Source organism: Podarcis liolepis (assembly GCF_965112155.1).
Source record: "Podarcis liolepis genome assembly, chromosome: 8".
Taxonomy (NCBI): domain Eukaryota; kingdom Metazoa; phylum Chordata; class Lepidosauria; order Squamata; family Lacertidae; genus Podarcis; species Podarcis liolepis.
In genome coordinates, this window is record NC_139560.1 from 12,436,266 (window position 1) to 12,508,354 (window position 72,089).

Here is a 72,089-nt window from a genome sequence, read left to right on the forward strand (position 1 = left end):
GCCACAGCAAATATGCATTTTCATCAGACTTACACATTTGCTTATATATGCCTGAAGAGGGCTCTGGTGCCAAAGCATGCATACTTCCAAGTTTCTTACTAGGTTATATCCCAGCCTCAAAACCTGAGGTTCTAGGATCAAGTCTGAGATGCACTAATAAATGGATATTGTCTGGTTCCCACCCAAAAAATGACAGCAATCGCTCTTACTTATAAGTAAGGATGTGGTGCTTTATTAAAGCAGGTGATCGATACAGACTAAGGGGCATGGAGGAACCAGATACAATCCAGATATACTGTATTTTTCGCTCTATAAGACGCACCAGACCACAAGACGCACCTAGTTTTTGGAGGAGGAAAACAAGAAAAAAAAATATTCTGAATCTCAGAAGCCAGAACAGCAAGAGGGATCGCTGCGCAGTGAAAGCAGCAATCCCTCTTGCTGTTCTGGCTTCTGGGATAGCTGCACAGCCTGTATTCGCTCCATAAGACGCACACACATTTCCCCTTACTTTTTAGGAGGGAAAAAGTGAGTCTTATAGAGCAAAAAATACGGTACTCTAGAAACTCTTCCAAAGGGTTAGCAGGAATACGATCTGGTCTAGATGCAAGAACCAGGGTTCATCAGTTCAAGATCAGTGACAAGAGTCTCGACAGCTGTGAAGTTCTTCCAACAAGTGACCCTGCCAACCTGCTGAGTTTTTACACCGAGATGTAGTTAACCATCTACTGCTTCTTCCGGAGTTCCTAGCTCTAGTGAGCAGCTTACCACGCCCAGAAACTTCTACTGGGTACACCCATGGTTGGGATGAACACCAGGAGGCATTTTGATGGGCAGCTTCTCAAACCTGGAGCTGCCTCTTCCAAACTTTGCCATTTATTGGTACACAAACAGAGGGAAGGATCTTTAATATTTATGATCAGGCTCGCTGACCTTTCTCTTAATAGGTCCCAGCTTTCCCATCAGTTGACTTCTGAAAAGTGTGCGACTGATTGAAATCGGGAACGTTCAATCACCCCTCTGTCAAAACATGTTGCTCATTAACTTTAGGGAGGTAGATCGCCCCCAAAGTTTTTATGGTGCATTTGAGCTTAATGCTTCCTTTTCAGAGCACAAAACCACAATGTATGTGGCAGTTTGGTCAGCGGGGGAAATGGGAAGAACGCGGCAAGAGAGCGCTTTCTGAGACAGGAGGCATCACTGACCATGCATGTTGTGGACATTTGCCTTGGCCAGGAATATGAAGCAGATACTCAACGCATCATTTGGTAATAAGCCTTCCTTGAAAAACAGTGACTGTGACTTCCTAAAACATTTGTTTGTTGTTGTTCCCATAAAGCAAACAGCAGTGCAACTTTCAAGTAAGTAGATGAATTACGATTGTGAGCTGCAGGTGTGTACATTCATTTCAGAACAAATGAACATTTGACTCAGGGTTTCCCAGACGGGTTTCCAGCTGTTTTTGGACTATGATCCCCATCATCCCTGACCACTGGTCTTGCTAGCTAGGCGTGGTGGGAGTTGTAGTCCAAAAACAGCCGGAGACCCAAGTTTAGGAAACCCCGATTTAACCCAATGGGGTCCATTTTGCTCAGCTTTCATTCATTCCAAAATTAAGGTAGAGATGAGCCAATGATGTAGCACAGAGCCCAATTTTCATGATAATGGAGTCCAGCAGTGACTGAGCCACCAAGTCAGAGGTCACAGGATTGGATCAGGTTCTTGACTCTGAGCCTGAAAGGACTTGAGTGGAACACAGCACTTTCACCAGTCGTGATTCCCAGGAACTGACATTCAGTTCGTTCCTTAAGATTCTGCAGTTCTCCAACAAAGGGGATGTAATACAGGAGGTCAGAGGCTCCTCCAGCCCTCATTGGAGCAAGTGACTCACTAGGAGCCCTCCTTTGTTCCAGACAACTGATTTGTCCTGCAGGCTCCTCTTCGGGACCAGGACAGGACACCAATCCTATGCCGATGTATAGGAAAGTAAATTCCTGTGGTCACCCTGGTGTCTGCTGGCTTTGCCCTGCAAGTTTTCTTTGATGTTGCAGTCAGCCACTCAAGTTCAGGCTCATTGGTCTCCACTGCCTTTTTTGTCACACTGAACGTAGCGCTTCCAGTTTCTCTGAAGTTTTTGCTTTGTAGATCAAAGGCCTCAGGTGTGGCCTGTGATTCTTTCGGAAGGTGTGACCAAGAGGTCTCCTTTGTATTTGGAGTAGAGGAGACCTTGGTGGTTGCCAGTGTTGTCAGCTGAGGAACACTTTGATGCCAGGAGGTCCAGTTTATGCCCTTTTGAAGGCTTCTTTTCACGTGTTCCCAAAATCTTTTGATCGCATTCTGCTACCACTTTCTCTCTCTCTCTATTAAATTTTTTGTCCGTCCAAGGACTTGCTTTTCTGGAGAGCAGCAAAATAAAACTGTTGACAGAAGAATACGATAAAGTTACCCAACCTGTGGTGCAAGCAGATTCCAATATATTTTTCCAGGAATGGAAAGGCAGGTTTGTTCATATGGGGCCGTTTATCGCCATTTCATCGTTTCCCCCCACAAGTTTCTGAAAGCTAGGAACAGGGTTAACCCAAGGTACGTAGGCTCCAGAACATAAAATCAAATGTCCTTCAAGCTTATCTCCTTGCACTTGGATCAATATCATTCTTCTTCACTCTCTTTGTAGTTTGGGTGATAAGACACAACAGCTGGTGCTTATATTTCAAAGGCATATAGATGTTGTTCCAGTAACTTTTGGCACAGTTGGATCCGTCTGGATGCGAAATCTACTCTTGTTCCTGCCAAGCTGATAACAGAGCTGATAAATTAATTGCTTGCTACTCAATAATAACTAAAGCAAATGAGGGACTCATGGAGCTTCAATGCCATATGTTCCCCAATGGCTGCAGCATTCCCAAACAGTTTGGCACTTTCTCACACGTTGAGAAGTCATGACCCACCAACCCAAAAGGCAGAGCGCCTACAATGTCTTGAAGATGGTCAATGCAGTGCTGGTGGTCTTTTTGTATAGGGTAGTAAACCATACGAACATAAGAATGCAAGATAAGCCTACTGGATCAAGCCATTGTCCCATCTAGTCCAGCATCCTGTTCTGGCCAACAAGGTGCCTCTGGGAAACATGCAAGCTGGACATGAGCACAGCAGTACTCTGGCCACTTGTGATTCCCAGCACCTGATATTCAGAGACAGTCGAGGAAGAACACAACCAGCACGGCTGGTAGCTGTTGATAGCCTTGTCCTACAAAACCAGAAGGTATCTTGAACTTCTGGGTGGTGGGTGGTGGGTTTTCAGCTTGGTGATTGTTAGTTGTGCTGGCCTATATTTCCAATCTCTTTCAATAATAATAATAAAATAATTTTATTTATATCCCGCCCTCCCCAGCTGAAGACAGGCTCAGAGCGGCCAACAACAATAAAAGTAATACAGCATTCTAAAATCAATTCATTTTTAAATCAATTCAAAATCAGATTAATGGCAACCATTGGGCTAGAGTTCTGTGAGGATTACCAAAGGAGGGGGTCAGGCTGTGCCTTGGCCAAAGGCCTGGTGGAACAGCTCTATCCTGCAGAAAGAGGTCAAATCCCGCAGGGCCTTAGTCTCTTGTGACAGAGCGTTCCAACAATCGGGACCACAGCTGAAAAAGCCTTGGCTCTGGTTGAGGCCAGCCTAACCTCCCTGTGGCCCAGGACCTCCAAGATGTTTTTGTTTGAAGACCGTAAGGTCCTCCATAGGACATACCAGGAGAGGCGGTCCCATAGGTACGAGGGTCCTAGGCCGTATAGGGCTTTAAAGGTTAAAACCAGCACCTTAAACCTGATCCTATACTCCACCGGGAGCCAGTGCAGCTGGTATAGCACCAGGTGAATGTGATCTTGCAGCGAGGACCCCGCAGTGAGGACACCTGCTGGAGTTTCTGGGTCAGTTTCAAGGGCAGCCCCACGTAGAATTAGTTACAATAATCAAGTCTGTCTTTGAAGCCCAGTTCATGCGCACCAGCCTTTGGGACAGGAGATAAAAGCAGTTGTGCCCCTTTTTTCTGGTTGTAGCTACTTTGTGTCATGGACCAGTTGGACACAGAGGAATGGTGGGATGATCCAGCTGGGGAACCACCAAGGGAAGAAGGCTCAGAGCCCAGGAAGTGGTGGTGGGGAAATGATGGGTGATCTGTGGGAGAAAACTGGGAAGAGGAGGTGTCAGAAGCTAAAGAGGTAACAGGGCTTAGTGAGCTGGGAGAGTCTGTGGCAGAGAGAAGTCCAGAATCAGAGGCAGAAGTTGAAGCAGTCAAGTGGGAGGAGGAAGGCCAAGAGGAGTCTGGCTGGTGAAGAGTCACAGGTGTCTCCTCTTCCTGCTGCAATAAGCTCCCATTCCCCTTTGTCTCCCAGAACCAGAAGAGGTCTGAAAAGGGCAGAGCTGTGGCAGGCTGCACGCAGGCGCAGTCTCTGATTGCTTGGGGGAAAGCTCTGGAAAGGAGACTTAGACAGCTGTGGGAAGGCAGGGACTTTCAGTCTCGGCGACTGATTCATGGGTTAAGACCTACTGGGGATGAGCTGCTGTGCTCATTAGGCCTGACACTCAGTCAAGCCTGTGAAGTTTGTTTGTTTGTTTGTTTGTTTGTTTGTTTGTTTGTTTGTTTGTTTTTCCAGGAAAGAGTCAAGTCAATTTTGAATGGTGTGATTTACTGCTGGCTCACACTTTGACATTTTGAATGTTGGCACCATATCTAAGAGGTGGAGCATGGGCTCAGTACCTGATGTCTCTAGTAACCTGAACCTTATTCGAAGGTGCACTCTTGCCCAAGGTGTTGCGGAACTGCAACTGATCGGAATGTTCAGCTTTGCACTTCGAGAGCCAATAGATTTGTTCCGTGCTCAGATTATTCCATTCTATTCCCAGTGTCACACTGTTAGATTCTTCCAATGGTAGCCTAGTTCTACTCCTAGTTATGGAGCCATAACTTTCTCTCATTGTCTCAGGCAGGTATTATACAACACCTGCGGCCTGGCAAGATCTACTCCTGGTTGGACGCACACACCCTGCAATTCCTGTCTCTTTTCGGTAAATGTATTGCATGTTTGGAAAAAGAGCTGTTTCAATAAAAAGGATAATGTTGAGTTTATAGCAGTGTCCATGTGGTACAGATAAAAGTAAAGGTAAAGGGACCCCTGACCATTAGGTCAAGTCGTTACCGACTCTGGGGTTGTGGCGCTCATCTCGCTCTATAGGCCGAGGGAGCCAGTGTTTGTATGCAGACAGCTTCCGGGTCATGTGGCCAGCATGACTAAGCCGCTTCTGGCGAACCAGAGCAGCGCATGGAAATGCCGTTTACCTTCCCGCCGGAGTGGTACCTATTTATCTACTTGCACTTTGACGTGCTTTCAAACTGCTAGGTTGGCAGGAGCAGGGACTGAGCAACAGGAGCTCACCCCGTCGCGGGGATTCGAACTGCTGACCTTCATGATCAGCAAGTCCTAGGCTCTGTGCTTTAACCCACAGTGCCACCCGCGTCCCCTGTGGTACATATAGATCAGCACAAAACCAGCAAATTAATTGAACTACAATGGGTTGCCCCTGCCACAACAGGTCACAGTAGTTGGTCTGTGCAAGAGTCTTTTGGAGAGATGGCTGTGTTACCAGCACCAGTGTGGGGTAGCCTTCCTTGTGGCTTCTTTCCATGCCACTCACTCCATTAACATATGTATCGAAGAACCATCTCAGCATACTAATGTTGTGGTTCTGAGCATTTCTTTCTCCTGGCAGAATGATGATAGGATGGTAAACAGAAGGAACTATGAGACCACTCCTCCCCATGTAATACATAGATACAAACATTACTGGAGTGGTTTCTGAAGAAGTTATGAGAAAGCAGCCCCGACACTGCTGCTGGCAATGCGTGAGTCATCCCTAAATCATGCACTTGGTGTGATGCTTATAGGAACTCACCTTTGCCTTATCTCTACTTCCCTGGAGCAGGGCTACTTACATGCCCTTGGATTGTTGACATTGCTACAGATTCTGGCTCTGACAGGGAATGACCACCTGGCCCTTTGATAAGTCCACCTCATCTTATTATTTTTTTTTGGGGGGGGGGGAGCTGCTAAAAAGGTCCTGGATCCACTCCAGAAATTCATTCACTGTGAGTGAAAAATTGGGTTGCATCCAATGGAACACTAGGCAATGTGTTCCATTAGCACAGGGATTTATGCTTGCACAACATAATATTCCTCCTCCTTCTCCCCCTTTGCATTCCTTAAATCTGTTCTAGGTTTTCTCCCCAAACAGTGGGGAGTTTCAATGGAATGAGAGCATTGGATGCTGGCCACAGTTTCCAGATCAGATTCCCAGTTGAGAATCCAGACCAGGGGCAGCCAACATGGAGTTGTTGGACAACACCTCCAGCCAGCATGGAGTTATGAGAGGAGTTGTAGACCAGCAAGATCTAGAAGACACCATGTTGGCTGCTCCTGATCTAGACCACCCCTTAGAGTATTCTGGATTCCCATTTCTAACCCTTGACTTCCCTGTCCCCTTGTACTATCTGGACCCAATACTGCCTAGACATAAGTATCATTGGTGGTCCTGGTCCTTGCGGGGGGAGAAGCTCTCCTGGTCCCAGCTTGTGGAACATGTTTATTCCAAAAACAAAGCAGCCATTTGTTTCAGGCCAGTCATTCACTTTTACAGCAGTGTCGTTAATTGCAAACCCCAACAGGGCATTGTGTCATGAGGCCTTCACTTTCTTCCAGCCGTGTCTCCTGCTTGGCACTCATGTGACTTATCCAAACAAACCAGCTGACTGCACTTTGCAGCAGTGGCCCATTACCTCACAGTGAGCTCAGGCTGAATCACTGCCCAACGGAGGGATCAGATGAGTTTCCTCCTGGCTCAAATACCAAAAGGCTTGAGATCACTGGCCAAAGCCACTGTGCATTCCTGATTATCAGCTACCGGGAGAAGAACCCTCAACAGCAGCTCTGGGTTGGGGCTAGATTCTCGTGTTAGTCACATCCTCTTAATCAAAGGCATCCCAAGTTCATTTCCAGGAGGAAATTAAAAGTAAAGCGTGGCCAAATGTCTCTGCAAAAGCGTGCCAGATTGAGAAAGGTTAATGGCTTGCCGTCAGTGTCCGCCTAACTCACGATGGGGAAACCATTAATGTGGCGGATGTTTTGTATGCTATAGACAAAAGCAGGCTGCGGAGAGGGGTAGCAAGGAGCGGGAAGCAGCCAGGCAGTCAAACCACCAATAAAACAGGCAGCGGCAGCCGCCAATAGCATCATCAATGAGGCAAAGGCACAAAGGATGTGAGCACACAGAGCTGCCTTATGCTGGGTCAAGCCATTGGTCCACCTGGGTCATTACTGTTTACTCTGACCGGCAGTGGTGTTCCAAGGTCTCTGGCAGTCTTTTCCATCCTGGCTTCCTCATATCCATATAGGGAGTACAACTCCCTTCCTACAACAGCTCCACTGGCTATCAGTCTGTTTCCAGTCCCAATTCAAAGCACTGATGATGACCTATAAAGCCCTGTGCAACTTAGATCCAAGCTCTACATTGCTGTAACTTAAGGTTCAGGTGGCCTTGATAGCACAGAGTGCCTTCCACAAGCTTCAGCCGGTGGCCCAGCTACACCTGTCTCTGGACAGGGAGAGCCTAACTTCTGCTGTCTATTCTCTAGTTTTGTTTAAATTTTATTATTATTGATACTTTATTGAAAAAAAATCAATTATAAAGCAATAAAGTGATATGAAAAGGGGGGAAACTGTACATGGGGGAAAACATTATATGAATATATACAAAAAACACCCTAACCCATACATTCTTTTATAAATTTTATATTACTATCCTAATATTAATATAAATATCAATAGCCTACTACATTTTGTATAAATTTGTTCCAGATATTGTATTTATCCAATCAGAGTCTACATCTGTAAGCACTCTGTTCATAAGTTGCAAGTGTTATCATATTATCAATCCACTGATTAAACGAGATCATGTCTTTATTCGGTCAATATCAATCTCTTGGTTACCATTAGAGTGCAAAAAATCCATTTTTGTTGCCCTGTTATTAACTTCCATATAGTAGGTATATGGTAGGGCTGCCATACATAGCTGGGATTTGACCATCAAAAACGAAGATTTTGCAACAACTTTTATGTCCTGATTTTCACTTTTTGAAGTATGGTAACCCCAGTATATGGTATCCTCTAGGCTAGATTACTGCAACATGTTATACATGGGGCTGCCTCTGAAGGCAGTTTGGAAGTTGGTGCAGATTTCAGAGACCAAGTTGCTCACTGGAGCAAGATGGTTTGAGCATATAACGCCAATCCTGACCCAACTGAACTAGCAGCCAATTAGTTTCTGGGCCCAATTCAAAGTGCTGGTTTTGACCTATGACGCCTTAAATGGACAGCAATACGTCAAGGATTGTCTCCGCCCATATGAACCAACCTGGACCTTGTGATCATCAACAGAGGCCCTTCTTTGTGTGCCTCCCCCATGAGAAGTCCAGTGACTGGCAACTGCTAGGTGAGGGTTGAACTTAGGGATGGTAAAAGGTAAAGGACCTCTGGATGGTTAAGTCCAGTCAAAGGCGACTATGGGGTTGCAGCGCTCATCTCGCTTTTCAGGCCGAGGGAGCCAGCGTTTGTCCACAGACAGCTTTCGAGGTCATGTGGCCAGCAGGATTAAACGGCTTCTGGTGCAACAGAACACCATGATGGAAACCAGAGCGCATGGAAACGCTGTTTACCTTCCCGCTGCAGCAATACCTATTTATCTATGTGTGCTGGTATGCTTTCGAACTGCTACGTTGGCAGGAGCTGGGACAGAGCAACGGGAGCTCACCCTGTTCCAGGGATTCGAACCGCCAACCTTCCAATTGGCAAGCCCAAGAGGCTCAGTGGTTTAGACCACAGCGCTACCCGTGTCCTTACTTACTTACTTACTTGCTTGCTTGCTTGCTTGCTTACTTACCCTTTTTTACTTAGGAACAGCAGAGCAGTCAATTGCCAAGCCCTGCCACTTGCACATGTTTGCATTCCAGTAATGGTTTTCCAAGGAGGACATGGCTGCTGCGCTAGTTTTGTAGCAGGTGAGTTGCTGTTGCTTACTGGGAGGAGCAAGGACATGGGTGGCACTGTGGGGTTAAACCACAGAGCCTAGGACTTGCTGATCAGAAGGTCAGTGGTTTGAATCCCCGTGATGGGGTGAGCTCCTGTTGCTCGGTCCCTGCTCCTGCCAACCTAGCAGTTCGAAAGCACGTCAAAGTGCAAGTAGATAAATAGGTACCACCCCGGCGGGAAGGTAAACGGCATTTCCGTGCACTGCTCTGGTTCGCCAGAAGCGGCTTAGTCATGCTGGCCACATGACCCAGAAGCTGTACGCCGGCTCCCTCGGCCAGTAAAGCGAGATGAGCGCCACAACCCCAGAGTCGGCCACGACTGGACCTAATGGTCAGGGGTCCCTTTACCTTTACCTTTTACTGTGAGGAGCAGGGGAAGGGCATGGTCCAAGCTCACTGGCAGGAGTGCTAGGTTGGCTCTGCCAATGTGCTTGCACCACACTGACCTCCCTGCTGCCTCGTCCCTTCCCCTCCTTTTTGGATGTGTCTAAATCCAGCCGTCCACCGGGTCCCCCCACTACTTTAAATTCACCCAAGATGTAATGGCCAGGTTGAAACATCTACGAAAGTGGTGCTGCTGTCCACCAAGTGCTAAAACACCATACTGGCTCCTGGAGGAGGGTGGTAAGCAGTGTGGATGCTGTTGTCATGGCGATGGCAGAAGAAAAAGACAACTGTGTGACCATATAGGTGGTAGAGTGTGTTTTGGCAGTGGGGAGCCCTCAGTGGCCATTTGCCAAGTGTGCCCTAAAGCCTGGCAGCAGCTTCGATTCGAGAGAATAATAATAGTAAAAAATGGTCTCTGAACGTGGTGGTGCCAATAAAAGGAGGAAGAATAAAGTGCAGAGGTTGTTGTGAAGGAGAATGAAAAGGAGGAAAAAAACCTATATGAATAAGGGCTGGTGCCTACAAAAGCACATTAAGATTTTGCTGATTCAGATATATTGCTTTTCATTTGCATTCCTGTACCGTCCCCCCATTAGAGAAGGGATCTGCAGCAAATGCATATTAATGATGCTGCACATTTGCATATTATGAATCCATAATACCAAGAGTGCAGTTTGTGTGGGGGATTTGTCGGCACACACCCCTCTTTGTGGTAAATGTGGCAAGGGTGCTGCAATAAATTTTCTTACTACCTTGCACTTTTAAAGCCCTTTCTTTAAAAGCCAAGAAATAATCTCAGCCTCCAGAAAGATCCCTATGTTAAGGAACTAATGGCCTTAAAAAAAATATCTTTTTTATAAAATACAATATTTGCAGAGGCTGATGCCAAATTTAGGGATGACTTTCAGCTTTGCATTGTGCTGATCTCTCTCTCTCTCTCTCTCTCTCTCTCTCTCTCTCTCTGTGTGTGTGTGTGTGTGTGTGTGTAAATTCTGTTGAGCAATATCAAATATTGTTATGCCTTTTCTTTTTAAAAAAGTACCACCATAAATATAAATGCTGTTTCATAGGGCAACTTAAGCAAAGCACGCCGCATGCCTGCTATGAGGAACTCAGGTTCCACAGTGGAAGAAAATATTTTTTAAAAGGAGGAAAGCATAACAGAGAAAAAAAGAGGCTGTATCTCAGTGGTGTCAATGGAGCCATGGATGCTGAAAGTTCAGTTCCCATCATCTCCAATCAGAAGGACCAGGCAGATGCAAAGACTCTTCTCTAGAATTAGGGAAGAGAAGAGGGCAGACAGGTTACAGTACCAAAGTGTTCAAGGTATTTAAAACGAAAAGGGATTGTGATAAGCTAAAAAAGGGGTACAGTGGTACCTTGGGTTACATACTCTTCAGGTTACAGACTCCGCTAACCCAGAAATAGTGTGAAATAGTGCTTCAGGTTAAGAACTTTGCTTCAGGATGAGAACAGAAATCGTGCTCTGGCAGCGCGGCGGCAGCAGGAGGCCCCATTAGCTAAAGTGGTGCTTCAGGTTAAGAACAGTTTCAGGTTAAGAACAGACCTCTGGAACAAATTAAGTACGTAACCTGAGGTACCACTGTAAATCCAAACCAGATGAATGGGAAGGGAAATGGCAAGAGAGCCAGTGTGGTATAGTGGTTAGAGGGTCAGACTAAGACCTGGGAGACCAAGGTTTGAATCCCCACTCATCCTTGAAATTCACTAGGTGACCTTGGGCCAGTCACTCTAACCTACCTTGCAATGTTTTTTTGCAGGGGATTAAATATGGAGGGGCAGAACCAGTTGTGCTACCTTGATGCTACCTAGGAGAAAAATGTAGGATATAAACACAAGTAAATAAAACAAACGCGATTCGCTGCAAGTGCTGCCCATCAGAGCAAAAGATCCTAATTTCTTTTCTTTCTTTTTAAAATTTTATTAAATTTTATTAGATGTTACCAAAAAAATGAAAAGGAAAAGGAAAGAAGTAGAAACAATACGTAACCATACATAAAAACATTTATGTACACAATTTTCCAGAATGCAGACTAGAAAAAAAGAAAGACGAATAATAAAAGGATCAAAAAAGAAAAAAGAATGAAGAGAAAAAATACTTTTCATAATCAATAATTCCAAATTCATAATTCAAACATTACAATATATAAATCCTAGTTAAAATATTATAAAAGCCTTGCACCTCATTCACCACACATCTCTTGGTTATCTAATTACATCTGTTCTTCAGTCACTTCCTTTCCTTAAATTCTTTCATAGTCCATCTAATCTTTGTATTCTCTGTATTCTTCACAAGGTTAATCTAAGCACAATCAAACTTTCGTGTTTGATCCCTGTTTATGTAAATATTCATTTAAGCATTCCCATTGTTTCTGTACCATAGTTTTAGAATTATGCCTTATTATATCCGTCAAATTTGCTAACTCCAGATATTCACATTGTTTACTTAACCATTCCCTTTTTTGGGGGGGAGATGTTATTTCCTTTCCAGTAACTGGCCACCAACGTTCTCGCTGCTGCTGTTGTGTATAGGAATATGTTAATCAAAAGATCCTGTGATGAATATAGGGGTTGCTCGTGCGTAAGTTGCCGGCACTCCTGGCTAAGTTGGCTTGTTAAACCTTTTCTGTCTGGACAGCCCTTCACTTCGTGGCTGTTTCAGTCGCTAGCAGAATCCGTCAGTGGGCGTTTCTTAAACCTTTTCCAGCATAAAAGCTGTTTGACGCCAAGTCTCCTCCTACTCTCCCTGCGCGGAAGTCTTCTGCGCAGGGAGGGTGTGGGTAACGGAGGACCCGTACTCTCTCCGCTGGTGTCCAGCGAAGAGTCCTGGAGCCCTCTCGTCGATTCCCCCATCTGCCCCACTTTATCCCTGGTGTTGCGCTGATTTCCTTCCCCAGCTGATGAGCTGCCTCTCTCCCTGCTGGGTCCCTCTCCAGCATCACTTGAGAGCCTTCCCTCCACCTCTGGCTCCGATGTCAGTTCCCTGACAGATCCCAATTTCATATATGCTAATGGAGCCTGAATTGGTGGCATGAGAGGAGTTTAAGGCAGTTTAAGACCGGTCAATTGTCCAGGTTAAAAGTTAAAGGCCAATTCCCTAAGGAACTTGCATAAGGAAAATCAGGCAGCATCCCTGGAGACTTGCCCATGTGCACCAGCTGTTTGGTAGAGAAACATTCCCCCCTTATATTGCATGGGAGGGACTGAGAGTGGTACCTACTTAAAGCACTGCCTCTACCACTCAAATGGATGCACATCTTGACTGCTGCTGCTGCTGCTGCTGCTGTAGCTACCACAGTTGCATCCTTGCTGAGATTTTCTTTGGTTGGCTCTGGCATTGGAATGGTCCTCAAGCTATGCTTGATTTTAGATCCCATGAAAAACAGCACGATGGTTCGGATTTTCACATGCCCAGTGAAAAATTCCAGCATTTTTATATTTTTAAAAAAACCTCATAATTTTGAGAAGCAAATAGAAATGCACAGAGATTCAGGCCAGGCCTAATAACAATTGGTTTCGCATTCTTGCCTGCCCTGCTTGTTCCCGAAAGTTCAGCTCAGCTGTCAGTTTATGGGGCTGAAGTTCCAGCTTTGGAAGCCGGCAACCAAAATTCAAACGAGCCAGAAGGACTATCTCTGGCATAATTGTTCTGGAACTGCAAAGGCTTAGCTCTTTCCAAAAAAAAAGGGGGGGAGAGAAAAGAAAAGAGGAGAGGATGTGGGAAACGGAAGAATTAGTAAGGCATGAGAGTGTTGTCCAATGAGATAATATACTTCCATACTGACAAGGGCTCTTTTGTCTTTTGTGGGCTCGCCTCCAAATTCCAGATGTATATCTACAGATAAAATATTCAAAACTAATCTAGGGCTTAATGTGTTGGACTTGGAAGCACAAGTCCTTTGCTGTCACTTGATGGGTGCATGTGGGTTCTAACTCCTATTCATTCATTGAAATTGCGTGGCGCTATGGATTAAACTACAGAACTTAGGACTTGCCAATCAGAAGGTTGGCGGCTCGAATCCCCGCAACAGGGTGAGCTCCCGTTGCTCGGTCCCTGCTCCTGCCAACCTAGCAGTTCGAAAGCACGTCAAAGTGCAAGTAGATAAATAGGTACCGCTCCGGTGGGAAGGTAAACGGCCTTTCCATGTGCTGCTCTGGTTCACCAGAAGCAGCTTAGTCATGCTGGCCACATGACCTGGAAGCTGTACGCCGGCTCCCTCAGCCAATAAAGCGAGATGAGCGCCGCAACCCCAGAGTCGGCCATGACTGGACCTAATGGTCAAGGGTCCCTTTACCTTTAGGGCGTGTTCAGGGAAGGTTGAGAAGTGTAGTCATGCAGAGTAGTATACTGAACTGTGAAGTGTAGAGGACACAGGAGGGGAAATATGGTTACCACCTTGACGTCCTTTGAATAATTTCCATCTGCTCGGATATTTCCTTCTGCTAGTTTTTGTTACAGTGAGGCTTTTTAAATTTGTAGTTATACTTGTCTATTTTCAGCACCGTGAGTTGCGATTTGACAAGTCTGCTCTCTCTGTTCTTTAGTACAAGTCTGGATTAAAGACTTTAAAAAACCTAAGAAAGGAGAGCAAGACTTGTCAAATCACAAACCACAGGGCTGAAAATACACAAGTATAAACCATATAACTGCAAATTCCAGCAGAGGACCATATTCTGTAAAGTAGGAGACATTGCCATCTTCACCCCAGTTTAACTGTCACAGTATCCCTCAAACCATGTTGGAAATCATTTTGGTGAGTTCTTGTGATTCTTTATATTTAGATGTGCATCAGACTGGACAGGGCATATCCACTGAAATTAATGGACCTAACTGTTCATTAATTTCAGTGGATTTACTCTGAGTAAATCTTTGTTGACTACTGCTCAGGACTGTGATCTGGGAGCCCCTCAAACAGAGGACCTTAAAGTTGGTCACACGGTCCCCCTAATGGTAGAGCTGGCCCCAGTGGTGGACTTACATTTGGGGGCCCCTGAAGCTTGTACTGTAATTGGGGGCCCTTTCTCAACCAACAACAAGGTCTGGGTAACCGCTACAATCTTCTTCAATGAGTTTGCTCCACGACAGATCACCACACCTTTACAACATTGGTGTTCCCAACTCTCAAACATTGGGATTGTTGAAATATATACAGTGGATGCTTGGGTTGCGAACGTGATCCGTGCGGGAAGCACGTTTGCAACCCGTAGCGCCGTGTCTGCACTCGCGTGGGTTGTGATTAGGGGCTTCTGCGCATGTGTAAAGTGCAATTTAGCACTTCTGCACATGCACAAAGAGCGATTTAGCACTTTTGCACATTCACAAGCACCAAAACCCAGAAGTAACCCATTCCAGTACTTCCGGGTTTGGCGCAGTGCGCAATCCGAAATCGCACAACCCGAAGCATCTGTAACCCGAGGTATTACTGTACAACAAAACTAATCAATTTGAGTCGCATGACTAGACAGCAATGTGATCCAAAGTCACTTCTGGGACCCCTCAGGGATTAGGGGCCCATTAAGCTTAAGCTTCATTCATTTCATAGTAGATCTGCCCCTGACTGCGTCTACAAAGTATAAACCGGCCTTTTGTAGCTTTCTCTAAGAGGGTCCTGCTATGCAACGGATTCTGTGTGCAGAGTGAGCATTTCTTGCCATGCTCTTACAATGTTGCACGATACAGGGTGGGGATCAAAGATCCAAAAATTGCCCTGGGAGCTGCATCCACAAAGGGCACCTTTGTAGGACATGCTAGCCTCGGTTTGGAGAGGTTGCAATTGGCTCTCTTTTGTTATTTGGCTTGGCAGATAAAACACAAGCCTGACAGGTTAATTCTTCCAGAGAAGCAATGGAAATACGGCCCTGCCAGGAGAGCGAGGCGCTCGGCTGTGTTAATTGTGCTGCAGAGGCATTCGCCACTCCGGCTCCTCGTTCTCCGGGCTGCCTATCGCAGCATTTTCAGCCCAGCCAGCTGATCTTGGGGGAAATTAAGCTGCAATAAGATTCCAAAGACATTTGAGTCTAGACGGCAATATTGATCAGGGAACAAGCTGCAGGATGGAAAGGAAAGTGGCCTCAACGTATACAAGTGAAGCTACTCAATATAAATGTGACCTTTTGCAAATGGAAATGTGCTAGTTAAAAGCATCGTGCACCTGTCCCCGAAACATATAGGGATGGGTTGTTTTGGGGTGGGGCTCACAGCGTCATCAAGACCCACACATCCGCAGCTTTCTCCATCCAAGAAGAAAGTGTTCTGCTGAAACTCCTGCTTGTCCACTTCTTCCTAGGCTCTCACTTGGCCTAGGGCAATATCTTCTCCCTATTAGTGGGGCTTTGAGTGGTGGGAAAGTTAGCTGTGATTCCGGCATTGCAGGGAGTTGGGATAGAAGACAGGGCCAAAGGAAGGTGTTGTGACACCCGGGCGGGCATCGCTGCGTAGGGCGCATGTGTGGCATCGCTATGTACGACACATGGGCCATACGTAGCGATGCCGCACATGCGCTGTACTTAGCGGTTTGCCAGCGCCACTCCAGTGCCGTATGGATGGTGCCAGAATCCTTCCATCACCGCTACAGCCACGGACAGAGGATCCTCTGTTTGCAGCTGTAGCGGTGACAGAGGGATCCCAGCACCGTCCGTATGGCGCTGGAGCGGCAGTGCCGGCAAACTGCTATATAGCGCATGTGCGGCATCACTATGTACAATGCATGCGTGCAATGCCACACATGTGCTGTACTTAGCAGTTTGCCACTGGTGCAGGGATCCTCTGCTCGTGGCTGCTCGAGAGCCAGTGTGGTGTAGTGGTTAAGAGCAGTAGACTCGTAATCTGGTGAACTGGGTTTGCTTCCCCGCTCCTCCACATGCAGCTGCAGGGTGACCTTGGGCCAGTCACACTTCTTTGAAGTCTCTCAGCCTCACTCACCTCACAGAGTGTTTGTTGTGGGGGAGGAAGGGAAAGGATAATGTTAGCCGCTTCGAGACTCCTTCAGGTAGTGATAAAGCAGGATATCAAATCCAAACTCCTCCTCCTCCTCCTACTCTTCTTCTTCTTCTTCTTCTTCTTCTTCTTCTTCTTCTTCTTCATCCTCCACATGTGGCTGCAGCGGCGCGATGGCTGCTAGCACCGCCGCGAGCCCCCGCGGGGTGACTTCTTGTCACCCCTGCAGACATGGATCCTGGGGCACACCGCCCCCCCTGCCCCCCCCATTGCGACACCACTGCTAGAAGATCCTCTGGGACCCTTCCAGATCCACATGATTCCAAGAACACGCAAATTGTGAGGTTGAAGCCAGATTTCTAGAGTCAATTTTGGGTCTGATGCAGACCCCCTTCAGAGTCAGACTGATCTGTTCAGAGGTGGGATATAAATCTAACAGCAGCAGTGCTTAAGGAGCTACTAACCATTACACCACACTGTCTCTCTATTATTTTTTATTGCACCATATGGCAAAAAATAAAATAAAATGGCAAAGTATCAAGTTTCAGAAAGCAATCAAAGTGGATGGGAAGCAAGGAAATGATTGCTGGCAGTCCTATGAGAGATGCTGCGATGCCTTAGGCTGCCAATGAGTTCACAGCAGAGAATTTAGCAGCACATCTCCCCAGGGACTTTGTGGCTAATTTTGCAAAAGATTTGAGAGTTGAAAAGGCTGCCTGGTCAACTTTTCCAGCATGCCCTGCCCATTCCCTTGCATTCCCGAATGCCTGCTCAGATACCAAATGGGAACAGGCCACATCAGAGCCAAACTATGCTGCCCTCTTGGAGCCAGAAAAGACAACTTCCTCCTGCAGCAGCTGATGTGAGCCATCATCACTGACATGCTACATGTCCTGGGGAAAAACTCATCGGATGAAGCTCATTGTGGTGCTTGAGTCTTTGGCCAGTGAGAGTGGGAAAATTTGTGTCATTCTCTTCCTAACATTGCTGTGTCTCCCTGCTTTTCCTTCTTCCTGAGGAACCAGATTGGGAATATATTTATCTATCAATAATAATAATAATTGCCACTCTGGGCAGCTTCCAACAAAATATTAAAATACAATAGTCTGTTAAACATTAAAAGCTTCCCTAAACAGGGCTGCCTTCAAGATTTATATACCACTTCATCAACAAAAATGTCTAAGCTTTTTACACAGAACAATATAAAACAAGTTACAGATAGGTAGCCGTGTTGGTCTGCCATAGTCAAAACAAAAAAATTCCTTCCAGTAGCACCTTAAAGACCAACTAAGTTAGTTCTTGGTATGAGCTTTCATGTGCAAGCACACTTCTTCAGATACACTGACAGAATATAAAACAAGACTGTGCCGATAAAGTCAAACTTTATTTGACTTTTTTAAATTAAAAAAAATCTATCATCTATCTATCTATACACACAATATACAAGGTTTTGTGTCTAGAATCATAGAGTTGGAAGGTACCCAATGGGCAATCTAGTCCAACCCTCTGCAATTCAGAAATATTCAGCTGTCCCATATGGGGACTGAACCTGCAGCCTTCGTGTTATCAGCACAACGCTCTAACCAACTGAGCTATGCCGTTGGACTTCACCTCCCCTCAGCCTGAGCTGGCATGTTCAGCGAGGATGGGAGTTGGAGTGCAACAACATTCAGATGGCCACAAGCTACCCACTCCTGCTATACACCTGGCAGTAAGTTCCAGTGCAGTTCTGAAAGGTTTGACCCTCCACCTTTATTCAAAATGGTGTCCAATTGTGTCAAAACATAGTTGAAAACCTGCTCCTTGATCTGAGGAACTGTCACGCCAAATTTGGTTCAATTCAGTGCTCAATGTTCAGCCTGCCATCTTGATTCAAAATTGTGCCCAGCTGTATCCAAACAAAGCACGCGGGTGGCACTGTGGGTTAAACCACAGAGCCTAGGACTTGCTGATCAGAAGGTTGACGGTTTGAATCCCCGCAACGGGGTGAGCTCCCGTTGCTCGGTCCCTGCTCCTGCCAACCTAGCAGTTCGAAAGCACGTCAAAGTGCAAGTAGATAAATAGGTACCGCTCCGGCGGGAAGGTAAATGGTGTTTCCGTGCACTGCTTTGGTTCGCCAGAAGCAGCTTAGTCATGCTGGCCACATGACCTGGAAGCTGTACGCCGGCTCCCTCGGCCAATAAAGCAAGATGAGCGCTGCAACCCCAGAGTCGGTCACGACTGGACCTAATGGTCAGGGGTATCCAAACAAAGTGAATTCCATTTTTGTTGTACTACTTTATTGGCTAACCATAAAGATTTGGATTGATTGAGTCTACTTTTCAGTAGGTCAGGGGTCACCAACATGGCACCCACGGGTGAAATGGTGCCCATGAGGGCTTTTCTTGGTGCTCACAAATCATTTGATCCTCTACACACACTCATTGTTCCCAGTGGCGGAGCGTCATGCTCTGGCACCGGGGGCGGAGAGCAGGCAGGGGTGAGGATTGCCACCTGTGGGGGTGGGGCGCCCAGCGCAGGTGGGGGGCCAGCCCCAATGGCACCCTGGGGATTGCTCTGCCAGGGGCTGTGCACTCCCCCTGCACTCCTCCTCCTCCGCCAGTGATAGTTCCCTTGGTCATGAGATGGTGAGGGTGGTTACCTTGTTCTCCCCTGAAAAGTACATAGAGTTGAAGGGGGAAGTTGGAAGAGTGGCACTCCTTCCCACTTCCTCTTTCCACTCCCCATGTGCTTTTCAAGCCTCAGATTAATTCTACTGGGTCTGTTTTATATTCCCTTTCTGTCTTTTTGGGGCAGGGTAATCAGTGACCAGAGGTGATGGTGTTCATGGTGTTTGCTTGAAAATCTAGTTATGCTCATGGACCTAAAATGAGTGCTGACACCTGCAGGGCCACATTTAGGTTTGATGAGGCCCTAAGCTACTGAAGGTAATGGGGTCCTTTATATGTCCAGCTGTTATTTGTCAGCAACAAATTGTCTCTGTTTTTTGTGTTGAATATATGCTATATGGTAATGTATGGACCTAATAGGCATCTTAAGCCATTTGCAACCAGTCCATGCAGAATGCAGACACCCTTTATATAGAAATGAGCAAACCAGTGATATCTTAGGGACCAGGCTAGCAGGTGGGGCCCATTACTTACATCATAGGAGCCTACACAACACAAAACACTGTTGCTGTGTGTAGGTTTTATTTTATTTGTTTTTTATATCTTATATTTTGAGAATGTACATCCATTTTTTTCTTCCTTTAAACTTTTTTGGGGCCCCCAAGAGAGTGGGGCCCTAAGCTATAGCTTGTTTAGCTTATACGTAAATCTGGCACCGTACACCTGCAGTAGGTTATGCCTCTCTGATGTCTCAGACAGGCCTGCAGAAAAAGAAGTATCAGGCACACAATTCACCCAGGGCAACTTTTAATCAATGGAAAGATTATTAGTTGATTCATTCTTTACAGTGAAAGCCTGTGCACTCAGAAGTAAGATCTGTTGCGATCAGTGGAACATACTCTCAAGTAAGTGCATTTAGGTTTGCAGACTCAATGAACTAAACATTCTAGCTGTAGTTACAAGGGGCCTGGGAAAGCATGCGTTTCCTTTCTGTTCTTTGCACCTTTTCCAGGTTGAAGTGACGCATCCTGGCTACATCCTGAACAAAGATAGCCTCATCAGGTCTTTGTATGCAGAGAGTACATTCCTCTCCTTACAAAATAAATACCTCTTAGGGGCATGATCCCAAGAATGGAATTTGCCCTCTTTGCTGTGATTTCACAGTGGTGGCTTACAGTTATCTTGTGATCAACCAGCGCCTTTTCTCTTTCCATCCCATTTGATTCCACCTCTAACAAGAACATTTCCTGTTTGCCCACAAAGATTTGACCTTGCACTTGGTGCTATTGAATTCCATTCCATTTCTATGACTCAGGCTCATGAGTTCACCAAATTCCCCCTGCATAGTTACATAATGGGCAGTGACTCTCATCTATTTATTTATTTCTTCACATCACTGCTTTCAATAGGTGGCATGGCTCCCTGCCTGAGTCATCTAAAACTCTTTTTTGCTGGGCTTCTGTGTGTTTGTAGCACAGTTTTGGCTGCATCACGAAGGCTGATCTGCGAGGGGATGGGCATTTGTGAGTGGGTGGTCCCACTATTAAGATGTTCCCTTGGGACAGAGGCTCTCATCTCACATCTCACTCTACATCTGCCTGGGCATCCTGGCCCCCTCCCTCACCTCCCAGAAGTACCATATTTTTTGCTCTATAAGACTCACTTTTCCCCTCCTAAAAAGTAAGGGGAAATGTGTGTGCGTCTTATGGAGCGAATGCAGGCTGCTCAGCTATCCCAGAAGCCAGAACAGCAAGAGGAATCGCTGCTTTCACTGCGTAGTGATCCCTCTTGCTGTTCTTGCTTCTGAGATTCAGAATATTTTTTTTTCTTGTTTTCCTCCTCCAAAAACATGGTGCGTCTTGTGGTCTGGTGCGACTTATACAGCGAAAAATACGGTACTTTGCCCTTTGGTAAAATAATAATAATAATAATAATAATACCTTTATTGTCAATGTACAACCTGTGTACAATGAAATTAAACGAGCCTCCCTCCTCCCTCCCCCCACCACCCAAACACTCAATCTCATTGCACTCTGTGTGCTTATCACACAACACACCACCTCACAAGTCAATTGCGCTATGTTATTTTCTGTTCAACAGCCTAACAGCCCACGGATAGAAGCTATTTTTTAGCCTGTTGGTACGGCTGATTATGGGACGTGGGTGGCGCTGTGGGTAAAACCTCAGCGGCTAGGACTTACCGATGGCATGGTCGGCAGTTCGAATCCCTGCAGCGGGGTGAGCTCCCGTCTTTCGGTCCCAGCTCCTGCCCACCTAGCAGTTCGAAAGCACCCCTAAGTGCAAGTAGATAAATAGGTACCGCTTTATAGCGGGAAGGTAAACGGCGTTTCCGTGTGCTGCGCTGGTGCAGGTTCGCCAGAGCAGCTTCGTCACGCTGGCCACATGACCCGAAAGTGTCTTCGGACAGCGCTGGCCCCCAGCCTCTTAAGCGAGATGGGCGCACAACCCCAGAGTCGGTCACGACTTTACCTTTTACGGCTGATTATACTTCTATATCTCCTGCCCGAGGGTAGAAGATTAAAGAGGTGGTGGCTGGGGTGTGAGTCATCCCTGAGAATTTTTCTTGCTCTCCTAAGGCAACGATCCCTTGCGATGTCATCTAGCGGATTCAAGGGACAGCCCATGATATCATGTGCTGTATTCACCAACCTCTGTAGAGACTTTCTGTCCGTGGCTGTCAAGCCAGCATACCACACTGTGATACAATATGAAAGGACACTTAGGCCCTTACCTCCCTAGGCTTCGGACAGGGCCACGCCCCCTGGAATCCTTTATTGGACTACCTTTCAATATGTGGGGCACGTGATGGCACTTCCTCCCCTCTTCCAACTACAGAACAATACCAATGGCTAACCGTCAATACTAAGAACAGCTGGCAGGCAGGGAAAGAGGGAGATCCCCGGCCACATCCTGCCTTAAGTAGGGCAGGCCACACCCCAAGAGCTAGCCAATTGGCTGGCCAGGGGGTGACGCAACCGGGAACCCCCCCAATTGTGTGGGGTTGGGCTCCAGCCGCCACGCGCGTGGTGGGGTCACGAAGCCCTCAACGCCACCTCCTTCAAGGACGGAAGTGGCTTTGCAGTATTCTTGTTATTATTTTTTTCATGTGTGTAATGGCTGTTCGCTAAACACAATAAACCAAAGTGACGGATGGACAGACACCATGCTGCCCCTACTGCAAGGCCATCCACTGCTATGCAAGATGATGGGGCCAGCCCTCCCATTAGGCAAGGCGAGGCAGCTGTCTCAAGAAGCAGATGCTCAAGGACAACAGAAACAGCAGTTCCTCCTGAGCCTTCCAGCAATTCTCATGTGTTGCCTCTTCTGGGCTTCCTAATGTGCCAGCTGCCCCAGATGTGATGCAGGACACCATCCCATCTCCAGAGCTGAAGCAAGGCTCAACTGCAAGTCCAATGGGCTTCTATACATTAAGATGGGGCACCATTTTGTCCTTCATCTCAGGCAACACAACAAGAACATATTCACAGTCCTGATGAAAGCCCAATTTGTCCTTCTAGAAGCCCAATTTGTCCAGCATCCTGTTCTCGCAGTGCCCAACCAGATGCCTATGAGAAGGACTTGAATGCTGAGCATGTGTTTGTTAAAAGATTAGAGTCTCCCTAATGCTAAAAGTGGAACATTTTCCATTCACCATCCCCCAAATAAAAATAGAAGCCTGGAGCAGCAAAATGGGCAAGAAACAGAAGTATGGTGTGTGTGTGTGTGTGTGTGTGTGTGTGTGTGTGTGTGTGTGTTACTGCTTCTGCCCCCCAATAAATGATAGCATTTATTTATAACCTGCTTGTTTGCTTCCACCTCTTCCATGCATGTCATCTCAAGGTCAGTAGCTTTTTGCTCCTCCATAGCAGTAACCCCTGAAATTAACACGAATGGGCTTTGGGTTCCTTTTAAATATCACAAAGGGAGGCACAGATCTCCTGAGCTATACAGGTAGCATCTGTCACAAAGGCAGGGAGCAGGTAGAAGTTAAAGCCAACAAGAAAACCTGGACCAAAGGAGTTGCAAGACTTGCCTAAAGCATGCAAACGGTACAGTTGTAGAAGGAGACGTCCCCTTGTCAGATGAGCCAGCTGATGTCACAAGGAAGCATAATCTTGGCTGGCGATTTGGGGTGGTGAGTAGGTAGCACAGATCTTTCCATACTGTAAAGGATATGCATATTTTTAAAAGGTAGCTCACTGACCAACATCATAAAGATAATAGTTTCTTAGGGGTCAGATGTAAACACAGCAAAAGGAGGTCACACATCCAATCGGATTAATTTCGTAACATGCCCAGCAGTGGATTATGTTAATTTGGACAGTAATTTTTTCATACTTGTCGTGCAAGCCTGTTGTTTGATGGCAGGAGGGCTGAGCTGTCTCACATCTTTTTCCTTTGAGAAAGCAAGTGTCAGCTAAATCAAGGTTCCTAGTTAGTTAAGTACTTGGAAACCAGCTAACAAAACTTCTAAATGTGTTGACGAGGAAGAAAGCGGTTCTGCAGGTGGGATGGAGTGGAGTATGGAAAATGGTCCATCATGCATTTGCAAAATCAAAGCCAGTGTTAGCCGATCTTTGGACGCAATTACTGCGGTTTTAAGGAGACAAACGCGGTCTCAAATTAAGGCAGAGAACATGCAGATATATGCAGAAATATGGTGGTTTTGCCAATTAACCTCCCTATCAGATACATTTGAGTATCTCAAGGGCAGGGGAAGCAAATGGTAAACAAAGTCTGCAGCCTTTCAAGCCTCTTTAAGCCACTGTTGGCAGTGAAATCTGCTACTGAAGCACAGATTACGGCAACCTTATGAGTTGGCAAAATACAAATAGAAATGGGAACCTCTTAATAATACAGCATTTTGCAAATATCGGGCAGGAACCTCTTTATAAGAAAATAGAGAGTATAAGAATATTAGAGAGCATAAGAGTATCTCTCTCTAAAGTATCGTGCCCATGATGGCGCTATAAAAATAATAAATTATTGGGGCTGAGCCTATGTTCACTCCACTCACCAATACCCCATCACACCCTTCTTCTTCTTCTTCTTCTTCTTCTTCTTCTTCTTCTTCTTCTTCTTCTTCTGTGATCACTTGTAGCCGAGTAAGATTGTCTTTCACGAACACGAACTTAACAGTGTGTCCGTAAGTGACTGAGGAGGCCAATTCTGGATCCAAACGTCCTTCCACAGTGGGGACATGGGTTTTTGGGTGGGAGTTGATCATGGTGAGGATTTGTCAAACTTGCCTTCCTCTTAGCTCCTTTCTCCCTTTCATCCTGAGTTCGTGCTTCTTTGAAGTCCATGATGCCTTTGGTAAGGCTGTTCTCCAATTGGAGCGCTCGCAGGCCAGTGTTTCCCAATTATCAGTGCTTATATTACATTTTTTAAGAGATGCCTTGAGAGTGTCTTTAAATCTCTTTTGTTGTCCACCTGTACATCGCTTTCCATGCTTAAGTTGGGAATAGAGTACAGTGGTACCTCAGGTAACATACACTTCAGGTTACATACACTTCAGGTTACAGACTCCGCTAACCCAGAAATAGTACCTCGGGTTAAGAACTTTGCTTCAGGATGAGAACAGAAATCACGTGGCGGTGCGGCAGCAGCAGGAGGCCCTATTAGCTAAAGTGGTCTTCAGGTTAAGAACAGTTTCAGGTTAAGAACGGACCTCTGGAACAAATTAAATACGTAACCAGAGGTACCACTGTAGTTGCTTTGGAAGATGATAATCAGGCATCTGAGCAACATGACCAATTCAACAAAGTTGATGTTGAAGAATCATTGCTTCGACACTGGTGATATTTGTTTCTTCCTGTACACTGACATTAGTTCACTTCTCTTATGAGGGATTACAAATCTTCCAATGGGGGCTGTGTGACAACAGCTTTGCATTTTTATTATATAGTAAGATAAGATGCACCATACTCAGAGACATGTTGCCCCTTGGTTGACCCTGAGATAACCTAGGTTGGCCATGTTGCTTTGAAGAAAGTTAAGGGGGCAGTATATATATATTTTTAAGCACCTTGGGGCCTCCAGCCTAACCTAAAGTGCCACCTATTTAACGGGTGTCTGAAAGTGCCATTAAAATCTATGAGCAGCAATAAAAGACCAGCGAACAAGTTCAAAGTAATTGCTTCCCCGGCCCATATGCCAGTCGTATCCAATGTCCCCACAAGGCTCCTAGCTAGCAAAAGACAGGCCCACATGCTGATGTGATTGCACAGCGGTAGCATGTTGAGGGGCAGATGTTAGAAGCAACTGTGGCCGGGGAAGAATCAAGAAAGGTGAGAACAGCTGTTGCTGCAATTAAAGGAGTAACCAGTTGCAATAATAAGATAGTGCAGAAGGAAAAGAAAGTCATTAACGCAAGAGAAGATGCTCTTGCAGCCTAAAGACAGAGAGCACGGTAAAGAATCGTCACAGAGTTTTTGCTGCAAAGGCAACTAAATATCTCAAGGGCTAGACTAGCAGTTCCCAAACTTTTTTCAGGCCATCACCCCTTTGTTCCATAAATTCATACTCCACCCTGCTCTGATTAATGTTCTACAGCTTTTTAAACGTGTTTGTGGGAGGGGTGGCTATTGTTTTGTTGTTTTCATTTTAACTATTTATTTGTTCTTTTACCTTGTATTTTAATCTTGTGAGCCCCCCAAGATCCAATAAACAAACAAACAAAGCCCTATAAAAAAGCATTATTCAAAATAGCGGTTGCGCAACTTACCAAGGAAGATAATACCATAAGTTCAAAATAGTAGCCATTAATTGCACTCCCCCCCAATCCAATTAAAACCTTTTAGTTTAATTGATTCAATGAAACAGATGAACTTGACCCAGTGATACCAGCTTTTCCGTTCAGTGGGAACCACTGAGCTAGACCATTGTCATTCTATTAATATTCTGATGATGGGATTAGACATATTTTGAAGGGCTTGCCTGAAACTTTGGTGTCACATAATCTGCAGGGTTCTATCACCAAAGATTTGGGCTTAAATTTGATTTAAGATTAGCACTGCCAAATATTCTCTAGGTTATTATTATTATTATTATTATTATTATTATTATTATTATTATTATTATTATATTACCGCAAAGAGGTGTTTTAATGTAGATCCTGAAACACACTTTTGATTGCACAAACATTCAGGTATGGCATGAGCCACTTGGCTAAGCCTAGCCAATCAGAGGTCACATAGTGAACATAACAATAGCACGATGTTCTGTAACCAACCTGATTTGTCAGCTGATGATGCCACTAAGGGTAAATAAATGCAGCGGAGAAGGAGGACCATCCCAGCCAATCAGCCAAGGGGTAATCTCAGCCAACCAGCAATCACATTGGATGGTGTCACCTAAGAATATGAGAAGAGCCTGATTAATCAGGCCAATGGCCCATCAAATCAAAAATCCTTGTTCTCATAGTGACCAACCATGGGGAAACTCTCAAGGAGGACCTATAGTCTGCTAGTGCTACAAGGACACTCAGATGACGCCACTGATTGAAGGAGTCAAGTCTGGGCAAACAAATGAATCAGTGAACATTTCTCAAGGAGCCTATTTTTTAAGAGTGCCATTTTATCAAAAAACATCAGAACAATCATTTAAAAAATAATCATGGGTAGCTTCAGAACATTCAAGAAAGATCCACCATTTGATCTGACAGTGGTCAGAGAAGTGTATCCGTTCTGATCCGTCTTAAGTTTGTATTCTGTGTCCTCTAAACTGATAAATCATTCCGTGGCTGGAGAAGGCAGACAGGATGGGTAACACACACCACGCTGATGAAGACAAGGACGTGTCACAGACTGTCTCTCCCACTCCTCTCTGCCCTTTTGTACTGAAAGATTCCTATGACCTTTGGTGGCATTTTCAAGGAGCCATTTTCTCTGGACGTTCCCCGGTTCTATTGATCTCCGCAAAGGATTAATCTTAGACAAACAGGCCATATAATTTATGTAAACTGTCCAGGTAATTAAATCCCCCTTCCACCAAAGGTCAGGAGCAGAATATTTAAGATTTCATTTTAGCCAAAGAGAGGGAGGACCAACGTGAGAAACTTTGGGCTGTCGTATCAATTAAAATGGTGCGGAGTTTGTCCTGCAGTAGATTAGAAAGTTGTAGGCACGTCTTGAGTAGATTGCTCAGGGTGGGGTGGTCAAGGTCACCATTCAAGATGGCCATCACCTGGGCAGATGAGATGCCAGAGGAGTTTTGGAAGTTTTGTTGTTAAATTAGCTGGTCACTGGTAGATTGGATAAACCACTTTTCCATTTAAAAACCAGCTCCCCTATTCTACCAAGTGATTGGCTGCAGTTACAACTTGCAAAACATTTTTATCCAGAGATGTGCTTCTCCTCTGCTCTGCTATGACGGACTATAATTGCAGCCCAAAGATCCAAAGGCAAATTTGCATGGAGCTCTGCCAGAGATTGGCTGCATTGTATTGTAAATGTAGCCCATCTTCGCAAGTCACCAGGGGCCCTGGGCTAGATATATGTGTGAAACTTGCAGAAGGAATTAGATCTGCAAACCCTTTTTCTTGGCCTCAAAGAGCAGATATCCGTGGAAAATCCATTTGCCTGCTAAAATTCAGGCGACTCGATTTGCAATGCAGTCCTCGGCTTCCTGGCTGAAGTGCTTCCAATGCAGTTTTGCTCGCAGTCATGCTGCGTAATGGGTTTTGTAGTCTTAAGATTTTATGTTAAACATACAGTCTACACAGAATTACGATATTTTTCGCTCTATTAGATGCACCGGACCATAAGACGCACCTAGTTTTTAGGGGAGGAAAACGAGAAATAAGAAAGCAACACAAAGCACCCTGAGCTAAGAGGGAGCGCTCCTCCCTCTTCGCTCAGGAGGCTTTGCGGGGCTATCCTTGAAGCCAAGAGACCAAGCTGGCTTCTGCCTTAGCCTCACAGCCTGCATTTGCTCCATAAGAGCGAAAAATACAGTACATGAATTATGAAGCACACTACATTACAAGCAGCAGCAGCATCCGGATTGAGTGCTTTGTATAAAGTGACATGATTCCAACAGGGAGAGGATCAAGCACATGCCAGAAGTGTGGTCAGCAACAGGGGACCTGTGGCCTGAGGACCGTGTGTGACCATCAGCTTAGTTTCATGCTGTTGAGTCCCATGGGGCAAGGGAGATCAGGAATTGCAGGACCATGGATAGCTCTAAGTGAGCAGAGTGCTCCGTCAGGAGTAGACAGCGAACTGAGATTTTATAAGCCTCTTCCTGCCCCTCCAAACTACCTTCCTCGGGCTCCACCCCTATATGTTGTACCTATATTCTTAAAGGGCCAAGACTCCTGAAGATGGACACTATCTTTGCATTCTATGGCCTCCTGTCTGGGGCACTCCTTGTGCCAGTGGACCAGCAAAGTACTATGGGAAGCACCGGGTTCCTCTGACTCAGGAGAAGACACCTGTGGAGGCCTGGCTCCGGTTGTACACACACTGGATCTATGGGAGATTGTTATGCAGACCCAGCGATCACCTGGAATCTGGACCAGCTCCTTAGCTGATGCCTCTGCAGCCTCTGACTTTGTGTCTGCATTGCTGCTGGATTCAGGGGTCATGCTACGTGCACCCCCAGGTCTAGTTTTAAATTCACAGGCTCCACATGCCCTTCCATTGGCTTCAGCTCCACAAACCATTGTCTCTGGTCCCACCCAGTTTTCTCTTTTGCCCTGCCCACATCTAGCCTGCAACCCACACCATTCCCCAGAAGATTAGGCCCTGGGAATGTGGTTCCCCCACCCCTTACTTAAGAGGGTCGTTACAGCTTCAAACACCTTTTGCAGCAGAACTTGGAACCACCCATTGAAACAGATCAGCCATAGATTCAGCACAGAAAGAGGAACATATCTTTTTTCATGCAATACTTAATTCATTCTGGGAATACTGTGCTACAAGGGGTAGCCATGGCTTCTGACTCAAGATATCTTGAGTTGATGGGAATCAAACAAGTTCATGGGGAAATAGACTGATCAGTGGCTACTAACAATAATATTGAAATGGAAACTCCAAGTTCTCTCTCTCTCTCTCTCTCTCTCTCTCTCTATATATATATATATATATATATTTACATATTAATTAACATTCATACAACAGAACTTCTCATCTTATACAATATTTTTTGGACTTCCGTCAACACCTCTGATGATTTTCCGTACTTATCACTTATTATGCATTTCTTAATTTCATATTACCTTTAAATATTTTTAATAATTCTCTTCATTGTCCTTTTTTTGCAATATTTCTAATAATTCACATTACAAAACTTCTTGCAAACCTACTAGCGTAATCTGTTCATCACAATTACTTTTCAAATAGTCGGTAAATTTACTCTAGTCTTCTGAGAATCTCTGGTCCTGAAGGTTTCGAATCCTTCCTGATAGTTTATCTAATTCTGCATAGTCCACCAGTTTCATCCTCCATTCTTCTTTCGTCGGTAATTCTTCTTGCTTCCAATTTTGTGCCAATAGTATTCTTGCTTCAGTCATTGCATATAAAAACAACTTACAATCCTTTCTATTTAAATCATCTCCTACAGTGCCAAGTAAAAATGCTTCTGGTTTCTTAATAAATGTATATTTCAACATTTTTTTTGCATCTCATTGTAAATCATTTCCCATAAGTTTTTCACTTTTTTACATCCCCACCACATGTGATAAAATGTCCCTTCTTTTTCTTTACATTTCCAACATTTATTACTAACTTTATACATTTTAGCTAGTTTCACAAGCGTAATATACCATCTATACATCATTTTCATCACATTTTCTTTCAAGGCATTGCATGCAGTAAGGAAACTCCAAGTTCAGAGGCAGTGGCTAGAGGGGCACTAAAGGGAAGGACCATAGCATTTATGTCCTTCTTGTGAGCTTCCTGAAGTTGGTTTCTTTGGGAACCATGGAATCATAGAATTGTAGGGTTGGAAGGGACCCAAGGGTCATCGAGTCCAACCCCCCTGCAATGCTGGAATCACAACCAAAGCATCCATGACAGATGGCCACCCAACCTCCGCTTAAATAGCTCCAAGGAAGGAGAGCCCACAACCTTCCAAGGGAGTCTGTTCCCCTGTGGAACCACTCTTACTGTCAACAAGTTCTTCCTGATGATGAGTCAGAATCTCCTTTCTTGCAACTTGAAGTCATTGGTTCGAGTCCTACCCTCCAGAGCAGAAGAAAACAAGCTTGTTCCCTCTTCCATGTGACAGCCCTTGAGATATTTGAAGCTGGCTATGATATCTCCTCTCAGTCTCCTCTTTTCCAGGCTGAACATATGCAACTCCTTCAACCTCATCAGGCTTGGTTTCCAGACCTTTGATCATCTTGGTTGCCTTCCTCTTCACACATTCCAGTTTGTCAATATCCTTCTACACAAAAAATTTTCTGGACTGCCTTCCAGGACACAATAGCCCTCGCAAGGAGTGATGGGTATGAATTCCAGAAGAAGAAAACATGACAACATAGAAGACCAGATTTCTTTTCATTTAAAAAGCCTTTAAAAGGAGCATTACAATTCAGTCCAACTAATGTCTTGCACTTCACCGTCTTTAGCAAGCGCTGGAACCGAGAACGCTGGCAATTTCATTAATCACATATCAGCCTGGGACTAATTTTGAGCATAAGCCCTGCTACTTTCCCATTCTTTTCGGATAGCATTACCGGAATTTCCATCCGAGCAGCTTGTCAGTGCTGCTGTTCTTTGAGTTCCCGCAAGTGACATTAACGGCTGGCGTTCACAAGTAGACAGTATGGACCATGAACTTTCTCAGTTTGGAATGACCCGTGTTTCCCAATCTTGGGTCTCCAGATGTTTTTGAACTGCACTTCCATTCAACTCTGACCACTGATCCTGCTAGCTGGAGTTGTAGTCCAAAAACAGCTGGAGACCCAAGTTTGGGAAACACTGGATTAGGCTGATTTGCAAGCTTACTTTGGCAAACAAACTTTAACAATAATAATAATATAATATTTTTTTATTTATAGCCCACCCTCCCCAGCCGAAGCTGGGCTCAGGGCGGCTAACAACAATAAAATAATACAACATTCTAAAATCATTTCATTATAAAATTAATTCAAATCAAATTGATGGCAACCATTGGGCTAGAGTTCTGTGAAGATTGCCAAAGGAGGGAGTCAGGCTGTGCCCTGGCCAAAAGCCTGGTGGAACAGCTCTGTCTTGCAGGCCCTGCAGAAAGATGTCAAGTCCCGCAGGGCCCTAGTCTCTTGTGACAGAGCGTTCCACCAGATCGGAGCCACAGCCGAAAAAGCCCTGGCTCTGGTTGAGGCCAGATTAAACTCTTTGTGGCCTGGGACCTCCAAGATGTTTTTGTTTGAAGACTGTAAATTCCTCTGTTTAGAAGCTGAACAGTTTAGAGAGGAGCCTGGAAAATCCCTGACTGGACTGACAATGTAGTTTGAACCAAGTCAGAAGCAAGTCATGTTGACTTCAATTGGGTTTATTCCCCAGTAGGTGAGATAAGGATCCCAGCCTTATATTCCACTGCCACATCCCCATGATAGCCATTGGGATGAAACAAAGCCATGCTCTGCGCCCTTTAGAGACCTGCCACGTCAATTTCTCATGAGCACAGGCTCTGTGGCATCGTTCCATCTGCTCCACACCATCCTGAAACACAACTCAAGCCTAGTTTTCATGCGGAAGAAAAAGAATCCAGATTTAAGGGGGTCAAGACTCTGCTCTCTAGCCCAGAATCTGCTTGTTGTGATGAATGAGCAAAGTGGGGCTCCTTTTTCTTTCAAATCACCGCTGAAAACCCCAACAGGGAAAACAGGAGGAAGAGGAGCCCGTTGTTCGGCAGAGTTTCAAAGGAGCATCTTCCCCACTATCAATTATTAAGCAAGGTCAATATTGATGGCGCAGGGAAGCATTTTAGCATGTATTATTTATGCGGTGATTCGCAATGATCGTTTCATGCTCGGGCGGAGAGTGCATGTCATGGTGTAATTTTTAATCAGGGTGCCGCCTGGCACAGGAAGCCAGCTCTGTCTTCCTGGGAAATGGCCTCTGTCTGTGTCTCCTTCCTTCCTTCCTTCCTTCCTTCCTTCCTTCCTTCCTTCCTTCCTTCCTGTCTTCAACTCTCTACTTAGTACAGTGTGCTGTACAGCAGGTTATGGCGAGCAGTATATGGTCAGAGACATAGGAAGCTGGCCTATACTGAGTCAGCCCATTGGTCCAACTAGCTCAGTAAGGCCTACACTGTCTGGCAGCAGCTCTCTGGGGCTGAAGGCAGGAAACATTTCTGGCTGTCAGGAGCGAGCCAGCAGTAAATCACACTGTGCAAGTTGGAGTTAGCTCTTTATTAGCAAAAACAGGATCTGCACAGGAGTGTCGGGCCTAATGAGCCCAGCAAGTCATCTCCAGTAGGTGGTGTCTCTCATGAAGGACTTGCTGATATTGAAGGTCCCAACCCTCCCCATAGCCACCTAATCCCCCTCCTCTCCAAGCAATCAGAGACAGTGCTGGCATGAAGCTAACTTCTCCTCTGCCCTTTCCATACCTCCTCTGATTCTGGGAGAAGAGGGAGGAGGGGAGCTTGTCACAGCAGCAGCAGGAGATACCTGTGACTCTTCACCATCCTGATTCATCTCTGCTTCTGGACCTCTGTCCTCCCACCCTCCCACTTCAGCTTTTTCCTCTGATTCTGGACTTCTGTCCGCCACAGACTCTCCCAGCTCACTAGCCCCTTACCTCTTTAGCTTCCGACGCCTCCTTCTCTCCTTCTTCTCCCTCTTAGAGAAGTCCCACCACCACTCCCTGGGCTCTGAGACTTCTTCCCTTGGGGGTTCCTCAGCTGGTTCCTCCCATCCTTCATCTGCATCCAACCAGTCCATGACACCAGCCCTACCTGGAGATGCTGTGAATGGAACCTGGGACCAGATTCACCACCACTGAGCTGCAGCCCTTCCCTGATGTTGACTCCCAGTTAAGTGGTATCTCTGAAAGTAAAGATGTGCCCAAAGCAGAGGCCTAAGGAATCCCAGGATATGGTCTGAAGGATCATGAGACCATCAAGTAGGCCTGGTTCTGATCAAATGGAGAGGTGGAATATAAATGCTTTGAGATGTCAATTCCACTAAGGTCATTTCCAAAGTTCTCTCTCTTTTCCTTCCTTCTTCATCCCTAGTTTTCTGCAGTCATTTATTAAAGTGCTTCTAACTCATGTGGGAACTTCCCCTTCCCCTTCCCCTTTGGGCCATCCATCCACATATATTACTATACTCTACACACATTCTTGCCAAGCTCCTACATTCATATACCGGTATATATTCAATTAGCTTTAAAGTAAACACAAAAGTAAAACAAGGATGTACCCTGTCCTTATTCCTGTTTATTCTGGCAACCAGTTGCAGGATGAGACAGTAAATTACAAAGCAAGAAAGGGGAAACTTTTTTTGTTGAAACTAGAGACACATTTAGAAGAATCAGAATATTCAGGTGATCTTAGCGATTCTTTCTAGCATTTCTCTCTATTAAACAAGAAAAAGACACACAACCGCTTCATTCTTCTTGATGTTGTTTTTCAAAGTGCATTCTTGCACTTTTTTTAAAAAAATATAGCACTTTTACAACTGCGCTACAACTTATATCACATTAACAGAGCAAACTTACATGAGCTTACTTTGAAGTAAGTCACAAAAAGTTGACTTGCCCCCAGGTAAGTAAATAGAGGGTTGTAGCCTTATTCTTACATTTTTTCAGCTAATGCTCCTACTTGCAGTGCGACAGCAGGTTCTCCTGGTGGGAAGAGGATTTTGCTTTGATTTTAAGCAGGATATATTCAGTGCTACATTTAGTCCAACCCCCTGCAATGCAGGAATCTTTTGCGTGTCGAGACCCCCGCAGCCACCCCCTCGTTGGAAAATAACTCACACAAGGACACAGATATTAGGTTTATGTTATTGGGCAAATTTGGCCACAACTTTATTGAATTACAGAATGTGAGCGGTATTGGTTTATGTTACTGGGCAAATTTGGCCACAACTTTATTGAATTACAGAATGTGAGTGGTATTGGTTTAGGCATTGATTGGACCCAACTATATCTGACTCCTGCCCGCTGCGCAGGATGTCCGGTAAGGGTAAACCACCGGTAGGGGGAGCCCTGTCGATGCATACCAACTCGAGCTCCCCCGGGTGTTCCCGTTGGAGTTGTGTCATGGCCCTAGCCCCTGACCGGGCTTCGGACAAGATGAACACCCCCGGATTCCTTTAACGGAATACCTTTAAGCATGGAGGGGCAGGTGATGGCCACACCTCCCCTTCCCCACACAAGGTCAAACAATGCCTAACCCCAACCCTAACAAAGTTGTGACAATTGCTATGAGGTAGGCGAAAACCAAATGGCCAGCGCCAATTTGCCAAGTGGAAAAATTCCTACTAGGCCCCTCGGACAACCAAGGCGACCAACCGAAGTCCATAGCAAGGCCAGTGCCTAACCTGTAAATAGGGAGGGAGGGCGGGTGATTGAGGAAGCGAGCCAAGAGGAAGTCCTCCAGCTCGCTCCTCGGTTTAAACTGCCCCAGCCATGCCCCCCCCCCGGCCAGAGGATTGGCTGGCTGGGCTCTGACGTGGCCGGGATCCCCCAGGCAATGGGGGACAAAGTCCCCTGCCCTGGTGGGGAGTGGGTGGCCACGCGGCCCACCGCAACTCCTCCCCACTGGGAAGTGGAGCGGATTTGCCCATTGTGGGCCTCAAACCCATCAACCTATGATTAAGAGTCTCATGCTCAATGGACTGAACTATCCACAAGGCTCTTCTCCAGGCTAAAGTTGCAGATCCCATTATGTGGATTTGGCTTACTAAATGGACCTTCATTCTAAAGAGTTGTAGATTAGGAAGCTTCATGGCTCAGCAGCATGTAAGACGTCCCAGGGGTAATTCCCCAGGCAGTGCTGGAAGAGACCCCTACCTGAAAACCTGGAGAGGTGGGCCAATGGTCCCACTAGACTTTTTTCTGTTTTGAAGCGGGGGTCAGTCACATAGTGGCAAATGCAGGTTGCAGAAATACAGTCATACCTTGGGTCCCGAATGCTGCAAACCTGGAAGTGGTTGTTCTAGTTTGTGAACATTCTTTTGGGACCTGAACGTCCGATGGGGCTTCTGCAATTTGGTTTTTTAATATTTTAATATTTTTAATATTTTGGAAGTCGAAAGGACTTCCGGAAAAGATTCCGTTTGACTTCCAAAGTGCGACTGTATATATATTCTTGATTCGGAGCTTGTGCACATCAAACCTGCTTCTCCAAGAGATCAGATAGGGACATAGAATCATAGAATCATAGAGTTGGAAGAGACCACAAGGGCCATCGAGTCCAACCCCCTGCCAAGCAGGAAACACATGCTAGAACATTTGCAAAGCTGAGCAGGGTCTAATATGGCTTTCTATGATTCTATAGCAGAACTTTTCAAACTGTGTGTTACACACATTACTGTACCGGCTGCAGTGTGTAGGTGTGTGTGGCAAACAATCCCAGTGTGGTGTAGTGGTTAAGAGCAATAGACTCGTAATCTGGGGAACCGGGTTCGCGTCTCCGCTCCTCCACATGCAGCTGCTGGGTGACCTTGGGCCAGTCACACTTCTCTGAAGTCTCTCAGCCCCACTCACCTCACAGAGTGTTTGTTGTGGGAGAGGAAGGGAAAGGAGATTGTTAGCCGCTTTGAGACTGCTTCGGGTAGTGATAAAGTGGGATATCAAATCCAAACTCTTCTTCTTCTTCTTCTTTGCTCCTTCTGGGGCTAAAAAGGGGCTAGTTTAACCTCTGGTTTGCTGGTAAAACTGAATTACTGTGTCGCAAAATAATGCACATCTAAAAAGTGTGTCACCAGCATGAAAAGTTTGGAAAGCTCTGTTTTATAGCTTTGGGCTTTCCTTACATATTTTTAGATACGAGGCAAAAATGTTTCTCTCTAACCAGGCCTTTGGCTGATTAACATTTTGTGGCCTTTTAAATGTATCGGTGGAAAGGAGGTGATGGGCTTGTTTCTGTTTCCCCTTTGTTGTGCAATTTGCGTTCTCCTTTTCTATTTGTATGCTGCGAACCACCCTGTGATCTTTGGACAGAGGGCGGGATAAAAATTTAATAAAAAAGGAATTTTAGGAAAAGGAATAAAAACGATGGGGAAATATACTGGGACTTGCTTTGATGTCGCCTCACCTCCCTGCAAGCAGAAAAGAAAGAATGCTCATTAAATAGGCAAAGGTTGCCTAACCTTCCTGTAAAGAAATTGGGAAGAACTCTTGATAAACAGGTCATCAGGAAGAACGTCCTCCGTATAAGGCAGCCTCCTCTGTTCCTAAAAAGAAAAGCAGTACCAGCCCAGACCGGCCGCCTGATGCCAGGTGACAACAGTTGCGTTGGCTTGCATCAGCCAGACTGGGTGTGATTGTATTACATAGCATTAATCTCCTTACGCCAGACCTTCTCAGCTTCCATTTTCTGATCTCTGAGCACTCTCTTCTTGGCTGATGTTCTCTCTCTCTTTCTCCTTCTCTCTGTCTCCCTCTCTCTCTGGCTCGGCTGGGGTGTGATCGTAAGCGCGTCCCTTCCCAAGCAGTTCCGCAGTGCAGTGCTGGGGATTACAAATCATCTCATTAAAGCCAGGCAGCCACTCAGCTGGATGCAAATTACTGACCTCCTCAATTGATGAATGTCAGCCTCTGGGGGGGGGGGAGTTGTGGGAGCGGGGGGGGCGGTGAGTGGGGTGGCTGCGGAAAATGTTCCATTAAATAGTATCCATCAACTTGATCACATTTATAAGATGATAAAAAAAGGAGAAGGAAGGAGGTTAAAATGAGGTTCACCGGCATTGGCTCCTTCCATCAGGGGGCCAGCTGGCTGCATGAAATATTAATAGGAACAAGGCATCTCTCTCTGCGTCAGGCTCCAGAGAGGGGGAGGAAGATGACACCATTATTGGTAACGTCTTGTCCTGCCCATTCTCCAATGTGGCATTTCCAGCTTCCCAGATGGCCGTCTCGTGTCAATTGCACTGCCCGTGACATGACAGGGCTCTCGTGCCCAGCCATTAAGGGCAAAAATCACCTGCGTTTAACTGCGGGTGTTTGAGCTATTATTATTAATTATTATTATTATTATTATTATTATTATTATTATTATTATTATTATTATTATTATTATTATTGTTGGCACCCGCTCTGTGGAACGCCCTCCCACCAGATGTCAAAGAGAAGAACAACTACCAGACGTTTTGAAGACATCTGAAGCCAGCCCTCTTTAGGGAAGTTTTTAATGTTTAACGGACTACTGTATTTTAATACTTTGTTGGAAGCCGCCCAGAGTGGCTGGGGAAACCCAACCAGATGGGCGGGGTATAAATAATAAAATTATTATTATTATTATTATTATTATTATTATTATTATTATTATTATTATTATTACCCTGCCCATCCGACTGGATTGCCCCACTCTGCACAGCTTCCAACATATGTAAAAACATAATAAAACATTACACATTAAAAGCTTCCCTACACAGTGGTACCTCAGGTTACGAACTTAATTCATTCCGGAGGTCCATTCTTAACCCAAAACCGTTCTTAAACGGAGGTGCACTTTTGCTAATGGGGCCTCCAGCTGCCACTGCGCAGCTGGCGCACGATTTCCATTCTCCTCCTGGGGCAAAGTTCTCAACCCGAGGTACTACTTCCAGTTTAGTTTGTAACCCAAAGTGTTTGTAACCTGAAGCATTTGTAACCCAAGGTACCACTGTACAGGACTGCCTTCAGATGTCTTCTAAGAGTTGTGTAGTTATTAATATCCTTGACATCTGATGGGAGGGCGTTCCACAGGGTGGGCGCCACTACCAAGAAGGCCCTCTGCCTGGTTCCCTGTAACCTCACTTCTCACAGTGAGGGAACCGCCAGAAGGCCCTTGGCGCTGGACCTCAGTGACCAGGCTGAATGATGGGGGTGGAGATGCTCCTTCAGGTATACAAGGCTTATTGACTTGCAACCCTGTATGTAATAAACCTCTTTACCCCATTGTTCTGGAGCAAATCAGAAGTTTTCCAGAAGCCCTGTGACTAAACTCAGAGTGCGTGTTATGAACGTGGCATCGATTCACCCAGAAAGGTCCTCTGCATAAAATCTATTGCCAGAAGTTGTTCAGGTCAAGCCCCAGGGCAGAGGCATACCTAGGCCCACTTGCCCCCTTGGCAAGGTGATTTATTGCAGTCTCTGAAGCCAGCAGAGACCATGGACCAGAAACTCTAAAAGCTTGTTTCTTGTCACCTTCATAGCCCCCAACGTTCCTCTGTTGGAAACAGGGGTGCTTGTCTTTTGGTGCCACGCTGCTACAGGAGTTAGCTAACTCACAAGTGCCAACTCATCCTGCTCCCTGAGTTCAGTGGCAAGGGCACTGGATGGAGAAAACAGGGCATTCTGGGATCAAATTGGAAGCCAGGATGGCTCTTGTAATTCTGGGATGTCCTGGGGAAATCGGGACACTTGAAGTTTGTGCACCATTAGTGCTCCACCAGTGACTCTGAGCAAGAGGGGAGAAGTGTGATTTTTGTGCCCCCTTCCTGGACCTGCGCCATTGGGCGGGGGTCAATTGACCACCCCTAGTTATGCCCCTCCCTCCTGCTAACTCACCAGTAGGCCTGGCTGCCATCGTCCAAGGTAGCTGCCTAGCCGAGCACCTCTGCCACCCTCCACCTTCGTGGGTGCCTGGTCTCAGAGAAAGGGCCACAGAGAACCTTGTTCTCAAGGTTGCCAGGATAATCCCTGTGTTCTTGCCAGGGGCACTAGCCCTATAGGGCTGATGGGTCTTTCCCCTGCCACCCCTGCCAAGTCTGTTGGGATGGGGCTGAGCCCCACCCCACCCCACCCCTCCCTCCTCCCTCTCTTACCAGTCCTTTGCCACTTTAGGAGATGCTATGCAGCCTAGAATGGCTTGACAGGAGGTCACCCTGGCCCGTGCCGGTGACAGTCATGTGGCACGCATGACATCACACACATGTGTCACACATCATTCACAATGTTGGGCCAGACTCAGTGCATCTGGTTCCTGCCATGGTTGCCTATGGTGGCTAGAAAGGCCCTCTAAATTTAGTATTTTAAAAATTCTTGAATACTAAGGTTATTATTGGCACTGTGGGTTAAACCACATGGCCTAGGGCTTGCTGATCAGAAGGTCGGCGGTTCGAATCCCATCGACGGGGTGAGCTCCCATTGCTCGGTCCCTGCTCCTGCCAACCTAGCAGTTCGAAAGCACATCAAAGTGCAAGTAGATAAATAGGTACCGCTCTGGTGGGAAGGTAAACGGCATTTCCGTGCGCTGCTCTGGTTCGCCAGAAGCGGCTTAGTCATGCTGGCCACATGATCCGGAAGCTGTCTGTGGACAAACGCCGGCTCCCTTGGCCTATAGAGCGAGGTGAGCATGCAACCCCAGAGTCGGCCACGACTGGACCTAATGGTCAGGGGTCCCTTTACCTTTACCGTTAGGGTTATTATTATTATTATTATTTCAAGATTTGGAAGAAGCTATGCCATGGCCAAAGATGGGTTCTGGTTCCCTGAGCAACTTGATGAAAGGAAATCCAGCCTCTGCAATTTCCTGCACGTCTCCCCTTTCCCTCCCCAGCTCAAAATCCTGCCCGTCTCTGGCTTCATGTATTTAAACGTTATGCCCACAGAAATGCCACTTAACATCCCAGGGCAATTGAAGGAAGTCTGTCGTTAAGTCAGCTCAGGCTTCTTTTGAATGTGGCACCGATTTTCTGAAAGCAATTATGCAAGATGACATTTGTGCCTGGGAGTCTGTGCCTTCAAAAGATGCATCTCTGCCAAGATTCCCTCTGGGTGAGGAGAAAGTATAAATGTGATTTATATAAACCATCCTCAAACCATTGATTGCTGTCTGGGAGCCACAGTTGTTAAACGCCAGCCCTTGAGGCAACAGAATCGCACACCTGTCTCTTTAGAGAGGAAACATATATTAGTTTCCTTTCACTTGGCATTTTCTGCGGTTACCACATCAAAAGCTGAACCTTTTCCAATAGGCCAGCCAGGCTTTTGAAACCAGAAATTGACCCCTTAAGACAGGATGTCCGGGAGAAATAAGAAACACAGTTTAATTTAGGGTGGCAATGAAGTGTTACTTCCCAACATGCTGTTCAATTTGATGCTGAGTTTATTTACATTATCTTTCAAAACGTATATAACCTTAAACTAGGGTTGCCATATTTCAAGAAGTAAAAATCCGGACACAAAAAGTTGTTGAGCTTATGGTGGTGAGAGTGCTGGACTGGGAATGGGGAGAGCCAGGTCCCGATCTCGACTCAGCCATGAAATAAACTGGATAAGAAAATATTACAAACTTGCTGGATCAGACCAATGGCCCATCTAGTCCAACAACCTCTTCTCACATGGTCAACCAGATAATTAATAATAATAATAATTTTTTATTTATACCCCACCCTTCCCGCATCAAACCAGGCTCAGGGCAGCTAACAACAAATTTAAAACACTTAATTGATGCTACAGAAAACAGTATAAAACGTGAATAGCAATAAATTCAGAATGCAAAAATCAATTTAGGGGGGAAATCCATCCAATAAATATTAGATGATCACCAAGACTATCTGGCTAAATTAGACCTATTTGGTCCAGTGAGGAGACCGGGGAGAATTAGCTATGGGATCCCAGAGTGGGTAATCTTCATAAAAAGGGGAGGGCGAGGGAACAAAGGGTAATAAAAGATCAGGCTAAATTCAAATTAAAGGCTAGGTGGAATAGCTCTGTCTTACAGGCCCTGCAGAAGGAAGTTAAATCCCGCAGGGCCCTGGTCTCATGGGACAGAGCATTCCACCAGGTCGGAGCCATCACTGAGAAGGCCCTGGCCCTGGTGGAGGATAATATGACTTCCTTAGGGCCCGGGACCTCTAAACTATGATTATTCATGAACCTTAAGGTCCTCTGAGGGGCATACCAGGAGAGGTGGTCCCGTAAATACGAGGGTCCTAAGCCACAAAGGACTTTAGAGGTCAAACCCAACACCAGATGCCTCTGTGTAAGCAAGACTCAAGCACAACAGCACCCTCCCACACTGTGGCTTCCAGCAATTGATAATTCAGAAACATTGCCACCTCTGACTTTGGAGGCCGCACATAGTTACCATGGCTAGCAACCATCAAGAGCTGTATCCTCCATGAATGATCTTGTGCTGGTCCCGGGGGGGGGGGAGGTACTATTACCGTAGCCCAAGTTCAGTCCAGAGTCTCTAGCAGGGTAGACGATCACTAGACAAGATGCGAGGTCTGAAACAGGGAGCCGGGCGGGGAAACAGGAACGCTGGTAGGGCAGAAGCAGGAAGCCAGGCGAGGAACAGGAACACTGGCAGGTCAGCAGCGGGCAGCCGGGCGAGGAACAGGAACACCGGAGAGTCAGAAACAGGAAGCCGGGCGAGGAACAGGCACACTGGGAGTGCAGATCTAGGTCTGGGTAAAGCAGGTACTCCACAACGACGTTGCTCCCGCAACCTGGGACCGGGCTGCCTGACCTTTATCTTCTTCTAAGGCCGGGGGCAGTCCCGGCCCCCAGGAGCCCCGCCTCTCTTGGCCTTAAGGCGAGCACTCCTCCTGGGAGACACCAGTTCCCTTCGCCTCTCTGCCCTAAGCCTCTGCAGTTCAGGAGAGGCCGAAGGGTTACTGGGCCCCGGAGGAGGCTCACCTGTAGACACTGAGTCCTCCAGCACCTCTGGGGCCAGAATGGTTTCACCTGGTGCCTGCTCCTGAGGATCTGGCACAGGTACAGGCTCCTCAGCATCTAGGCCTTGCCCCAGTTCAGCCGGCCCTGGAGGCGGGGACTCCTGTGCTGGCTGGGATTCCTCCGGTTCACTCTCAGACTCGGAATCCCAGGCCATCACAGATCTTTTGCCCCGGTCATTCTCTCTCAGATCGTTGTTGTTATTTTAGCATCAGTGCTGTCCTTTGTAGAGCTCAGTGGGGACAGAACGGGGTCAAACCCAGAGTGAATTGATTCTGCCACGCAGTACCCCCATCCACTGTTGGTCCTAACCTTCTGCCTTACCTGATGGGCACCAGCCACCACTAAGTTGAAGGTGGCCTCTTCACAACAACTCTGTGAGGTTGGTTAGGTTGTGTGCTGAGTCTGGGGGTAACCCATGAAACACTGTCCAGGAATCGTCCAGAATCCAAAGGTTCCACTAGGAGTCAGTCCGACAGGGCCAAGGCAGGACACAAGGCAGAAAACCAGGCAAGGCCAGGTACAGGAACTCAGGCAGGATCTGGCATACAGCAATGTTGCTCCCGCAACCTGGGGCGGGGTCCGACAGCCTTTTATCTTTGTCGGGGTAGCGGCCAGTCCTGATCCCCCTGCGACTAACCTCCCTGTTTCGCCCAAAGGTGAGCACTCTTCCTGCGAGTACTCAGGTCTCTCCTTCTCTCAGACCTTAGTCTCTGCAGCTCAGGAGATGTCGGTGGGTTACTAGACCCAGAGGCCGCCTCAGCCTCCCCTGACCCAACCGGTAGTGGAGCAGCTGTAAGTGATGGCCCAGCTGAAGGCAACGAGGTAATCCCTGCATCTGGAGCCAGGGCAGGCTCAGGCCCCTGACTCGGCCCAGCTGGTGTTTGTTGCAGGGGAACCTGTGCAGACTGGAACTCTTCAGGATCAGGCCGCAGACTTGGTACAGGTGATGCCTGAGGCAAAGGATCCAGTGCAGACTGAGACTCCTCTGGTTCTGAGTCTGAGCGTGAGCCCCAGGCCATCACAGGTTGAGAGGCACTCATCGACCCAAGGTCACCCAAGTAAGCTTCATGGATAAGTGGGGATTTGAAGTCTGGTCTCCCGGGTCTTAGTCAAACACTTTAACCATTAAACCAAACTGTCTCACAGGGTTGTGAGGGGAGAAATGGGGGTGGAGAACCAGGTCTACTCCCCTGAACTTCTTGGAGGTGTGGCAGGATACCAGCCACTCCATTTCACCACCACCAGGCGGGCATGAGAAAGGTGCGGGAGGGCTCTTGGACCCCGTCGGAGCATTGCACCTCCCTCCCTAAGCTGGGCAGAAGCTTCCCAGATTTGGGAAGGTTGTTCCAGGCTTTAATACTTTAATAGAGTTGTACCTAGGGATGCGGGTGGCGCTGTGGGTTAAACCACAGAGCCTAGGACTTACTGATCAGAAGGTTGGCGGTTCGAATCCCCACGACGGGGTGAGCTCCCGTTGCTTGGTCCCTGCTCCTGCCAACCTAGCAGTTTGAAAGCATGCCAGTGCAAGTAGATAAATAGGTACCGCTCCGGCAGGAAGATAAACAGCGTTTCCGTGTGCTGCTCTGGTTCGCCAGAAGCAGCTTAGTCATGCTGGCCACATGACCCAGAAGCTGTACGCCGGCTCCCTCAGCCAATTAAGCAAGATGAGCGCTGCAACCCCAGAGTCGGCCACGACTGGACCTAATGGTCAGGGGTCCCTTTACATTTACCTTTTTACATTTGCACCTTGGGTTACAGACGCTTCAGGTTACAGACTCCACTAACCCAGAAATAGTACCTCGGGTTAAGAACTTTGCTTCAGGATGAGAACAGAAATCGTACAGCGGCAGAAGGAGGCCTCATTTCATAAAGTGGTACCTCAGGTTAAGAACAGTTTCAGGTTAAGAACTGACCTCCGGAACGAATTAAGTTCTTAACCTGAGGAACCACTGTACTCTGATTTACTGGGAACATTTAGGGGAGCAGCCTAGACCCCCTAGTCCACTGACCACGCACCACTGCTGAAAACAACACAGTGGTAAAGATCTTCTTCCTTTCCACCCATCTCGAGCTATCTTGGGCATAAAGTATTGATCCGTTAAGGAGGGGCAGCGAATGGCTGTAACACACTCCTCACTTGCAAGTGGAAGCTGAACCTAATCAGGAACGGAGCTCAGCTCCGGGAACTTTGCCAAATGCATTTCATCTGCGAGCTGCCAGCTCTGGTGTTCACCTGGCTGGGGCAGTCTCGTTTTGTGCCTGTCATTGCTTAGCAGTACAGCAGGTGCTTGGCTGATGAAACATCCTGCAAACTGCATCCCAGATTAAAGGAGTCATTGTTTCCATGGAACAAGCACTTCTTTATTGCCTCGTTCCAGCCTCCTATACTTTCTTCTCCCCTCCCCGACTATCACCCCGCGGTCTCTTTGTTTCCACCCCAATAGCTCATCTCCTTCCCTTTCAGGGCTGGAGGCATCCTGGGGTGCCTCGGCGTGAATGCAGGCAGGCTGCTTCCTCGGAGGGGGACCGGCACGCGCCCCCCATCTCATCTGCTAAAAACAGTCGCGGAAGGCGCAAGCCTGTGCCAAGAAGTGACTCAGCAAACAGAAATCCCCTCTTGCCTGGTAGAAGTCAGAAATACATGGCCTGGATTGGGGGGGGGGGTTGCAGGGGTGGGGGGGGGAGATTGGTGAGGCTAATTTTATGTCATGCAGTAGTGCAGTTAGGTAATTTTAGATCCTGGACGGAATGGTCCAGTTGGGAGCGACAGTGCTCTTTAGATGGTAATAGCATTGGATCACTCATTTCAACGTGGAGTAAGCCAGCCCAAGTTGCAGGGGGCTGTTCTATTCATTCTAGAGCCAGTGTGGTGTAGTGGTTAAGTGGTAGACTCGTAATGTGGTGAACCAGGTTCGATTCCCCGCTCCTCCACATGCAGCTGCTGGGTGACCTTGGGCTAGTCACACTTCTCTGAAGTCTCTCAGCCTCACTCACCTCATAGATATTTGTTGTGGGAGAGGAAGGGAAAGGAGATTGTTAGCCGCTTTGAGACTCCTTCGGGTAGTGATAAAGCGGGATATCAAATCCAAACTCTTCTTCTACTACTGAGTGAAGCCATGGAGTTCTGCCAAGGCCAGGGTGTTGTTCATTGAGCTCCATAGGGCTCGAACCTCAGATCTTTCTCTTTCCTTCCCCTTCAAATTTCCATTCAGTGCTCGGAGTAAAGTGCTATCAGGACTTTTGCATTAGGAGATTGGAAATAAAGAGAGTAGGCACAGTTTATGGGGTAAACACTTGAGAAATAGTAGACTCGAGGGCTTAATAAAAATAAACCATGTGCAGGAAGTTTCCCCATTCTCCCTCAAGCTCCTAAACCTGCCTTGCATGGGCGAGCCTACCTTGCAGGGAGCCAAGCAGGTCTTAATCCCAGCTCTTCCCCCCCTGTTAACCCCTTAAGGTCAAGCTGGCACAGGTTCGGCTCAAAGGTGGGCCATACCCTCAGTAGTGTAGCAGGTGTTGCTGCTGTCCGGGGCAGGTGCATGCATGCCAGGGACCAGACATGTGCACGCTGGTGGAAAGAGCCTGCTGAGGCTGCTTCAAATCAGTTTGAAGGGGGTAATCATGCTGTTGGGGTCAGACCTCTGATTCCAGCCTTGCAAAGTGGTGGAGGGTGCACTCACATGCTGGATCCCAGCAGAAAAGAGTAAAGGTGCCACCACCTGTGAAATATACTCAGAGTCGCAAAGTGATTTCATGCTCTTTATTCAGCTCATAGTGGTGAGGAGGAATGAATGAATGTCCCCTCACAGTATCTGCTTTATATACATTATTTACACAATGGGCTGCACATGATTGGCTAATTCCGGAATTCTACTGTAAGCCAATCAGGTTGTGGATTCACTTCTATCTGGAGCAGGATTGGGTGGTTCCTGCCAACCAATCATACTGCTGCATTGTTCTAGGACCAATCAGACTGCTGCATTCTGAATCCTATTGTTCTAGGACCAATCAGACTGCTGCATTTTGGATCCTATTGTTCTAGGACCAAACAGACTGCTGCAGTTTGGATCCTATTCAACTCAGTACATAACAACCTGCTTCCGACATGGGTCAGGCTGGACCTGGGTGTGGAGCTGTGACCAGCTGCCAGCATTGGGCTATCATGCAAGGAAGCTGTCTCTGCTGTTCCCTCATGTGCCAGAGCCCAGCGGAGGAGAGGGGCATGTGCCCACCTGGCAAGAACACCCAAGGAGAGTATGAACCAGAGGAGAGGGGGAGGATGTGGAGGAGTATCAAGGTCCAACTAAAAGGGCCTATATGGGAATTGGACCTAAGGTTCCCTGCCTCTCAAGTATTGCAGTCAGCATCATGTCCCTTCGATGCCTCCCAAGGATTCATTCACAGGCAGAGCATCTCAGATCATTCATCCTCATGGGTGAGTCACTTTCAAAACATGCCAGTATGGGAACAACTGATTGGTTCGAAATTGGGAAAGGAATATGACAAGGCTGTACATTGTCTCCCTGCTTTTTTAACTTATAAGGCTTATAAGGCTGGGCTGGATGAATCCCAAGCTGGAAGAGAAGACTCCCTGGAAAAGACCCTGATGTTGGGAAAGATGGAGGGCACAAGGAGAAGGGGACAATGGAGGATGAGATGGTTGGACAGTGTTCTCAAAGCTACCAGGATGAGTTTGACCAAACTGCGGGAGGCAGTGGAAGACAGGAGTGCCTGGCGTGCTCTGGTCCATGAGGTCATGAAGAGTTGGGCACGACTAAACAACTAAACAACAACAACTTGGGAACAGAAATCCCTGCAGAGAAGTGCTGGTTTTGCCTATTAATACTCACATTCTAATGAGATGCTCTTTTCTCTAATTAATTGCATTTTTTTATAAAAACAAAAAAACAAAACCTTTGTGGGTGTGTAGCAGTGATATAGAAGTAGTCACAGGCAGAAATCAGTGTACCTGCAGAACTGACCTTTAGATTTTAAGCGAACATAGGGAAAACCTGCTGAATTAGGCCAAGGCCCATCTACTCCAATGCCTGTTGCCTGTTGGAAACTCACGAATAGGACCCAAGCATGAAAACGTTCTTCTCCACTCCTGTGGTTTCCAGCAACTGCCGTTCGAAAGCATTTCTGCCTCCAACTTTAGCAACTAAGACCCAGCACCCATATGAGGGAACAGGCAGTTTTAGCCCATTGTCACTATTATTCTGAAAACAGCAAGCAAGAACAAACGTTTACTTAATGCTTATTTTATTGGTTCCCATTAGCTGCCGCATTTCAGATCGCCTTCCAGCGTCGTCTCGAGAGCAATTGAATTCACAAGAACCAGGCTAGCTCTCGAAACAAAAATTAATAAATGCCAGCAATCAAGTTTTAAACATTTCCTTCCTCCGCCTCCGTTCACCGAAATGTCACACACCACCAGAGAAGGCTATTTTTTGCTGTTGCGTCCCTTGTCTTAACTAGCCACATGCAGGATTATTATTATTGTTATATTCATAAAAAGCATTATACTATTCCAGAGGAAAGATAGAGGACGCCCAGTCTTGCACAACATATCCTGCCTTGGCCCTCGACATTTCCATCCCTTGCCTGTCTCTTTTTCTCGTTTCTCTTTATTGCGTCCTGCTGGATTGTATTAATGAGGAAGATGATAGTTATTTAATATCCCCTTCTGAAAAAAGGCACTCGACCAAAGCACACGAGGCCTCGAAATAATTAGGAAGATATAATTGGGACCATTATGAAGGGCATGAAATTAACTGTAGCTAAATTAACTCCTTTCCCTCAAACAAGCATAAAGGAGAAGTCACAAAGAGCACATCTTTCTCATACTAATTGGAAACCGAGGCAGCCTCTTCAGTCTCCCAGGGTTGTGTTTTGAGACACAAGGACCTTTGCGTTTTCTCCTGCATGTCACATGCAAGGCTGAGGTGGCCCTAGTTCAGCTGCAGGGAGGATCGACGGGCTGTTTTGCTCTCACCACTTAATAAAGCATGAATGTGCAGGATATCAGTGTCCAACATTTGTATAGTGCTTGTGAACGTTCACATGCATTCCCAAACTCGCAACTGCCCTGCAAGTATTATAGGGATGGAGGGTAGAGAAAGATGAATTTTACTCAGCTCTCATTTCAAGGTGATCTTACTTCATTTGCAATCTCCGAAACAATGCACAATAACTTTCTGACAGAAAGAGCTGTTAGACAGTGGAACGGGCTCCCTTGGGAGATTGTGGACTCTCCTTCCTTGGAGGTTTCAAAGCAGAAATTAGATGGCCTTTGTCATGGGTGCAGGACTAGGTGACCCTCGGGGTCCCTTCCAACTCTACAATTCTATGCTTCTGTGAAACACAACCATCTTTTGACATTCACACTTTTCTGAACTTTGCAATGTAGCTCTCCAGTCGAGTAATGGGTTAAAAAATGCATATGCTAAAGTGAAGCATGCATAAAAACGAATAGTTTAATGATAATAGCATGCAAAAACACAATACATTAGGGGAAAGCGCTTTGCAAAATTGTGCATGTTAGGCAAAATTGCATGGGGGGAAATATTATGAGAAATTCACACTCTAATGCTGGCCTTTCATGAAGACTTTTTAAAGAGAAACCTGTTGAGGAGATGTACAGATTTGAATTTAGGACTAGGAAAAGGAGAAACTGAGGGAAACTGAAATTGACAGATTTGCTAGTTCCTGAAGCATTATTATCCTCCATAATGTACATGGGGCTACCAATGAAGAAAGAGGAAGGCATTTTCCTGGAAGCCACCTTCTGAGTGCATGGCAAAGATGAGATTATTTCCTTCAGTTCCATTGTTCCACCACTATTTCATTGGGATCTCGCTTTCCCTTCTCCCCTTATGTCTTTCTTCATTTAACCAACCTAATCTCAATTGGCCTTCTGAGCAGGATTCTGTCCCGCTTCCCATTGCACAAAGACCCTCCTCATCTTAACCACTGTGGAGTTTCCTCAGCGCCACCCCCATTCATTTATTTCTTCAGTTGCTATGAACATCAGCAGGCGGCCTGGGCCACTCTCTCATCCTGTTGTTGTTTAGTCATGCCCGACTCTTTGTGACCCCATGGACCAGAGCACACCAGGCACTCCTATCTTCAACTGCCTCCCACAGTTTGGTCAAATTCATGCTGGTAGCTTCGAGAACACTGTCCAACCATCTCGTCCTCTGCCGTCCCCTTCTCCTTGTGCCCTCCATCTTTCCCAACACCAGGGTCTTTTCCAGGGAGTCTTCTCTTCTCATGAGGTGGCCAAAGTACTGGAGCCTCAGCTTCACAATCTGTCCTTCCAGTGAGTCTCTCATCCTAGTCGACCTCATAGGGTTGTTGTGAGGATAAAATGAAGAGGAGGAGAACCACGCACACCAGCTTGAGCTCCTTGGAGCAAAGGGCGAGAGTATAAGCACATCCACCAGCTGTCCATCCACCAGAAGGTAACATCTAAATCAATAAGTGCAATAAAATCACAGAGACATTAATCAAAACATTAAAAAACAACAACCCGAATTGCGCAACTGCCAAAGAACAGCATTACTTCTGAGCTACACCAAACCTTCACAAAAGCTTGAGTGGAGAGGTGTGTCCATTTAAAACTCAGCACCAAGGAAGCTTTCTGAAGCTACTGGAGGAAGGCTAACAAATTCCATAGGTTATGTGCCACCACTGAGAAGGCCCTGCAACACCTGACAACAGGCTTTGCCTGTCAGCAAGACCCACCAACAGGACCTCTCTGGTGGATGTTAAGGCTTGGGATGCCCGTTACAGTGGAGGAGATCTTTCTTGACTCATTTCCCTACTACAATTTCTTCTCACCTTTCCCTTAAATTTCCTCCCTCCCTCCAGGCTCCTTTTTCTCAGCCCATTGTCTTCCCTGCACGCTTATTTCAGGCTCCTTCACACTAGGCTCCCTGTCTTGTATCAAGGCCCTGAACCAAGACTTGGAATCCTCCAGCAACTGGAGCTCCAAAGAGGGATAGAGCCATACTCTGGTCTCTTCCAGAGCCCAGCTCCCTTCCTCTGAGCTCCAGGGAGACATCTCTGTCACGAGACTCTGGGAGCTGGCCCACAGACTCCTTGCGGGATCAAGGGAAGCCTTACGATAGATCCCCACTGCAGCAAAGCACCTCAAAGGAGGTGATGACTGCAGAAGGAAGCACTGGCACTTTAACTGTCCTAGAGGCAGCACTCAAGTGTGTGGGCCCTCCTATAAAACTGACCTGGCTACTCCAGGATTTTGCCTAGAGAACTTGTGTGTTTGGCTTCAGTTAGGAGCAGTGCAGTCTGTGGTCCTGAACCCACACCTTGATTTCCTTCCATGGAGCTGAGAGCTTGGTCACGTTCACACTGTGATCTGTGCGGACACGTGTCACCAAGGTGATCGATTTAACAATCAGTCCCTCTGCCCAGGGGACTCTGGGAACTGTAGCTCTGGAGGGGAAATTGGGGCGTTTCCTAACAACTCTCAGCACTCTTAACAAGTTATAGCTCTCAGGAATCGCTGGGGGAAGCCATAAGTGTTTGCTTTGTCTTGCTTTGATGTCCTGCCTACCTGGGGAACAAGGAACTAATGGCCTTCTAGGTGCATTTTGCAACAGGGAATTTCATTAGCGTGAGCAGTTTCTGAGCTCTGGGCACAGCACTGCGCCTAAGATTTCAGATTAAAACTGCAGAGTGGAAGGAAAGTCAGACCTCACCTGGAGTACTGTGTCCAGTTCTGGGCACCACAATTCAAGAAGGACACTGACAAACTGGAACGTGTCCAGAGGAGGGCAACCAAAATGGTCAAAGGCCTGGAAACGATGCCTTATGAGGAACGGCTAAGGGAGCTGGGCATGTTTAGCCTGGAGAAGAGGAGGTTAAGGGGTGATATGATAGCCATGTTCAAATATATAAAAGGATGTCACATAGAGGAGGGAGAAAGGTTGTTTTCTGCTGCTCCAGAGAAGCGGACACAGAGCAATGGATCCAAACTACAAGAAAGAAGATTCCACCTAAACATTAGGAAGAACTTCCTGACAGTAAGAGCTGTTCGACAGTGGAATTTGCTGCCAAGGAGTGTGGTGGAGTCTCCTACTTTGGAGGTCTTTAAGCAGAGGCTTGACAACCATATGTCAGGAGTGCTCTGATGGTGTTTCCTGCTTGGCAGGGGGTTGGACTCGATGGCCCTTGTGGTCTCTTCCAACTCTATGATTCTATGATTCTATGATTCTATGATTCTATGATTCTATGATTCTATGATTCTATGATTCTATGATTCTATGAAAGGAGGACCTTTCTCGGCCTCCCCACTTCCAGCTCCTCTCTGAAGACTGGAGAAGAGACCCTCTTAAGAATATTAGGTGGGTGGGCAGGGGAAGGACTAGACCATGTGAATAACATAATATTTTAGCTGCAGTTCATTCATTTTCAGCTTTGCATTCTTGTTATTAAAAAAAAGTACCTAGACATTCCATTGTTGTGCCCATAACCTAGGTTTAAGGTGCCATTTAGCTCCTAGCTTTCATATCTCAGTTTCTAACACCACTTAGGACATCACCCTCCTTGGTGGTGGGTGTCCCTACAGATCATGACACCTACCACAACCCTTTCCCAACCTCCAGTCTGCCTGTGTGAGAAGTTTAGTCCCGACCAAACTGACAACTTCTCTTACACTCACAGAAACTGGAAGGCACATTCCTTGAGCAACTCCAGCTAATCATTGTGAGACGTCTCAATGCCACAAGTGCAATATGATACATAGATTATTGAAGGTAGTAGATAAGGGCTTGAAAGGGGAAGGGAAACCAGTAATCTCTCAACTGAGTAGCCTGGACAGATAGTGTTGGTGGATCTGAACTAGCATTTCAATGCCTGTCAACTCTTAGCTGTATTGCAATCACGGCAGCATGCCTGGCGGATGATAGGGCTGCCTGAGCAATTCTAGAGAGAGAAATAAAGTTCCCTGATGTATGGTCAGAGAGAACAGATTAAATGGCACCCAGGCCCAGTCCTTGTATTGATTTCCTAGTAGTTCCATTAACATGATACTTCAGATAAACACTCTATAATTCAGAACAGCTTGGGAATGTAAATAATTACGCTACTATTTTCCTCACTGACACATCTTACATCTCTGCTTCTGTGGCTGCAAGTCAGTGCTGATCAGTCAAACTTCCGATAGGGCTGCAGAGGGATGGTACTCAGAGCATCTCCCTGATATTTGGAGTCAGATTCGTCAGCCACAAAAAGATATTCTAGGGCACAGCACAGCTTGCAATCCACCAAGCTAAATGCAGCCCGCCAGCTGTGTATTGTGGCCTGATGAGTGCCTGACAACAACAACAACAACAACAACAACAACAACAACAACAACAACAATAATAATTTATTTATACCCCGCCCATCTGGCTGGGCCTCCCCAGCCACTCTGGGCGGCTTCCATAGAAACCAAAAATACACCAAAATATCACACGTTAAAAACTTCCCTGAACAGGGCTGCCTTAAGATGTCTTCTGAATGTCAGGTAGTTGTTTATCGCTTTGACATCTCGTGGGAGAGCGTTCCACAGGGCGGGCGCCACTACCGAGAAGGCCCTCTGCCTGGTTCCCTGTAGCTTTGCTTCTCGCAATGAGGGAACCACCAGAAGGCCCTCGGCGCTGGACCTCAGCGTCCGGGCAGAACGATGGGGGTGGAGACGCTCCTTCAGGTATACTGGACCGAGGCCGTTTAGGGCTTTAAAGGTCAGCACCAACACTTTGAATTGTGCTCGGAAACGTACTGGGAGCCAATGTAGGTCTTTCAAGACCGGTGTTATATGGTCTCGGCGGCCGCCCCCAGTCACCAGTCTAGCTGCCGCATTCTGGATTAGTTGTAGTTTCCAACTCACCTTCAAAGGTAGCCCCACGTAGAGCGCATTGCAGTAGTCCAAGCGGGAGATAACCAAAGCATGCACCACTCTGGCGAGATAGTCCGCAGGCAGTTAGGGTCTCAGCCTGCGTACCAGATGGAGCTGGTAGACAGCTGCCCTGGACACAGAATTAACCTGCGCCTCCATGGACAGCTGTGAGTCCAAAATGACTCCCAGGCTGCACACCTGGTCCTTCAGGGGCACAGTTACCCCATTCAGGACCGGGGAATCCTCCACACCTGCCCGCCTCCTGTCCCCCAAAAACAGTACTTCTGTCTTGTCAGGATTCAACCTCAATCTGTTAGCCGCCATGACAACATGTCGGGGCAACCGTGGATCGTCTGGGTCATTGGTGTGACGGTTTGCGCATGGTGCTAAATCAAACTATGGTTTGGTGCAAACTTGTGGGCTCCCGGAGTGGAGATCACAACCACTTTGTTCCTCCTACAGTTCTGCTGCTGCTGTGCACTGAGCCATGATTTAGCATGTTGTCTGAACCTGGGCTCATGGTTTGCCTCGCTCCAGGCAAACCATGAACTTCATATAACAGTATGAAACAGTATGACAGCAGTTGAGACATTCATGGGCAGGTACAACCTGTGGAATAGTTCTTCTTAAACATCTTACTTTCTTCCCTTTGGGCATCTAAGCAGGATGTTGTTTGTGCTTCTAGAACTCAGTGTGCATTGACGCAGCCCCTCTTCTATCCTTTAGTGTCCTCTGTCGCCTCCTGTACCTGTTGCACCACATTCCTGCGTTTAGCACTCTGGATGAGTCAGAGGAAAGTTTCTGGTGGCTGTGTGCAAAACTTACTAATTTGCACAATTTCCCCATTAACCGTTAAGTGCTGGAATTTCTAAATGTTGTAGATTTTGCATAGCTATTAAATGTTTTAAGATACTATTAAGGGCTTAATAGCTAGCTGAGAATTTAAAATGTTTAAAGTAAATCCTAGTGCTCAGTTTTGTTTTTTAATGGAAGATGGAGCCTTCTTTCCTCTTTGCAGTCAGTTGATGATTGACTTAGCCCAGGGGTTTCTCGATAAGAAGATCAGTCAAGCTTCTATGAAAGGCAGTTTGTCCATCATTACTGATCTCCCCTTGCAAAACACAATTACCGGGGAGCATGGGCTGTGTTCTACATGGGAATGGATGAATTTGTACATCTAAGTCTCTCATTCATCTGACTTTAAGTTCTCCTATTTCTGTAATAGTTTGTGATTTTGTTGTGTGTGGGTTTTTTTTGGGGGGGGCAACTGTACTGAGTAACAGAGGCAGCATGTTCTGCACGACATTGGGAGGGGGGCTTGTCACATGCGTGTGACGTCACACATTTGATGCACACACACCACACTCAATGCATATATACCGTATTTTTCGCCCTATAGGACGCACCGTCCCATAGGGTGCACCTAGTTTGGGGGGGGGAATAAAGGGGGGGGAATTATTTTTTCCCCAGGCGCGGGGCTGGGGCGGGGGAAGCCCGAGCTTCCCCCCGACCCCAGCCCCCAGAACAGGCAACTCTCCGCAAGCCATGGGAGCCCAGCACCGGGCTCCCTCGCCTTGCGGAGAGCTGCGCGAAGCCTGGGTGCGCTGAGCTCAGTGCGCCCAGCCTTTGGCATGCAGGCAACTCTCCGCAAGCCACGGGAGCCCAGCGCCTTGCAGAGAGCTGCGTGAAGCCTGGGCGCACTGAGCTCGGCGCGCCCAGCCTTCGGCATGCAGGCAACTCCTGAAGAAGCGTCTCCACCCCCATTGTCCAGCCCTAAACAGGGCCACCTTCAGTTGTCTTTTAAAACTAAAATAGTTATTTATTGCCTTGGCATCTGCTGGGAGGGCGTTCCACACAGCAGCCGCCACTACCAAGAAGGCCCCCTGTAACCTCACTTCTCACAGTGAGGGAACCACCAGAAGGCCCTCAGCGCTGGACCTCAGTGTCCGGGCTGGACGATGGGGGTGGAGACGCTTCTTCAGGTATACAGGACCGAGGCCGTTTAGGGCTTTAAAGGTCAGCACCAACACTTTGAATTGTGCTCAGAAACGTAATGATCAACTGACTTTCCGTGTTTGTTTTGAGTACAGGATTGTGAGTAAGATAGAAAACATGCTTTGTTTCAATTAATTTGCACAAGGGTGTGCACTGCATATTTCCTCACCGCAGTTACGTCATCTGAAACTGCAAACCCCACTGGCTCATTCATGAAGTGTCTATCATGAGTACAACAACCATGTGTAGTGGACACGATAAATAACCTTCATGAGTTGTTTTTTCTGAAAGCACTGTGATTGAGGTTTTTAAGTTATCCAATGGCAATAGCATCTGTTCTTTCCTTTGATGAATCTGCTACAGGACCACAAAGGTGCTATAAACCCCTGGCCTCTTATTATTTTGACTATAAGCCATCACTAAAACACCAGGTCCACTCAAAGAGCCTTTTGCTCTCGGATTCTTATTTTCTGTTGTCAGGAAATCTTTACATAAAATACAGTGGCATACACTTCAATCAATACCTGTTAGAGAAGCACCCCTATTAAAAAGGCAAAGGTAACTTGCAGGGATAAGTCAATGTGTGAAAAGAATAAAACTGCTGCAGGAATATGTTTCTGCACTTCAGATCAATAATAAATAAGAGCGATACAATCACCTCTGCCTGTCCTGAGCCGAGCTCAAAAACGAAAATTCAGATGGATTTTCTGTGTACAGAGGTCAAGAATTCGAGCAAATTTCTAATGTTACGTGCTGGCTGCAAATCGCTGTGGGATCATCTTTGGGATCATCTTGTGTTAAAGGATACATAGAGGCTGTTGTCTTGATCCAGCAACTGTGCTGTATGCAGTTCTGATTGCCTCACCGCTCTTGTAGAGCTGATAAAGGTTCAGAAAATGGTCACCAAAATGATCAAGGAGATGGAGTGTCTCCCCCATGAAGAAAGGTTGCAGCATTCAGGACTTTTTTTAGTTTAGAGATAAAGTGTATAAGAGGTGACATGAGAGAAGCTTATTCAATCGTTCATGGCATGGAGAAAGTTAGTAGAGAAAAGGTTTCTCCCTCTACGAACAGGAGAACTCATGGACCTCCAATGAAGTTGAATGTTGGAAGATTCAGGGTAGGTATAAGAAAGTACAGTGGTACCTCGGGTTACATACGCTTCAGGTTACATATGCTTCAGGTTACAGACTCCGCTAACCCAGAAATAATACCTCGGGTTAAGAACTTTGCTTCAGGATGAGAACAGAAATCGTGCTCCGGTGGCGCGGTGGCAGCAGGAGGCCCCATTAGCTAAAGTGGTGCTTCAGGTTAAGAACAGACCTCTGGAACGAATTAAGTACTTAACCCGAGGTACCACTGTACTGCATCACAGTTAAACCATGGAACTTGGCCCCACAGGAAGCACCAACCTAAATGGCTTTACAATAGGTTTAGACAAATTTATAGAGGAGAGGGCTATTGATGGCCGCTTGCCAAGATGGCTCTGTTCTATATCCACAGCTGGAAGGAGTTGGAGATGGTTGTTGTGCTTGGTCCTGCTTGCAGGTTTTCAACAGGCATCCATGTGGCCACTGTGAGAAGAGGATGCTGGACTAGTTAGGTCATTGGCCAGATCCAGCACGCTCTTCTGATGTTCTTAAGAGCCATGAGTGCAAGAGGTCCCAAACCCCAACATCCCCAGGTTAGGTTGGGAGAGACTGTCTGAAATCCTGGAGAGCTGCAGCCAGTCAGTGTAGACAATACTAGATGGACCAATGATCTGACACCTTCCTATGTTCCTATGCCATAGCCCAAATCCAGTTCTAGTTGTTCACCGTGACGTGTGACCAGTGGTCCATCAGGATGGCATGCTTGTAAAACCATGTTCAATGGAAACCCAACAAGCATTGCATTGTTCCCCCAGCCAGGCTACACCCATAGAAAACGTGCTTTGCCTTTCAGGGCGCCATCAGTATTGGCATTCTGACGACTCTCGGAGACACACCTGCATTCCCTTGACCTCCTGACCCTCTTAAATTGCTTTAACTCTTTTAATTGTTGAGCTGTTTGAATGGGCTTGTTTTATTGGCCGTTTTAATTGTGGATCTTTATTTTAATGATTTTATGAAATTGGTTTATTTTGTGTTTTAATTACATGTGTTTATATTATTTGCAACTGGCCTTATACTTGTAAATTTGTTCCTGCTCATTTTTAACATGCGTTTTGTGTTCTCACTTTGCATTTTTATGTTGTGAACCGCCCGGTGATGAAGGGCGGTAGACATATTAAATAAATAAATGAATCAATCAATCAATCAATCAATCAATCAATAAAAGTGTCTTAGACATCTCCTTGGCAATTGAGCAGTTGTTGTTGTTGTTGTTTAGTCGTTTAGTCGTGTCCGACTCTTTGTGACCCCATGGACCAGAGCATGCCAGGCACTCCTGTCTTCCACTGCCTCCTGCAGTTTGGTCAAACTCATGCTGGTTGCTTCGAGAACACTATCCAGCCATCTCGTCCTCTGTCGTCCTCTTCTCCTTGTGCCCTCCATCTTTCCCAAAATCAGGGTCTTTTCCAGGGAATCTTCTCTTCTCATGAGGTGGCCAAAGTATTGGAGCCTCAGCTTCACGATCTGTCCTTCCAGTGAGCACTCAGGGCTGATTTCCTTAAGAATGGAGAGGCTTGATCTTCTTGCAGTCCATGGGACTCTGAAGAGTCTCCTCCAGCACCATAATTCAAAAGCATCAATTCTTTGGCGATCAGCCTTCTTTATGGTCCAGCTCTCACTTCCATACATCACTACTGGGAAAACCATGGCTTTAACTATACGGACCTTTGTTGGCAAGGTGATGTCTCTGCTTTTTAAGATGCTGTCTAGGTTTGTCATTGCTTTTCTCCCAAGAGAAATTGAGCAGTACATCATTTATATTCTCTTCCTCTGTTCTTCCTCTTCCTCCTCTTCCTCTACTTCTTCATTCAGGTTCTGCCATGCTGGTTAGCCAAGGCTGGGAAGGAATTGTCTGTTTGAGTTTGCCGAGGCCAAGAGCTGGGAGGAAAGCAAACTGTTTGCATAGCACTAGCGAGGCAGAGCCGAAGGAAAGAAGTTGTTGCAGATAATCAGGATTGGTCCAGGTCACCCAGCAGTGATTAATGGGCAGGGGAATTACAAATATGATCATGCACCTGTTTGACACAGACCAAAAGATGGATTGCTAAATGGTCTGTGCAAAATTAAAGGATGATGAGAGAGGGAGGAGAAAGGGAAGGGATGTTGAGTGGGGCCGAAGCAAGTCCATCTATATTTCAATGTGACATTTCCATTGCTCGGAAGAGAGAGAAACCAATTCCTGAATTTCCACTGGTTTGGAAGAGGTGGTGCATTGGTGACAGTGGTAGGGAAATTATCGCTCTTTTTGTAGGAAAGAGAAGTGGCTGACTAGTAACTTAATAACTTTCATTTGCAGCTCTTATATGGAGCAGGGAGCTGTCTTTAGTCTCTTTTCCAAGGCTGCCTTCCGTGCCTCTTTTGTTTGCATGCCACGCCAGTGATGGAAAACCCTGGATTTCAAGCCTGAATTTAATAAGGAGAACGATGCGAAACTTGACTTGATGATGAAGTTAGAGGCTGCTTAGGCAGCTGGTAGGTTAGGAAAATAACATTTTTCAAGTGCTTTGCCGGCACAGAGACCTATGAATAGCTTTAGCCTTATCTGCGAGCTGACAAAACTTAGCCTAATAAGACCTGGACTTAATTAGAATGCCGCAGTGATGAGCCTGACATTTCAGATGGGATTGCTACTAAATGGAATAGAGTATTTGATTTTGATTTTTTTAAAAAAAATGGTTGAGAAGAGAGAAATGTCTATAAATAAAACTTCTGCTTGCTATTTTGGATTCCCAAAGAGAACTAGGGCAGGTACAAGCATACCGTATACCATAAAAATAGAAAGCTTAGGAATGCAGTTCAGAGCACACCTTAGTCCCTTTTCAAGCAGGCACAGTTAACCACTCCCTCAGGGTTTTTTGAGAGTGTCATTGACCATGTGGAGAGGGCAGTAGTGGCCAGCAGGGCATCATCGCTAACCTGACCTCCCGTCATCAGCAACACTAAGGAGAGGGAGCAATGAGGTCAGCGCAGAGCCAACCCAGAACTCCTGCTGGTATGTTTGCACTGCACTGACCTTCCCATTGCCTCGCCCCTGTCCCTCCCAGTAATCTGCAGCAACTCCAATGATAGCAGGTCAGGTAAGCACCGCAACCACAACCATGATGGGGATGGCAGGATCAAAAAGAAATTGTGCCAACAAAAAAGACAAATTGTTAGAGTATATTGAACTGGCTAGATTAACAGAGGCAGTTAGAGATCACACCAAACAAGAGTTTCAAAAAGCATGGGGGAAATGCAGAGAATACTTCACAAAACAGTGCCCTAAAATACATAGCTGGACTTGTTTCGATTAATGTCTGCAGGAGACTTTGTGGATATTTAAGTTATAATTAGAAAAATCTTAATAATTATCCATAAAGGAAACAGCTTATAAGAAGTAGATAAGGAGGCCAGATACAGGATAAAGGAAGTCTCTTATTTGGTTGTATGTTATGCTTATTGTATGTTATGTTCACGTTTAATGAGGGTGGATTTCTGTATTGGGGGAGTGGGGGTTTATGTTATGTTGTAAATAAAATTTCTAATAAAACACAAAGAGGGCCAAATGATGTCCAAACTGCTTAAAAGGAGGATTCCCCTATTTTTTATATATAAATTTTTTATTGCGTTTCTTTCCATAGGTTCACAAAATCAGTTACAAAACAGTGAACAAGAAACAAATTTTAGAAATAAACAAATATAAAGAGAAAAAAAAGAAAAATTAAAAATGTTTCAAATCATCTTTCCATAGGTTGCTCTCCAATGGACCTCCTCACGTCCTCCCAACATTGCATTCTTCAAACTAACATAATCAGCAATTTATTACCTTATTTCACCACTTACTGTACCTTTCAATTATTATGTTACCAATTTCAAGAAGATTGTAATTCAATTTTAGTACCTTTATAATAAACATAATATATTTGTTTCAAATTGTCTTATTTTCCTCTATTATAACTTACTTTGTCATTTACCTAATCAAATTGCAGGAGCGTAACGTTTCCTAATCGTGCACAATCTTAACATTCAAACAACTTATAGTACTTTTGCAAATAGTCCTTGAATTTTTTCCAGTCCTCCTCAACTGTTTCCTCGCTCAGATCTCGAATTCTGCCAGTCATTTCTGCTAACTCCATGTAGTCCATCATCTGCGTCTGCCAGTCCTCCAGTGTGGGTAAATCTTGTGTCTTCCAGTGCTTTGCGATAAGAATTCTTGCTGCTGTAGTTGTATACATAAACAAGGTTCTATCCTTTTTTAACACCTTCCGGTCCACCATGCCCAGAAGGAAGGCCTCCGGTTTCTTGGGAAAGGTATATTTAAATACCTTTTTCAATTCATTATATATCATTTCCCAGAAGGCCTTCACTTTCGGGCAGGTCCACCAGAGGTGAAAGAATGTCCCTTCTGCCTCTTTGCATTTCCAACATTTATTGTCAGACAGATGATATATCTTAGCTAGCTTGACTGGGGTCATGTACCACCGGTATACCATTTTCATAATGTTTTCTTTCAAGGCACTACATGCCGTAAACTTCATACCGGTGTTCCACAACCTTTCCCAGTCCTCAGACATGATGTTATGTCCAACATCCTGTGCCCATTTTATCATAGCAGATTTAACTGTCTCGTCCTGTGTATTCCATTTAAGCAGCAAGTTATACATTCTCGAAAGTACCTTAGTCTTTGGTTCTAACAATTCCGTCTCCAATTTCAATTTTTCCACCTGGAAACCAACTTTTTTGTCCATTTTAAAAACCTCTTGAATTTGAGCATAATGTAACCAGTCTCGTACCTTACTTTTTAGTTTATCCTGGCTCTGCAGCTTCCAATTATCTCCAGATCTTTCAATTAATTCCCAATATTTTGGCCAGTAGGCCTCCATATTGGGTCTTTTTTTTAGAGCCTTGGCCTCCATCGGTGATAGCCACCTCGGGGTCTTACCTTCTAGTAAGTCCTTATACTTCATCCAGACGGCAAAAATTGTTTTCCTGACAATATGGTTTTTAAACAATTTATGAACTTTCGCCTTGTCATACCACAAATATGCATGCCAACCAAAAGCATTGTCAAACCCTTCCAGATCTAGGACATCAGTGTTCTCCAACAGGAACCAATCCTTCAACCAACAGAAGGCTGCAGCTTCATAATACAACCTCAGGTCCGGCAGGGCAAACCCCCCTCTTTCTTTCGAGTCAGTTAGTATTTTAAATTTTATTCGGGGCTTTTTGCCCTGCCAGACAAACCTAGATATGTCCTTCTGCCATTTTCCAAAGCATTCCACTCTGTCCACGATCTGTAGGGTTTGAAACAAAAATAACATTTTCGGCAAAACACACATCTTTATAGCTGCAATTCGACCTGACAAGGTAAGTTTCAATCTTGACCAAATTTCCAAGTCCTTTTTAATTTCCAACCAACATTTTTCGTAATTATCTTTGAATAGATTCAGGTTTTTGGTGGACAAAAATACCCCCAGGTATTTCACTTTTTTAACCACACTTAGTTCTGTTTCTTTCTGGTACTCATCTGTTTCTGTAGAGGTCAAATTTTTAGCCAAAACCTTAGTTTTTTGCTTGTTTAACCTAAATCCCGCCACCCGACCAAACTCCGAGATAAGTTCAAGCACTCTTTTTGTACTAGATTCTGGCTCCTGTAAAAGGAGGATTCCCCTATCACACATAAACACACACCCCTTTGGTTCCTTCCAATGAATATTTTATTGAAACCTTATATTAATCACACCGTCACCAGGCTACCTTGCCCGCGGTTCTCATTATCCATCGCAGCCTTAAATATCTCTAATTAAAAAAAAACTTCTCTTCGGAGCTGAGCCGATACCTGTGTGATTGATGGGGTCTGGCTGGCATGGAAAATGCGTGGGGCGACTTTAAGACCCCGCCACCCTGCGAAAAGGCACAAAAAGGTGCCCTGTCAGTTTGAAAGGCGTTTATTAAAGCGGCCAGGCAGAGGTCTTGCGTGTTTGAAAGAGCTCTGCATCATTAATACCTAGATAAGATGTCCAGGGAGGAACCTACAGCAGACTATTTCATTATTTAAAATGAGACCGGGCTGTGTAAACAGGAAAGAGGAGTGTCTCCCTGTGAATACCAATTGACCATTTACCAAGCGATGATAACTCACTGTGGGGGTGAAGACGCTTGCAGCCCCCTGGAAGGCTGTGAGGGCAAAACCTGTTTGTAGTCAAAAGAAAAAAACAGGTAGGGTTTTGTAGGTAGTTTTTTCCTCTCAAACCAGAATCATTTGTGCTCATCTGCAACAGTCTTTCAGTCTAGATCAACACTGGATCCTGCAATCAAGGGTAGTTGTCAATATAGAGTTGTTATTTGAATCAGTGCTGCAACTTCAGTTTGGAATACAGTGGTACCTCGGGTTACATATGCTTCAGGTTACAGACTGCACTAACCCAGAAATAGTGCTTCAGGTTAAGAACTTTGCTTCAGGATAAGAACAGAAATAATGCTCCGGCGGCGCGGCGGCAGCAGGAGGCCCCATTAGCTAAAGTGGTGCTTCAGGTTAAGAACAGTTTCAGGTACTGTTCTGCTCTCCTCCCCTCAAAAAGGATGTTGTAGAGTTGGGAAGCATTCGGAAAAGGCTGGCCAAAATGATCCAAGCTGGCTATTATTTCATTCATTTGTCAGGAACATGAACGTGAAATTTATTACGGTCAGAGACCAGCTTGAGAAACACAAATGGAACTACAAACCCAATAGCAAAAAAAACATTTAAAACAATATACAACAATAGGTTTTAAGTTTAAAAGTGCGATAGCCATATTAACACATAAAAACTTTAAAATAGACTACCTTAGAGAAATGACCCAAAGTCACCCGTGGATCCGGGTTTGGGAATTTTCTTAACAAACTAGATTGAATTGGGGGATGGTCTGCTCCCACAGATCTGTGCGCAGAATCTGGCGACAATCCGGGTCGTCTTGTGGTCTTTGCCTAACAGGAGAAGATAGGATTTTTGCTTTACCGGGAGGAATTTGTAATGAAATAAATTGACGACTGCTGTTTTCGGAGGGGAATCAGCTCAGTGAATAACCTATCTGTGCAGAAACGAATCTGTTGTGCAAAGGTGATGTTTATACTCGCTGTTCCACCTACTGTGACTCTGGCCTTTCCCACCACTGGTACATGGCCTCCAAAGAGTTGCCCAGAAGGGACAATAGACCTGATAGCTCAGTTGGTTAGAGCATGGTGCTGATAACACCAAGATCACAGGTTTGAACCCCATAAGCGACAGCTGCATATTTCTGCATTTCAGGGGGTTGGGCTGGATAAACTTCAGGGTCTCTTCCAATTCCATGATTCTATGACAAGTACATGGACTAATGTTCGGACTCAGAATAAAACAGTTTCCTATATTTCTCCTTCATAATGCAGACCCAGTTTGCTGGATTGGGCAACCCATGCATTAATGTAGGCCAGGGGTCTGCAACCTTTAAGACAAAAAGAGCCACTTGGACCCGTTTCCGAAGAAAAAACAACTGGGAGCCGCAAAACTCGTCATTATAAAAATAACTTTTTTGTCACTTTTTAAATTATTTCTTTGTTTGACCCCTCAGAATTACTCCTCCTCATAGAAATAAACGTTAAATTAACAAGTTACCTTTTTGTGTGTATGTGTTCTTCACTCCCCTTCAAAACAGTGACCAGCGTACATGCCCCTTACAATGTAGCGGGCGGGCGGGAAGGTGACGTCGGGACGGTGCGTGACTTAACGCACGCACCGCCCCCATGCACCGCCCCATGCGACGTCACAGCCAGTACAGCGCCCGCCACAGTGGGGAGTGTTGGGGCGCACAATGCGCCTCCTCCCCTCGCTAGTATCCGCCCCGGAGCCGCGGCAAAGGTGTAAAAGAGCCACATGCGGCTCCGGAGCCGTGGGTTGCAGACCCCTGATGTAGGCTATTCTTTGAAGAAAAAAAAACCCACAGAAACCTTTATATTATTTAGCCAATATTTACTGGATTACTCACATCCAAGCAGGTTATTATTTCATTCATTTGTAATGAAACAAATTGACGCCTGCTGTTTCCAGAGAGGAATCGTCGCAGTGAATATTCTCTGTGTGATTACAAATGTAGACAAGATGATTAATGCATCTTTTTTCAGATGCTAAAAGCGGCTCATCAAGACCACTGCCCTCGATTCATTAAAGGGGTTGTTTTGCATAGACGGGCTAATCCTGATTTACAAAATCAGCCAAGGTTGCCATGGTCAGGTGGGAGGTCTAGGCTGGGTAGTAGAGAGCCAGCGTGGTGTAGTGGTTAAGAGCGGTAGTCTCGTAATCTGGGGAACCGGGTTCGCGTCTCCGCTCCTCCACACGCAGCTGCTGGCTGACCTTGGGCTAGTCACACTTCTCTGAAGTCTCTCAGCCCCACTCACCTCACAGAGTGAGAGCCTTCTGGAGGTTCCCTCCCTGTGGGAAGTGAGGTTACAGGGAAGCAGGCAGAGGGCCTTCTCAGTAGTGGCACCCGCCCTGCGGAACGTCCTCCCTTCAAGGGAATAAACAACTATCTGACTTTTAGAAGACATCTGAAGGCAGCCCTGTTTAGGGAAGTTTTTAATGTTTGATGTTTTATCGTGTTTTTAATATTCTGTTGGGAGCCGTCCAGAGTGGCTGGGGAAACCCAGCCAGATGGGCAGGGTATAAATAAATTACAATTACAGTGGTACCTCTGGTTGCAAACAGGATCCATTCCGGAGGCCTGTTCGCAACATGAAAAGAGCGCAACCAGCAGTGGCGCGCCTGCACATGCGCAGGTTGCGATTCACCGCTTCTGCGCATGTGCGTGACGTCATTTTGTGCTTCTGTGCAAGCAACAAAACCTGGATGTAAGCCTTTCCAGTGCTTCCGGGTCGCTGCAGGATGTAACCTGAAAGAAAGTAACATGAAGCGGACATAACATGAGGTATGACATGATGATGATGATTTGGCAGGGGTCTCCCTCTGCTCACATTCAAACTGCAAAACTGGTCACACCCATTCTCTGACCCCCTCTCTAGTTCTCAGAGGAATTGCCTTCAAAAACTCTGAGAGCTATTCTACAGTGGGAATAGACCACCTCAGAAGGTGATGTTGGGGGTTCTTTAGCTGTGATTCCCACATTCCAGGGGTTTGGACTTGGTGTCCCTTCCAACTTTACTATTCTACGAGGTGCTCAGTCAGTAGAGCATGAGACTTTTAAACTCAGGATTGTGGGTTCAAGCCCCAGGTTGGGCAAAAAATCCCTGCATTTCAGGGAGTTGGACTAGATGACCCTCATGGTCCCTTCCAACTTAGCAATTCTATTAAAGAGGCATTCGCAGGCTCGAAAGCGTTTCCCAGCAATCAATGCACCTTAGCATTCTTCCACTGAATTCCTGATTGTTGAAGGAACAACACCTTCGGCTAGAGAACTGGCAGACCCTTTCACAGCGATAAAGATGGCCGCCACATTGGTATTGCTCTTACACACAGCGGATGGGTGGATGATACGGCCTGGAATGGGTGCTGGTATTGACAAACGAGTTAACTGTTTGAAATTCACACCATGCAGGGCAGCTGGGTTTGTTACGTTTATCAGACACGTCTAATAATTAATTGCAGATGTAGCAGCACAAATTGCATATTCAGATGTAATCCTGACAACTCAAGTGACATGCATACCAAGACATTCTCCCTGAAGTAACTTGCAAATTGCCTTAAATAATGAATACGTCAGATTACTTGGCATGCTACACACAAGCATATTTTTTTTGTATTTTGTATTGGGGGTGTGTGTGAGTTGAACAGAGAAGGAAATCGGTGAGATTTTCTCAGATAAAAGGATTCTGGAGAATGTTTATTCCTTCATTTATTGCTGTGCCCAGTTGGAAAATATCTTCATATCCACCAAGTTATACATCCGGCATCCCATTAATAGATTAGCAGGGCCAGCTCAAATCATTTTGCTGCTTGAGGCAGAGGACAAGATGACACACACTCAAACCAGGTCAACATAAAATATCTGAACAGGATAGGATCTTACTTCAACAGCATACTTTCCAACTTTTTCTGATTCAAAACTGGGGTGCGCATTTTCTGGACAGCATACCTGGGCAAGTCACGTGACCTGTGCATCACTCTCACCCCCCAAAAAAGCACTTGGGGGAGGGTGAGAACTCGCATAGTGCCCCCAAAACGCATGCTTTTGGTCGCTGCGCAAGATCGTAGCCCCATAAAAAGTGCTTTCAGGCAAGGGGGCACAGCACAAGAGTATGAGAGATTGCAGCACCCAAAACGGTCACCAAGCTATCACAAGGGGGGGGGGGAATGGGATGTCCTCTTTTTCTCCTAGGCACTTGGAAGGTATGCAACAGTGATGTTGGGACAACCTTCTGCACTGTAGCTAAAAGAACCCTGAGGAAAGGGTGATGGTTGCTGCATGACTCATTTTGCATTTCGCCGGCCCTGTAGATTAGGAAGCCCTAGATTTTAATAGTAAAAGGAAAGGAGGAAGGATTCTACATACTTTAGTACAGTGGTACCTCTGGATGTGAACGGGATCCGTTCCGGAGCCCCGTTTGCATCCTGAAGCGAACGCAACCCACGTCTGCGCATGCACGGGTCACGATTTGCCGCTTCTGTGCGTGCGCATGATGTCATTTTGAGCATCTGCACATGCGCAAGTGGCAAAATCTGGAAGTTACACGCTCCGTTACTTCTGGGTCGCTGCGGAGCTCAAACCGGAAACGCTCAACCTGAAGCTACTGCAACCCAAGGTATGACTGTATCACCTAGGTACACAGAATCTTTAAAAGTGTGCAAATTAAAGAAGTATTTAAAAAAACAAAAAACCTCACACAAACATGGACCTGTGAGCTTCCAGGTGGTTTAGAAAGAGGTAGAGGAGTGAAAGCAACTGGAAGTCAGTCAGTGTGAGCTAGAAGAAGAAGAAGAAGAAGAAGAAGAAGAAGAAGAAGAAGAAGAAGAAGAAGAAGAAGAAGAAGAGTAGTAGTAGTAGTAGTAGTAGTAGTAGTAGTTTGGATTTGATATCCCGCTTTATCACTACCCTAAGGAGTCTCAAAGTGGCTAACAATCTCCTTTCCCTTCCTCCCCCACAACAAACACTCTGTGAGGTGAGTGAGGCTGAGAGACGTCAGAGAAGTGTGACTAGCCCAAGGTCACCCAGCAGCTGCATGTGGAGGAGCAGGGAATCGAACCCAGTTCACCAGATTACGAGTCCGCTGCTCTTAACCACTACACCACACTGGCTCTCTAAATAAATATTCACTAGCAACAGCCTCCTGAATTCTTCTTAATGTTAAGAACAGGGCTAATGTTAAGAACCCAGCTATGACTTTCATATGACTGGCTACATCTTCTCGTTATTTTTATGGACTTGCATTGCGCTGTTATGTGGCACCATTCGTTTTAGAAATGAAGAAGCACATTCAGGAATTACCCTTCCTAGAATGTTAAGGGATAAAATGCATCCCTGAAGAATCTGCATCCGCCTTCCTTCAAACATTTGCTTGACTGGTAATTTATTTTACAGGCTTGGCTCTCATGAGGTGGGTAAATTTGCAGAGCTCAAAAGCTGTCAGTAAAATTAGGGTTGCTCTCCTTGGTCTGTCTGTCTCTCCCTCACTCAACCCCACCCAAAAAAACCACCCTACATCTCTGCCTTGTCTCTTTCACGTTTCACTAAAAGCCCAATAAAGATTTTACTTTTGTAAACAGTTCCATTTGGGGCAAGCCACTCAGGAGAGATAAGCCGCTGCTTCCTCAAAAGGTCACAGCCTCCCACTCTCCTCATCCAACGTCCTCAAAACATAAGTTTTATTTTGCTATTATTTAGAAAACTGCTTAACGAAACAAAGATCTCTGAGCATTTATGTAAGATAGCGTAAAATAATTATCAACAATAGGCAGATAAAATCGGGGAGGGGGGTTGAAATGGAAACATTCCCAATTTACAGGAAACCAAACTATTCCACAGGAGGCCTGAACAAACTGTGTCCGGGGCCTCTGGAAGTGTATGTAAGGTAAGGGATCAAAGCAGTCCGATATTGAATTTTAAATTGCATTCACAAGGGATCAAAAAACAGTTCATTAATATTACAGAATAGCAGGGCCGCCCTACCATTAGGCAAAGTGAAGCACTTGCCTCAGGCTGCAGGAGCCTCAGGCCACAGGTGATGCACAGTGACAACAGCCCTTTGGCTGTTCCTCATAAGCTCCAGGACCATTCCTCTCCATTGGAGGACAGTGCGGTACTGTATATAGGATACAGAGCCTGCTCTGAACCCCCAAGGTAGCCTGCTGTCCTCAGGTGCTCTGGAGGCCCCTCTTCCAACACCAGGGTTGAAAAAAGAGTCAGCTGCCAGTCTAGTCAGCTTTGGTACACGGAACAGGGAGCAAACACCGTCTTTGGGCTGGGCCTGGGGGTAACCCATGAAACACGGTCCAGGACCGGTCCAGACTCCAAAGGTTCCGCTGGGAGTCAGTCCAACAGGGCCAAGGCAGGACACGAGGCAGGAAACCAGGCAAGGACAGGTACAGGATCTAGCGTACAGCAATGTTGCTCCTGCAACCTGGGGCAGGAGCCGACAGCCTTTTATCTTTGTCTGGATAGCGGCCGGTCCTGATCCCCCAGCGACTCACCTCCCTGTTTCGCCCGAAGGCAAGCACTCCTCCTGCAAGTACTCAGGTCTCTCCTTCTCTCAGACTCTCAGTCTCTGCAGCTCGGGAGATGTCAGTGGGTTACTAGACCCAGGGGCCACCTCAGCCTCTCCTGACCCAACCGGTACTGGAGCAGCTGTAAGTGATAGCCCAGCTGAAGGGAATGGGGTAATCCTCACATCTGGAGCCAGGGCAGGCTCAGGCCCCTGACTCGGCCCAGCTGGTGTTTGTTGCAGGGGAACCTGTGCAGACTGGGACTCTTCAGGATCAGGCCCCAGACTTGGTTCAGATGGTGTCTGAGGCAAAGGATCTGGTGCAGACTGAGACTCCTCTGGTTCTGAGTCCGAGCCCGAGTCCCAGGCCATCGCAGTCTTGTCCCCCTGCCTCAGCCGGTAAAATGCCTTGGGATGGCCCTGAAAAATGGGAGAAGTCCACGTTTCACAGTTCAGCCTTTTCAATCTCAACCTCGACTTTGTCTCCCTCTCTTTCCCACCCCACTCACTTGTGCCACCCTTGCAACTCTCATCTGGCATTCTTGCAATGGTCAACAGGAAGTCCTGGCCATTCCCCTGGGATCACTCCAGGCGGTTTTAGCCAATAGTCAGTAGGTGGCGTGATCCCAGGGCCTTTAAAAACGGCAGTGTGACGCAAGCAAGGGCACTTGCTTCGCACTGCTGAACACCCGCCCACCCTCCCTAGTTTAGGTAGAGTTGCTTGGTCTTGCTTTGGTTTGGGTCACCTGTTTTAGAACAGGGGCTGGGTAGGAATTTTTTCCATTTGGCAGATTGGCTTTAGCCATTTGGTTTTCACCTACCCCTTAGCAAATCATCACAACTTGTAAGGTGGCAGTTAGGCATTGGCTCAGTTGGATTGTGGGGAGGGGAGGTGCGGCCATCACCTGCCCCTCCAGGAACTGGGTATTCCGTTAAAGGAATCTGGGGGTCCTGGATCTCATCCGCTTGAGGGGCTAGGGCCATGCCACAACCACAGGAACCCCGGGGTGAGCTTAGGTTGGTCCTCATCGACCTTGCTCCCTCGTTTGGTTACCCCATTGGACGATCACCCTGAGAGGTGGAGCCAGTTATAGTGGGGAGTCAATGCCTAAGCTAATACTGCTCAAGTGATTGTATTTCAATAAAGTTGTGGCCAAAATTTGCCCAAAAAGTAAAACTAATATAAGTATCCATATTTATTTATTTTGGGGGTGGGTCTTGGGGCCTCAAGACGCAAACAGGTATCAGGGTTTGAAATCCAGAACCAAGTTGTGAACCTCACAAATAGTACACTAAATGTGTTAAATATAACCTCTCAAGTTCTGAATATCAAATAGGAATGCTCTGCTATAAACAGCAGCAGCAGCAGCAGCAACCACCGCTCCACATCAAAGCTGTGTATTGAGTGTCAACCAGCAAACACTGAATTTCTGGTACTTGTTGTATATTGCTGCAGTGGATTGTTCTGGAGCAATGAGCTGGATGGTGATAGGGTCATTTCTATCACTTAGGCATGGTTTTAAAAAAACAAAAGCCTAGCTGCATTGTGTTCTGTACTCCAATCCCTCATGGCATGTTTGAATGGAAGAGAGACTTGGCATCTAGCTTTACAAGTCGAGGACTAATAAAATAGCACTCTGTGATCTGCCAAAAAAAAAATTAAAAATAAAAGAAAGTTGCTGAAATATTTATTGCCAGGCAGCACATAGGGGTGCGTTGCTGGATGATGGGGGGACAGCCAAGAACGCAGAGTCTGTTCTGATCCGAACCTCTCCATCTGTGAATAAAGCAGCTCTGTCAAACTCCTCAAAAACCCAAAACGCCCAAGTCGCTATCTCACATTCCACTTCTGCTTTAATGGAGGGGGCTGGATTCCTGTCTTCCAACTGTATAGCACAGGCTGCCCTCAGCTGGGAACTGAGCTGATGAGCTCGCGTTACGGAGTGTTCTCACAGTGGGTTCCTATTCTCGCTTTCAGATTGCGGCTCGATTGTTCAAAGGCAAGAAATGAAATTAACAAAATGGCACTCTGAGCTGCATGCCCTCCCTTCGGGTGTCACGGAGTGCAAATCGGTAAACTGCCAATTTATGTCTTTGGAGGGGGAGAGCGAGCCTCTCCCATAAAGCTGGAATTGGTCAGTTACTGGGCGGTTATGTAAGGGAGAGTTCTTGCCTGATATAAATTTGGTGGAGTTAGCTCATGTTTTAAGCTGTCTCTGGTAGAGGAGAAAAGCAAACAACTGCTGCCGGTATTCGGCTATTCTGCTGTGCTCTTCTTAACCCAAATCTATGGCTATTTTTGATTCCAGTGTGTGGTAACAGAGCCCTATTGATTGGGGGGTTTTTTCCCCATTTGTGAAACAGCCTATGAAACATCTCAAAGTAATTTAACCATAAAAATGCCAAAGACAACACCATCTATAATGCAACGCTGTCAGTGGCGTAGCGTGGGTTGTCAGCACCTGGGGCAAGGCAAGTAATTTGCGCCCCCTAACCCATGGATTTGCGCCCCCTAACCCGTGGATTTGCACACCCTAACCCTAACCCCCAGATGTTGCGCCCGGTGCGGCAGGCCCCCCCTGCACCCCCCACGCTACGCCACTGAATGCTGTATGTAAAAACAAAAGAAAACGAGTTCATCTATTAAACCATTTCCCATATAAAAAGGATTTCATATCCAACGTGGGGATAAACATGCCTACTTAAAACTCTTGTCGAAACCAAGGTCTTCAGTAGGAGCCCATAGGGCTTCTCTGATATATAACAGGAGGTAGTTCCGAAGAGTAGCTGCCACCACAGTTATGGAGCAATCCTAAGTACAAGAAGCTGGCGCAGAAAGAGGCACTGTAAATTAAGCTGACGTAAAGTTGCACCTAGGGACGCGGGTGGCACTGTGGGTTAAACCACAGAGCCTAGGACTTGCCGATCAGAAGGTCGGCGGTTCGAATCCCCATGACGGGGTGAGCTCCCGTTGCTCGGTCCCTGCTCCTGCCAACCTAGCAGTTCAAAAGCATGTCAAAGTGCAAGTAGATAAATAGGTACCGCTCCGGCGGGAAGGTAAACAGCATTTCCGTGCACTGCTCTTGTTCGCCAGAAATGGCTTAGTCATGCTGGCCACATGACCTGGAAGCTGTACGCCGGCTCCCTCGGCCAGTAAAGCGAGATGAGTGCTGCAACCCCAGAATCAGTCACGACTGGACCTAATGGTCAGGGGTCCCTTTACCTTTAAAGTTGCACCAGATCCAAACCCTGTTCAGTAGCAGGGCTGCTGCTCTGCCTAAGCCTAGCAGGGGGAAAGCAAACCTTTAAAACAGTGTACAGTGGTACCTTGGTACTCAAACGGCTTGGCTCCTGAACAAATCAGCTTCTGAACGCCACAAACCCGGAAGTAAGTGTTCCGGTTTGCGAAAGTTTTCTGGAAGCTGGATGTCTAACACAGCTTGAGTGTTGAGTGCAGGAAGCTCTTGCAGCCAATCGGAAACCGCACCTTGGTTTTCGAACGATTTTGGGA